The 72,089-nt window shown below is 32.4% G+C and overlaps 3 protein-coding genes across 3 annotated transcripts in view; 2 read left to right on the top strand and 1 right to left on the bottom strand.

Annotated features, from left to right (window-relative positions):
• Nucleotides 1-9,721: 9,721 nt before the first annotated feature.
• Nucleotides 9,722-25,943, top strand: LOC132745997 (uncharacterized). Its single transcript, XM_060735030.1, has 18 exons — nt 9,722-9,927; nt 13,345-13,484; nt 13,776-13,867; nt 14,398-14,789; nt 14,910-16,546; nt 17,200-17,298; nt 17,651-17,804; nt 18,359-18,522; nt 18,971-19,162; nt 19,651-19,900; nt 20,074-20,196; nt 21,867-21,982; nt 22,594-22,689; nt 23,682-23,753; nt 24,380-24,479; nt 24,950-25,090; nt 25,491-25,591; nt 25,878-25,943. The coding sequence occupies exons 1-18, from the start codon at nt 9,726-9,728 to the stop codon at nt 25,941-25,943; spliced, it is 4,137 nt and encodes a 1,378-aa protein (XP_060591013.1). The 5' UTR covers nt 9,722-9,725.
• A 1,299-nt stretch (nt 25,944-27,242) lies between these two features.
• On the bottom strand, nt 27,243-33,280 carry LOC132746006 (alkaline phosphatase-like). Its single transcript, XM_060735047.1, has 10 exons — nt 33,119-33,280; nt 32,708-32,928; nt 32,286-32,460; nt 31,692-31,861; nt 30,846-30,953; nt 29,931-30,033; nt 29,358-29,507; nt 28,714-28,905; nt 28,066-28,203; nt 27,243-27,506 (listed from the first exon to the last, which is right to left on the bottom strand). The coding sequence occupies exons 1-10, from the start codon at nt 33,213-33,215 to the stop codon at nt 27,298-27,300; spliced, it is 1,563 nt and encodes a 520-aa protein (XP_060591030.1). The 5' UTR covers nt 33,216-33,280; the 3' UTR covers nt 27,243-27,297.
• A 7,704-nt stretch (nt 33,281-40,984) lies between these two features.
• The window catches only part of LOC132746007 (DNA-binding protein RFX2-like), a 31,876-nt gene continuing 771 nt past the window's right edge, over nt 40,985-72,089 (top strand). The window contains 20 exon segments of the mRNA XM_060735048.1: nt 40,985-41,134; nt 45,677-45,777; nt 46,044-46,149; nt 47,562-47,709; nt 54,709-54,729; nt 55,467-55,548; nt 56,228-56,343; nt 56,345-56,375; nt 60,237-60,242; nt 61,287-61,468; nt 63,791-63,907; nt 64,427-64,583; nt 64,585-64,662; nt 65,348-65,424; nt 65,881-66,035; nt 66,417-66,514; nt 66,936-67,085; nt 67,707-67,915; nt 68,191-68,344; nt 69,028-72,089. The exon segment at nt 69,028-72,089 is cut by the window's right edge and continues 771 nt beyond it. Of these exon segments, the coding sequence (XP_060591031.1) occupies nt 41,122-41,134; nt 45,677-45,777; nt 46,044-46,149; nt 47,562-47,709; nt 54,709-54,729; nt 55,467-55,548; nt 56,228-56,343; nt 56,345-56,375; nt 60,237-60,242; nt 61,287-61,468; nt 63,791-63,907; nt 64,427-64,583; nt 64,585-64,662; nt 65,348-65,424; nt 65,881-66,035; nt 66,417-66,514; nt 66,936-67,085; nt 67,707-67,915; nt 68,191-68,344; nt 69,028-69,453 (2,427 nt within the window). The 5' untranslated portion in view covers nt 40,985-41,121 and the 3' untranslated portion in view covers nt 69,454-72,089.

The raw sequence follows: 72,089 nt of genomic DNA on the forward strand, positions 1-72,089 counted from the left end.
ATTGTTGTCAAAACATGTTACCATGTTCAGATATATTGCTTGAATTCGATGTGATTATGGCAATGACTGTGGCGCCGTTATATGTCGCAACGCCGCTAAATATCGCACTTGCCGCTAAATGTCGCACCATTGACGCTAAATGTCGCAACCGCCGCTAAATGTCGCAAAACCATTTGACGTTAAATGTCGCGATGTTAACGTTAAATGTCGCACGAATTTCCCTTACCGTTAAATGTCGCAACACTACCGTTAAATGTCGCAAGATGTAATTTTATGTTGAACTCAAGTTTTATTGTTGTATCATATTAATTAAATCTGCCTACTCAATTTGAAAGCGAGTGAATTTATTATATATGGAACTGCGCTACAATTTCGGCGACGATAATACTAATCGTAAATAAATGTATATTGTTTTGCGTTCGATTTTTAGCTGATCTTATGCAAGTACATATTGGTAATTATACAATTGTCTACTATTTGTATGAAACTGCAAAATTGGCATTGTTCTGTAAATAGTTTAGTAAAATTGTGTCTGTTAAATGGCAGAAGAGACAGGCTGCCTGAGGTGGCAGTCTGATGGCCTAGTTGACTGAGGAGGCAAATTGTCTCGCTGGGTCTTAGGAGTTTGCCTAACGCCCTGTAAGCCTAACGTTGGCAGCCTAGTATCCTGAGGAGACCGCCTAACATCCTAACAGCCTATCGATGTCAGCTTTGCAACCTGAAGTTGGCAATCTAACAGCTTAGAGTCGGCAGCCTAGTAGCTTAAAGTTAGTGACTTATATTATAAATACGGAAACAATTTAAAGTACAGTAAAATCACTATGAAAGGTCATGCAAAAGCACATACACATGCATGATTATGGAAAAAACGCCTTTACCTTTAGGACACTTAACTTTGTAGTCTAATAGCCTAAAGCTGGCAGTCTAGGAGCCTGGCAGCCTAAAATTGGTGTCATGTTATAAAAAATGGAACGATCAAAATAATAAAACGGCAAGTTGGATTTTTCCTAAAATCTACTCGTACAAATGGCTTCATAATTTACACATTTAAATATCAATACAATAAACTTGATCCTGGCAAGTAACATAATTATTGCATAAATTTTAATCAAGTTATTGCCATTTTTAGCAGTTTGAGAATGAATATCGTTAACCTAAACCGACAGTTGGATTTATTTAAGTACTGTCTATACTTATGGCTTCATAATTTCCACACTTACTTATTTAGAAAAAGTTCATGATATTGCCATCCATTTTCCCAAGTTATATTCCTTTTTTTCACTTTGAAAATAGGACTTTGTATGGTTAACCTATTCCAGTAAGTTGGATTTATCTTATAAATTATTTAATGATATCCTCCATATCTGGTAGGTGGATACCATTAATGGCCGTGTATTTTTTATGGAGTAAGGGGTCTCTAGTGTCAAGGTCACTGGTGTGATTTTTTTTATAACATTTTTGTTCATTAAATCTTTATTGTTAAGATTATGTAGTTCATGTTTGATACAAACATGTCAAGGGAGGTCCTCTTCCTGTGGGTTTAGTTGGGGGTCCTGTGGGTAAAGGCCAAAGTCACCAATGCCAAAAATAGATTTCAACATTTTTACAGGTGTTTTAATATTATTCTATTGAAAGATGTCTTTTATATTTGGTAGGCACATGGAATTAAAGTCTTCTCCTTTTGATGGAGTTATGGTTTAGTTGGGTCAAGGTCACCAGTTCTGAAATAGATTTTTTGTTGTTGTATTAGGTTTATTTTAGCTCGGCGCCGGAAATTCCATATGTCCGAGATCTCAGCGACCATGCCGGTCCACTCTAGAAGTCTCATCGGGGACGTCTTTTTCATGCCGATCTTCCTAAGTCCTGTACTTCGTTCGATGGAGGAAAGACAATACCGGAAAAGCATCTAGTTCCGTGACGGCTGCAAACAGGCGGTTGACATAAAACGGCTCTTGTTAGCGCCACCCTCCAGAGTTAGTCACGACAGGTCAACCAATCACCTCTGGTACTTGAGATGACTTGACCTTGACCTGCCGTGTGCCTTCTCCGCGACGTGCACGCCTCTGGATGGATTTGGAGAAGAGAAATAGATTTCTACTCTTTTATAGCCTTTATTTATTGACAAATGTATTTCATATTTGGAAGGTAGATAACTTGCATGGTATTCTTCCTTTTGATTGAGGAAGGGATCGATGGGTCATGGTCACTAATCCTAAAATAGATTTTTATTTGCAGGATGAAGTTCACACAAACAGTTTATGCTTTTATCAAATTTGCTAGTCGTATGCATGTTTTTAATTCCATTTTAACGCCAGAAAGGCAGTGGTCATTCATATTATTGTTGCAATAAATTAAAAAGATGTTTTCTTTACACATCTGTTCCATTTTTTTGTTTTGAAAAATAAAGTTCTTAAAATTATCTTAAAATAGATACACTTTTGTGCGTATGTTTGCATTTATGGTCATTTGAACTTCACTATGACGTACTCGACATGGCATTTAAGAACAACATAAAAGTGGTTACAGATATCTAACCAATATCGTCGTTACATATGTAAAATTCATGTCTTGTGTTTTTCGAAAAATGTCAGATTTAATTTCATTGAAATATTTATAATGAAGCGTTACAGATTAAGATTTTCATTACAGCAAAGCAATGATATAAAAAGCCTAAATTCTCTGGCCAAAACGGCTAGCTGTCTTCAGCCAAACAGCAAGGCTAATATGAGCTTAATTAATTATTTGTATTCTTATTGATGTGATATTTACTGAGAATCTTTCATAGTATAAAGCGACTTGGCGAGTAAAATATCACTTGCCATATGTCAAAGCGTAAATAGTGTTTGACAAATAGTAAAATGTACTAAATCTTGTGTACTTATTGTAACTTTGACATCTGCTTACTGTGTGTGAATTTGTGTTTATTTATACTCGCCACCGGTTGCCCATATGGGCGAGTCCTCCAGAAGAGTACAAGTCATTTTAGATTTTGGAGGATAGTGCAATTACAGATATAGAAAGATGCCCCGATTCCAGAAGCTTCCCCTTCTTTAACGTGCCAAGTTGTTTTAGCACCCATACACGGGACCTCGATTTAAAGTATCATCCGTAAGACTGATCAGCAATTTTAGTTGGCCAGCCCGGGAATAGAACCAACAAGGTTGAGGTTACAAGTATCGCGCTCTATGGCGGCTGGCTGCTTACAAAAATTCCGGTGCATATAATCATAAAATTCGCTCATATCTAGCACCCGACTGCGGATCGAATACTACATGATCAAGGAGTACTACATGATTTTTTTCTTCTTCGATTTTCGTATTGACCGTGCATTTCATACTTTGTTTTTCACGTATTTGCCGTTTCAGTTAAAATAAAAAAAATGCCTTGCTATTCAATCAATATTTCACGTTTGAAGGGAATATTTGTGATGTTTTTTTTTGTTTTTGTTTTTTTTTTTTTGAAAAAATAAAAAGGGAGATATTTTAGAAAAAATACCTTTCAGGGTCATCTGTCTTTTAGAAATGCATTAGTACTTTCATATAAAATAAGTATTTTAAGTTTAAAGTGAATATGTTTTAAATTAGCCGTAACCAAAAGGTTAATCAGAGCGAAAACATCTAAGAGAAATAAGGGGAATAACTTAGCAAAATATAACTAGGATTATCTGCCTTTTGATATTGCATCATATGATCATAGTGAACAACTAAACCACGTTTAAAGTAAATTCGGTAGTTTCTGAAAAATAAATGAAATGACTAAAACCAAATTCTGAGATCGACAATACCATAATACTTTAATCTGTTGTCAATCAGGGTTACAAACGAAAATGTGAAACAAAAGAAAAATACTTATCTATTGAGAATTTAGTATCAATTATCCTTTCTAGCCTGAAGATTACATTATATAGCAGCTCAAAACCTCGATATTTAGGTTCATTAAAGAAACCAAGTAAAACAAAGATCATTTTTGTGTAATTGCAATTACAATTATAATAACTATGAGAATGTCAAAAAGTAATATAATTCTACTTTAAAAATGATTTTAACATGAATTTACATCTTGCGACATTTAACGGTAGTGTTGCGACATTTAACGGTAAGGGAAATTCGTGCGACATTTAACGTTAACATTGCGACATTTAACGGCAAATGATTTTGCGACATTAAGCGGCGGTTGCGACATTTAGCGGCAATGGTGCGACATTTAGCGGCAAGTGCGACATTTAGCGGCGTTGCGACATATAACGGCGCCACAATGACAAAAAATTGTATAAGCATTTTTAACATTGTACAAATGTTTATCGCAACTGAAATTGAAATTTTCCAGTACGCACATACCATATTTTCACCGGGTGAGAATTAATACACTGGTTCTTTTTACAGACCATTAACATTAATATAATTGGTTCTATATTCAGCAGTAGGATTAAAGTACAAGTATTTGAGAATAAAAGAATCCAAAACCAGTACAAACTGATAGACTGTGTTTCTCTTTATGCAAGCAAATGAAATAGAAAAGAACGGAATTAAGAAAGCACAATATGGCAAAATCGAAAATGTTGCATGCTCGGTTCGATTGAGCCTGTTCATATATGGTAGTGTATTTGCAAGCTACTGTCCATGCCCCCTAGCACCGGTTCAAGCAGAATTCAACATGTTTTCATACGGTCGATATCACGGAACCTAAGGTTACACGTATGTGCCACTCCATGAAAATCGGCATATGGTCCCCAATATAAAGAATGTGTGTGCCCTAAACGAAAATACAATGGGTGGAACTAAATAAAATGAAATATGGATGGGGACCAAAGGTTATGAAGCATCGCATATAGCAGACCAGATGTATAAAAAGTAGGCAACATATTAATATGGTGATTATACAGTTTTTAAGTAGGAATACTGGAACCACCATACTAGAAAACGACGAAATAGATTTAATAGAAGGAAAAAAATACTTCAGAAATGCAATACTGTTGTGCTGCACGATCTTCGTAGATCGAAATCATAACATCTTTAAATAAATGTATGGGTCAATGTTTAGGGCATCCACACGACAAAAATAATGATGTGACAGGTTATACATAAATTTTACAGCACAATTTAAATGAACAATTTTAATGATGTCAATATTATTTAAGTTTTTTTTTTAAGATTGACCATTAGCAAAAATATGGCTTAAAGTTTTTTCCTCTTAACTCCTCGATAAACGGACAACCCAGAAAGAAGTGGTACTTAGTTTCAGCAGCAATCATTAGACAAAAACGTAATTTTTCTCAGTAGCATTTTGAAGTCATTATAAGAGCGTTAAAGCCCGCTACTCATCTGGCACATCTATGGGTTAAACAAACGGAAAACCCAGTCGAATATGAAAAAAAACCGTCTTCTTGGTACAATGGACAATTGATGAGATGCTACTCTAAATTTAGTGGGTATCAGACTAAGTTAAATTTCTGTCATTGTTAAATTACACCAATATGAAAAGTAATTCGAATTTAACCCTTATCCAATAAGTATATATTTTAATTAGCACAACAAAATAGAAAACAATTTCAAATACCTTAGTTCTTGTACTAGAATGGTCGATCTTAAATATTAAAAAAAATCTTGCCCTATTGAACATTTCAAGGCTTTTTTTTCTAAAAATTGAAAGTATCGTTGTTTCCACTAATTAAACAAAGAATGGTTATTTTGTCAATTTGTTTAAACCTTTTTTTTTAAAATGTATACGATTATATGGAAAAGTTTCTTGATTATAAGGAAAAGTTTCTTATTTTGAATCATATATATACCTATTAAGAAATATTTGCATTAGACAGTATCATTATAGCTTGTGTAAATGATTCTTAAACCAGAAATATTTAGTACATGATATGACCATTACTGTGTCGAACATCACTCATATGTCAAACTAGAAAACAATAAATTGACAAAAAGTGTTTTGCGCTCATTACAAATCATTTGTCCGCACTGCCGATGAACTGTTGTTCGTACTATACCATAATTCGGATAGCCCGAGGCCAGGAATACGTCACACAGCCTAACAATATTGCTGTTAGTCTGTAATAAGGTGATCAGTGCGGCTAATGAATGATCAAACCTCATCTGTGATATATCATAAACATTAACTGTTCCGGATTTTTAACGTTTTTTCTTATTTTCTTTGTGTTTTTTTTTTGTCTATTATTAGTATAAAATCGGTTTATATTCAATAGACAAGGTAAGCAACTTTGTGTTATACTTTTAATTATGTATGCTTTTTATAATTAATTTTATATAAAAATCGCCTTTTTTTACTTTCTCACACTGCCTTTTCCTTTACATGTAATATTCCAAAATTTTCAAATATTTTCTGAATAATGATGTGGGAAATAATGATAAGCCAATGTCCTTTTTCCATGATCTTTGTTCTCCGTAAACATTGAAATCTAGGAAATCCTGTTTTAATAATTTGCTTATATTTTACATCTAACAATGGTTCTGACAATTTACAGACTCTTTGTTTTGAAAAAAATACGACGAAAGTATAAGTAAAGTAAAGCAAAAAGCTTTCAATTTAGATAATAAAGCTGAAATTAATAGAAAGCCATTTGTCACAGTTTTGCGTCTTTAGACTGTAGTTATTACATACAATAATGTCCACCGGTATACATTAAAGTTTATATGATGTTCAGATATCAAAAAAACATATTTGAATATTCTTACAAGAGTATTTTCTAAGAGGACATATGCTGCAGTTTATAATGTACAAGCGGCTGTACAACGACTTGCACATTTGTTATCGAAGTCATCAAGTAAAAATAAAAAATGTTCACGGCATTTTTATTGCAATGGTTAGCAGTTTAGATTACAACTTATCTTCAGTTAAGAACATAACCGATGGAATTTGAACATATCGAAGAAGAAAGGAATATGATGTTCTAAAAACAGACTAGAGTTCAAGAATATTTGCCTTTGGTGGCTAAGAATGAGGGTCAAAGGATGTATAAAAAATGCGCGCACTGCGAAGTACGCTGTGAAAATAATGATTCAATCTTCTTTCCATTTCTCGTGAATAACATATAGATCTTCTGTGTAATTATATATGTATCTTTTTAAATATATTTCATTTTATTAGTTTCTAAAAACTGCTTGAACTTAACATTTGTGGTGTAAGATATCAGTAATTTTTCTAGACATATTTGACGCAATTTTCGACTGAGTCAAGGATATGCGAATGAATATTGTCTCAAAATTAGGAACTAGTTATGTACGGGTATATATCTGGTTAAAACCATTTCAAGCTTCTAATTTATATATATATGTGTCAGCAGGAAAGTCGAACTTCAAATGAATGTTCGTTGTAATGTGTTGTTTCATATATATTTTTTGTTTCATTTTTTAATTTGTAACAAACACCTTTTTGAAGTCGTAATTAAATCACATATTAAATAAGTAGTATTTTTAAGATTTAAATGGCAAAGTCTTTAAGTTATAGATTTAAAATGACTTATAAGAAAAACCGAAAGATTATGGTAACCGGCATTGTCCAATAGACTGTTTTATATTTTTAGATAGGTTATTTTTAGAATGTGACTAAAACGTTGATTTCTTGCGACCAGGCGTGTCAATATGGTTCTGTTATTCGTCATCTAACGACATATCCGCCTCACATAGTCATGTACTCGGGAAATAAAATAGTAATTAGATAGTATATATATTCCTCGTAAAACGACACTTATTTAATAATAAATTCTGACATTTCAGATTGACCGATGATCAATGATAATGCATTAGTATATTATAATGTTTGTATTCATCTATTCTATTGAAAATATAGATGTACAAATACTAATTCCTTGGGGTCTATAATTATGATAGTATCAAATTGATTAAAGTATTTAATAAATTAGATAAAAACCAACAAATGTAAATAAAACGTGTCAATTAGTACAGCTTGCATAAATTACTGATTGCCATTAACCGTTTGTGAAATAACTATGTATAGTACTTTAGAAAAAAATCATTAAAGGAACTCCACTGAGGTGCAAAAGCCTAAAAACATGAACTTCTTATTTCTTACATAGATCCGCCGAGGCACTTAGAACAGAAAGAAAAAACAATTACAAAAAAGCAATTTAGAAATATTCTCAGAAATAAGTTGAAAAACATTTTGCGTACTATTCATAGTCCAATTAGTATAAAAAAACGTTGCAACGCTTTTCAATTTTGAGATATTTTTCACAATCAGAATAACTATTCTGGAAAAAATGGAATGAGCGAATGATCTTAAATTTTGCACACAAGTTATTGATCTATACCTACATTGAATTGAACATTAATCTTGGAAAAATATTTCTAGTCTCTCCGTGTCAAAAAAAACTCAGTGGATTCCCTTTAAAATCACTTTTCATTGTTAATCAGACATACTGTATATATCTAAAAGATATCAGACAATTTAAAACGTTCCTGCAAAAACGTTTAACATCCGATTTATTGTTTTATTTGATAGTAGAACATGCTTCTGAGTAGTCATGTGGTCATATTGAACAATAATGACTTGTACATCTCTTAACTAGTGAGCAGAAGCTTGGCGCCAACTGTCATTTACTTTGACAATACACACAGATAAACTGTCTTTATTAGTGCGTATTAGATAATAAACGATAATATGTATTGTTTTTGAAAACTGTTCAATATCATTATAATATATATACACATTTGTTTGAACGTTTATGTTTATTAATTCGTTCAATTCTTAAACGTAAATGGTATCCCATTTCTTGGCTATTTATAAAGCTGTTTCTGGTAGAAATATTATTTCTTATATCCTTTTTTAGATATATTAACAGAGACATATAAGAAAATATGGTATAAACAGTTTCCAATATATAAACAAGTCCATAAAGAAATATTGACACTTTCGCAATAACTAAAGAACTTTTGCTAATATAACAATCACCATTTTATGACAATGGTATGAAAATATGAGTATAAAATTACGTCATTTATGTCATACATGTATTAATGACGTTTAATAAAGCTCGCACCTGTCAATACCCGATTGAGGTTGTCAGTTACGTAAAGTATCAATTATAAACGTACAAAGACACTTGAGCCGCGTCACGACAAAACCAACATAATGGGCTTGCGACAAACCCTATTACAAGTAGAGAAACTAATAGCGAACAGCATGAATCCTGATCAGACTGCGCGGATGCGCAGGCTGATCTGGACCCATGCTGGTCGCAAACCCACTATGTTGGTTTGTCATGACGCGGCTCATTTCATTTTGCACCGCAAACGAAAGTTTTAGCATACGTTTTATTTAAGACTTTTACATGGTATAACGCCATGCAAATAGATAAATAAAACGATTTTAACGTCACTTGATCATGATAACACAAAATGCAATATGATACCTTTAAGAAATGCAATTTTACTAGGTTGGTAATATATTGAGAAGTGGTTTTTTTATTGCATTGTAATCAATCGTATCTTCGCATGACAACATAACATACTTAAGACACAAATAAATATCTGATTTTTATATCAATTATTTACCTAAATACAAAAACAAGATTTGATGACAACGTGCTTAAGATCATTCCATCAAAAATAGTCGTTAATTAATTATAAAACATGGCTATAACATTGTTATTATAACATTACACGCCTGTTTTATTTACTCTAATTACAATAGGCAGTTATTTCCCCATCAACTTTTGTTTGTAAACTTTAGCAATACAAATGGGAACCAAATCTGCGGGTCAGGTACTGTGCTTCATATTTGGGTTGATACTAAGATTGGCATGGACATACCGAACAGGTGCTCCAACCAGGGCATGCGGAGATATGACGCCACAGCATGGTAGCCCAATAAATACAGAGCCAGCCCCGTACCTTGTCGAAGTCTCGAAGACACAGTATACTCCAAATGAAAGAATATATGGTAAGTATTAGATAAGGCGTTTAAATTGATATACTTTCGATGATATGATTTTTGATTTATACTTTATGAATTCGAAATTGTCTTATCGAGCAAAATGGCAAAATACAGAACTATTTTTAGTTAGCAGGTAGGGTTCAGTCTCATTTTAAAGTGTATACAACTATATAAGATATGGCGCAAAAGCATTTCTAAACGGCCAAAATTTTACTTAAAATAGCACCATATTATTATAGTGTTCTGGAACGTAAATTACATTTTGTATTGTCTTTACCTACAATACCAATGTCTGTAAAATAACTGAGACATTCTATGTTACAACTTTTTGGAGAATCGACCGAAAGACAATGTACTTTATACTAAAGTATGTCATTTTAAACATTTTTATTATGTTCATAAGAACTGCATTTTACACTACTTTAAGCGTACATTTAATTCTTATTTAACATTGTTATTATAACATTAGATATAATAATGTTCATATGGGCATTAATAGAGTCTTAATGAACTATTCGTGCTTTTCTAACATTAACATCTACAACTTTATCACGATTTTTTAAAGTTTATTACTAAGGTTAATATCATTTTGATGTTCCGTAAACAAATGAGGCAAGAAATTGCTTCCATTTCTATTAAATGCATTTTAATTTTAGTGTTCTGTTATACGGTAATTTCCAAACATTTACTCTGAATAATCGTTTGCCTCTTTTGATTTTTGGAAATAAGTTAGTATTTTATATGGAAGTAAAAATACTGCTTTGTTTATATTTTGTTACGTTTATGAAAATTCAGCGCTATTTTCTTCATGTTGTAAGCATCTAACAATGCTCTTAAACCATTGTTTTTTAACATTATAAAACTCGTGTGTGTTCTTTCTAAAGACGGCCAAAAAATGTTGTTTTTACATTTTCTGAGGCATAATGGACCTTTTAAAATTTATTACAAAATAATACCAGATTTATTTTCCGAATGTTTTGCTAAATGATAATTAATACGTGTTTTACAATATGTCTAACTAATGCATCATGTCAAACTTGACCGGAATAAAAACCTACGCCGTCAATAATTCAAACTGGTGTTTTCCTTTATATGACAATCATTTTACTGACCACTGGTCAACGCCTTGTATTTTCCTTTGTAATGTGTGCACATAAACCCACATTCTTATCATATTATACAATAAAATATTGATATGGGAACTTCACAAGTCGCCCCAAAAACGCCAAAAAGGAACGCTTTGCAAATTCTTTTATCATATACAGATTTCTGTAGAGCATACTACTGCATATGGGTCTAAAATTGAGTTTATGTATTCAAAAAAGTGTTTCAATATTTTATTTTTGAAAAAAAAAAAGAATCGTCTCAGGTTAACAATTTCTTTTCATTCATATATTTATTTTGTGACCAAATGTTCAGATGTACAGATGACATGGCACTGTCACTTAATATATCATTTATTACGTAGAGGATATTAAATGAGTGCAGATTCAATACTGAATTTATTGAACTCGTTGATTGAAGTAATATTTTGCCCGCTAGAGACTCGCTTAATTTTATTCAACTCGTTCAATAAATTCAGTACTGAACATACACTCATTCAATAGCCTCTATATACACAACGTTTAAAATAAAATGCTACTCGTCTGATAATTATAGACAGATAATACAGATTGCACTATAATAAATTTGATGCTAATTTAGAAATTACGATATATAGTTACATTTACTGTTTACATTCCATGCTGAAATTTGAGGTGTCATGTAAAATGCAATTATCATTTGAACCGATATGAATTTCAGATCAACTGACCACTTTGTAGTTCAGTTGAATTACGTCAGTGATTACGCAGGCTACACAAGTTACATTTATTCTATTCTTGATACCCATCGTTTCCTTTGTTCAAAATATTTTTGATTCGGACATTTTGTTGTTGTTTTATTTTGGCGCTGTTGTACTTCTTTTTAGACAAATTTCTGATGAATCAAAACGTAAATGGCCTACTAAATAATTATCTAAAACAAGAAAAATATTACATACATTCGTATGTAATATAGGTACGATTGCATACTACTTTTTGTGAAGACTTTATGTTTGCTGAATTAAAGGTGTAATGTAATATGAACAAACATGTCATGAGATATTTTATATTTTTAAACATTTTCATTGAATGTAATTAAAATTATTCCGTTAATAGACATATAACAATCTTATTTACAAATGAATTGACAAAACAACAATCCCAGAAGCATTTAAGATAATAACAATCATTGGAAATAATGCATATAAATTGTAAATTTGTGTATGACAACTCAACCCCCTAAACAAAACATAATAGACTCAACAAAAACAAGCGTCTGCTTCTTCACCTAACTAGTTGCATGACCATGATTAGCAATTTAGCAAACCAAATCTAAGAGATAAACCTATTGTAAAAATAATACTATGACCACAGCAGATTTCGTACAAAAAAACAATTGTTTATTTTATTTATTTTGGTCGCTTTTTTTTTGGTCTTTATTATGATAAGTTTTTAAAAAATTTATTTAATTTTACATCTGTCATAAGAAATAACCATTTCGATATAGAAAATGCATGTATTAAAATGATACCATGATTTCCGCAACTATATACTTTATGATAATTCCGAGTAGTGCAAATAACTGCATTTGATTCACAACGTTACCTGTGGCAACCTAACTGCAGCCAATTGTATAAACGATGGTTAAAATATACCACGGTAAGTTAATTACCGCGGTATATATTGTGGTTAGGTAACCGCGCGGTTATTCCATTTGTATAAATAAATTAACCACAAGGTAACCTAACCACGCAAAACTGAAAATTTAACCATGGTAATATTACCAATGATGCACCAGGATGTGACGTAATTTTCGCGGACAAACGTCAGACATTGTATATCTTGTTGAATAGTGCTCTTTAATTTATGTTCCATGCTTGACTTTGATATTATGAATTATTTAATGGAGTTCAGAATAGCGTAGCGTTATTTAGCATGTAACAATAATACAAATGTAAATGTTAAAGCGCCATTTGAAAATACATATACCTGTATTCATTTTTATTGCTGAATTAAGTTTTTTTTATGATTTCTTTCATATAATTAATTGATATAATGGTATATCTATAATAAAGGTAAAATAATCGGTCAAAGTTTTCTTCAAGTTATTGTTTTGATTATTCAAAAACCAATAAATTTGTGATCCAAATGTTTCTGCTGTACTTATAAGGACTTGAAACGACTAAACCTAAATGCCTGTTTGACAGACATAAAAGAATGCCACAATGAAAAGTCACTGCTGATAGAATAACGACTATTACTTCAAAGAATATAAAATGAATAATGTTTGATCAATTTTTTATTTGAACATCTTCACATATGAAATTGTTTAAAATTTTAGTACGTATACGAGGCTGTGGACTGGCTAAGTTCAAGGGTTTCATGATCCAGCCAAGGTCGGCTGTTTATCCCGATAGGCCAGCCTTCCTTGGCGCTTTTCTCCGGGTTCGTGGAACACGATATGAATGTGTCAGATCAGGTGTAAGTATGAACTTTGACAATCAATAATTGGATTTTGATATTTCATAGTCTATATTTTTGTGTATATTATTTTTCTGATTTCTCGAGGACGTATGCAATGAATATCTATTATTTTAACCTCAATCTATATTATATATACTGGATTAATAGTAATGTCTAAATATACATTATTACATATGTTTTTGAAATGCTTGCCATATGTAAATCATGACGCTTCATGTTTAATGAAATATTTTTGTTCAAGACAGAATAAGGGCTTATTAAATTATATTAAATTCTCGACATTTGTAGGCTGTTTTAACCCATAGCAGTCCCGACGAAAGAAGTTCTGTCACGTTGACATGGATTGCACCACCTGGTGCTGCCGGCCATGTTGTCTTCAGGTAGGATGGATCTTGTAAACATGAAATGAAACATAATTAAACCGCGTCATGACAAAACCAACATAGTGCGTTTGCGACCAGCATGGATCCAGACCAGCCTGCGCATCCGCGCAGTCTGATCAGGATCCATGCTGTTCGCTATCAGTTTCTCTATACTTGTTATAGGGTTCGTAAGCGAACATCATGGATCCTGATCAGACTGCGCGGATGCGCAGGCTGGTCTGGATCCATGCTGGTCGCAATTCTATTATGTTGGTTTTCTCGTGACGCGGCTCATATGATTTTACTCAAAGTTCACGTTCTCATGTTAAATATGTTAATTGTAAACAGCCAAAATTATAACAATTTAAAAGTTTGTTTGATATGTTTTAAGTCATACTGACACTTATGTCATATGGTTACTTTCCTGCTTTGGTAAAAGACGACCTCTCGGCAAAGGACGCCCATAACATTTAAAAGATTCACTATATCCAATAAACAATATGATTATGTTTAAATAAATAGCTTAAAATTATTCTCTATTTTTACAGGGTTACTTTTGTTCAGTCATATATGAACTACTGGGTTGGAATTAATTCACCTGTTATATACGACGGCGTATCACGTGACCTGTCGATAATGCAGGCTTTCAGTCTACAGTCAGCTACAGATCAATCGTGCTTACCCTCACGCCAATCGACAACTACAATACGTACAACAACCACCACAAGAAGGACTACAACAACATCCAGGCCAACTACATACCCACCGACCATACCAACAGAGCTATGGTTCGAAACAACAAATAAGCCAACTACGACAACCACAAAGCGTCCAACAACAACAACAACTCGAAAAACTACAACATCTACTACAACCCGTCCAACAACTACTAGACGAGCAACAACAACAACAACTGAACCACCTCCGATAATCACACGACGTAGAGAACAACCTACACAAATCGCTACGAAGCAAATAACAACTCAGGCTGAATATTATGATTATTATTGGGAAACCACAACTGACAAGAAAAAAATAACAACAACAAAAGCTTTACCAGTTACAACATCTAGAATTCCTACAACAACAATGAAATTTTATGAGCAAACTTCAACGACTGACTTTCCAACAACTACGGCAAAAACAACAACACCTGCAAGTACAACAACAACAACAACAATTGCACAAACTACAACCAGACCTTTACCGGCAACAAAAAGAATAATTACTACATCATCTCTACCAGAATCAACCTTTGATCCGTATATGGTAGATATATGGACCACTACTAATGCTCCAAAAACGACTAAAGCCGCAGAGCTGCAAATTATACCAACGGCAAATCCCCCTACTGAGAAATCACCAACGACAAGGAGACAAGTGCCAGTCACAGTGAGACAAATGCCTGTCACAAACGAACAAATACCGACAACAGTTAGTCAAACGCCAGTTACAGACCGGCGAATACCTAATACAGTTCGGCGAATAACAGTCTCTGACAGGGAAATTCCTACCACTTTCAGACACACAACAGTCACAGAAAGACAATTACCAACAACAATAAGACAAAATCCAGTCACAGTCACTGTCAGGGAAATACCAACAACAGTAAGGCAAATTCCCGTCACTGTCAGACAAATTCCTACAACAATAAGGCAAATTTCAGTTACGGACAGGCAAAATATCATTGTCACAAACGGACAAATTCCAGTAACGGACAGGCAAATTCCTTCAACAGTGAGGCAAACTTCATTTACAGACAGAGTCATCCCTGCTTTTAACGAACATGTTCCAGTTACTGTTAATCACAGTCCTGTTATAAATGGTATAAATGGGCAACTTGTCGTAACAGATAGACAGATAACCGTCGCAGATAGACGAATTCCTACCACCAATCCTGACTTTCATAAGCCAAATATAATAGTTTCGACTGCAAGCATTAAAACGCCTTTTATAGAATCAGTAACAAATTTATATAAACCGAAACAAAAAACAACAACAACCACAATATATCCTAATATAAACACAGAGTCGTACATTCAAAGGTCAACATACTATTACGACTATGATCAAAGTCAAAGTGGCAATAGAAATTTACAACATAGTCAGCAATATATACCAACAGACACAGCATTCCTGCCATCAGAACAGAACTACATCCCTACAGAACGTACATATATCCCGTCTGATAACTTAAGAAATTCATCAATTTATGAACAAACAACATATAAACAGTTCAATCCGACAACTAAAAATCGACAACAGAAGTTCCCTCCATCCACTGGTTTACCATTTTATAGAACTACAAAAAGACCCCAGTTTTCCGAAACAAGCACGCATAGTCCATCTTCTAAAACGGATACATATCTCACTTTTCCACCACAAACATATACTCCCAAACTACCATGGAAACAAACCACGGAATTATTGTCCTCAAGCACAGCGGCCAGTGTGCAAACCACAAGAATTTTACCGAGAAAAATAATACCAACATATAAACCAGCCGAGTTGAAGATGTTGCCGGACCCTGAATGTGGCGTTACACGTGGATGTTTTGATGACTGTAGAAACGGTGCATGTAATTTTATTGTGTCATGGAAACCGGAGAAAAATCTGACAAAATTTGAAATCCGGACCAAGCCAATGACAAATGGACAAAACTGGGCCGCCATTGGATTCAGTGACGATAAAATGATGGTAATATACTATTTCATATTTCTATTCAATCCAAATGATATATCTTATGCAAATAATTTGGAGTGAAATATTTAAGCTGAAATAAATAAAGAATGTGCAACAAATTTGTTCATACCTTTTTTTTCGGTTATGCTAAGGACTTGCACATATTTAATTAAAGATTTGATTAAACTGTGTTAAACTTCATAAGATTTATTTTCATGGATATGACAAGATAAGACTGTTTGTTCGTTTTCTACCCTTTTTACCTTTTCATAGCTTTTTCGATGTAATTTTGTTTACTTATTTGTTATTATAGTAAGTAACATTGTGATGGCCGATAAGCATTACAATTGGGTGCTATGTTTTTTAGGTTGCGGTAAGGCATACCGGATCTTTCGTATGTTTTTAAATGGAGAGCATCAAGATTTGTTTAAGAATTTGGATAAATCTAAATAACAATGAAAAATGCACCAATAATGTTGTGTAGATACAAAATGCTACGTGTTATATGACATAAACGATATATCTTTAGCTGATAGTGACTATGCCCAGTTATGCATCTTTATGTTTAGAAATGTCTCTAAATGTAGTTATTCAATGTTTATAAATATAATTGTGCATGTTGATGATTTAAATTTAAATGTTAATGTGACTATGATTCTATTTACCAGGGTTTCGATAGTGTAACTGAATGTATCACAGAAGGAGATACGATACAGGTCTACCAATCATATAACTTGGATTATTACAGAAACATGAGGTTATTAACGGTATGTTCAGAGTAGAAATTTTAGCTTTTCACACTAACACACACATTTGTGCAGCTATTTCTAACTATGTTACAGTTAATTTTTGTGAATCTTTTGTGTCTCTCTGACACTATTTACTACAAAGTAAAAAAATCAGAATTCCTTAAGAAGTCAAAATTGAAAATGTTGCTGGCTTGGTTTGATTGAGCCTGTTCATGGACTGCACACATTTTCAGATAAAACAAAAAGGTTTTATGACAATGAATTCGTCAACCGCAAAGAGGAATCAGTTACTAGAATTTGGTACATAACGTTTCAAAACATTTGAAAGTAGATATAAATGTTTAAATATATTTCGTCTTTTGCGTTTCAGCCAAAACTTGGCATTATCGAAGAATATGGATCATCAAATAACGGGATATTTAGCTGTAGCTTTACAAGACAAAATTTCGTTGATGGAGAGAAAGATGTGTTTGATCTGAACAAGGACTGGCACATGATGTTTGCCGTAGGTCCAGCAGTTAATGGTAAGATAGCTTACGATATTAGTTATTTTTGGTGTAAATGGAACGTTTAATTAACACTATAAGTAAAGTTTTGAATGAAGTGATGAAAATATAGAATGTCTAGCTTGTGTTAATGAAATGTGATCAAATTTACAACCAGAAAGAAACAACAACAAGGTTTATCAGTATATTTATAACTTCATTCACAGTGACATGCATTTATGTGCATGTTCAAAACTTTACAACATAACTACGCATAAACTGTATGTAAAACAAAGATCAACAAGAAAGGGCGGCATTCCATGAACGAATGTAAACGATGTGGGCGCGAATCGTCAAACTTTGCTATTTGTGTCTTATACAATTGCTTTGCTTGTATACGTCATGTGAACGTTGCATTGCTTTGTTGATCTTTATTCTCGTTTTTTATATACAAACAGTATTTAACAAGTCATAATATATATATGTGAAATAATTGTTTAATATCTTTACGTATTTCATCATTTATCTGAAGAAATTCTTTTTGTAAAGAACAAAACATATATTCAAATACACTCAAATGTAAAACTTTTCAGGCGTAAAGATACCTCACCGCTATGATATAGTGCCACCAGTTACTACAGACCGGATGGACCTCCAAAGATATCCACCAATGCACGAGACATATGACTATAGAGCTGCAAGAAAAGAAAACATAAAAGTGATCCAGACAAAAGAGACAGTACTTGATCCTATTCAGGTACATTTTAATATTATTCTGATACATTAAATGGTTTTGCATTTCATTGCTTTAACAGTATTTTATTGAAACTTCAACGTAGAGGTGATGCTGGATTGTGTAAACTTACTTATAAAAAAACTTACATCAGCGGCAAGGATGAATTGATTAGACTTAACGTATTGGCTCTCTATGCTCCAACTCGCAAATCTTTCTCTACTAACCTCATTGGGAGTGTAAAGCATATTCGATATGTTAACTATATGTTTTTGATGTAAACATAATGTATTACATAAAATGATTTCGTATAGCCAATGTTTATATTGTATACTGGACCAATAAAGACATTTGTGTGTTTGGTATCATACAAAGTACCCTTTCATTAATAATTTTTAGACTTATCTTTGTATTTGTTTATGTCTTACTGTATATCTTTAATAGTTTAGAGAGTTGTTTTGCTTTATTTCAGCATAGACGTATCACCATGGATGAATCATGCGGAACAAAGAAATCTTGTTTCCAGGATTGCACGGGAGAAGGTTGTAAATTCATTGTGACATGGGAAGGAGCACTAGACTATGTGTTATTCAATATAAGAGCCGTACTTAATGAAACTGTAAACCAATGGATAGCAATAGCCTTTTCCGAGGACGACAAAATGGTTTGTATATTGCAATTATATGCATCATTTGCTTACCTTTGCTTTCATTACTGCGTGCTCCTATGGCTTATCTTTAAAAATTTAGATAACAGGAATTCTGAAAAATAAAAAACATAAATGTAATACTATGCAAAAAGGAAATCCTATAAAATGAAGATATTAACTAAAGTGTCAACATTTTAAGCCAGTTTTGTGGATGTGACATAACATAATAATGCATATATAAAAAATATATTAAATTCTTTAAATTCGTTGGGCGATTATATAAATCATATGATAAAGTATTAATAAGATATTTAAAGTTCGAACCTTAATGTTGTTAATAACATGTCTTTTATAACACCAGTTCTTGTTACTTCCAAAAAGCAAACTCGATTAAGTTCTAAGGAGCGACTCAATAGGGTTTTAGATAATACACATTTGGCCTAAAATAAATAATGTTTAAATTAATCATAACGGGGATAATGCTAGATATGATATTGTTGTAGGGAGATGACAGTGTGGTTCAATGTGTGTCTAACGAAGCTGGTGCTATAGAGATCAAGCATTCATACAATGACGACAAGAACAACATAAGAGTTAAACAGCCTACCCTTGGCCTGAGGAATACATCTGCACGTTTTGTAGACGGTGTTTTTGAATGTTCGTTTGTAAGAGACCGTCATGTAGATGATGAAAAGATTTTTGATTTGGACAGAAACTGGAATATTCACTTTGCTTACGGCAAATCAAAGAAAGGTATTTTCACATTTTTGTCACTTTGCCTTCAAAGACAATTACACTTGTTTATATTTTAAAATTGTCTGCTTTGTTTCTGTTATAAATGCTGTAATGCCAATGTTATTAGGTTTCTTATTTATAAACCAGAAGACATTCTGGTTTCTACTTTGAGTATACCTTTTATATTTCAGGTATAATGCTACCGCATACACTAGCAGAAAAGCCTCATGTATCAGACGACTCAGTTGACTTCTCCCGCAGTATTCTTAGACCGAATCTAGTTACAGCTAGTCCTTTCTTTATCAAAATTCACGGTAAATACTACTATATTGTTTTGTAAATATGATACAGACTGTAAGATGTTACTTGTCGAATATCTGTCGAATCTGATAAGTAATAGTTATAGTACATGAAACGAGTTAGTTACGAGGATATAACACTGGCTGGGGCGAAATCAATTAAGGAGTGTTTCTGCTAAAAAATGTCGACGCCGTTAGGCCGAAACAATTTTTTTGCAGAAACATCCCAAGATGTCGCTCCAGCCAGTGTTATACCCCCGTAACTAACGTGTTTTATGTACTAAAACTGCTTTATCGCATTTTCATTTTTTTTTGTAATAGAAATCAGGAAAAAAACAACAAAAAACATGCATTTCTCCTTCTTGTGCCCTTTCATTTTTTTCACCTTCTCACTCTCAGATAAAATGAACGAATACCAGCTAATGATGTCGTAATTTTAATTTTTTTTTTGCTGTTTTTGGAATGTTCGTTACCGCTGCCCCATTAGAGTCTCAGTGAAAAAAGCTATACTGATATATACAAGGTGCGAAAAAAATTCAACCGCTATATAGCAGTTGTGTTTTTTTTCCCTATATGAATCAATGAAAAAAACTGTCCTGCTATATATCAATACAGTTTTCAAATGTTCATTGGAAGTGTACTGAGTATAATGGGTTAGTAAGAACAAAGGAAAAGTTCCAAACCATATGCGATAAATACATATATATCATATCTGTAATATTGTAAATTTCTATAAGAGCATCCAACTTAATACATGTATCAAACATTTTTCAAGTCTATATTGCTTTTTATAAGAACATTAATGTATTTGCATGCAAAGAATTCAAACGTAATTCCTATCTATGTTTAGAACAAAGATCAACAAGGAAGGGCAATATTTAATAACCGCATCAAGTCAACATACAGAAAAGGCAGTTTATATGAAATAATCAGTTAAATATCAGCTCACATCAAATAGCCCTTTCTTTTCTAAATAACATAACATTGCAAAGAGTGCTACCGTTTGGACTACCTTTTCTATACACATGGTGTTCCATATTTTTATTACTTCAGTCTTTCAAAGTATTAATGCAAATTTATCCAAAAGGAAGTTTGCGTTCATTTTATAAAATTATTGATACATTTGTACTATAATGTTTTTTCGTTCTTGATAAAATAATTTCATCTTCGACGTTGAATTTCATGATTGCTCTGTGTATTCAATACCACGTGTACCTATTTTCATTAAATCTCATAGCAACATATGTTGCAAACTGTAAATCCGGATTAAAGTATTTTTTATCTCTTATGCAAAGCTTTTCCTTAGCACGGGCGTACAGAAATAAAGAACGTTATTAGTATTTTAATCTATAAATAGCTATATCCTCGAAATAAGTGCTGTTGAATTAGAAAACATGAAACAAGCAAAACAACAACAACAACAAAACAGTTGTTTTTACTTGAATTTTACACAAACAACACTTTTTTCTTTCATTATAAAGAGTTATGTTCTCCATCTTTTTCAAGTACACCATTATCAATACTCAGAAATTGTCTAAAACGAATGCACAGAATATAGTTTTGCATGTTTATCATTACACATATTTATCGTACAATTTAAACTGAACGCACGTTGACTTTTTTCACATCAGATCGACGTAATTCAGATGTAATCTTTTGCATAATTTTGTTTTCATATGTTACAGCTGCATTGATGATCTTTGCGTGGATATTGTGTGCATCAGTTGCTAGTGTGATTGGGCGTTATTTCCAACCTTATTGGTGGGGCGAGAAAATGTTCGGTAGTAAAACTTGGGTGAAGGTCAGTGAAACATGTACTCATTTATTTAAAATATATTCATATTCCCCCGATTGAAGGCAAATAGTGATCGCACAGTCTATTTTTCATCTGTACAGGAGCATCTCCACTCCCACTAATTTGACTTGAATGAAACCGCTACTGAAACGATTGTCATTAAGCCTAGTTGTGTATATCGTTAGATTAAAGCTTTTGGACTTATGGCCCTTTGATCTTTTTCATACATATGATCTGATGTTGGTTTGCAGTAAAATCTTGTTTATTCGATGCACTCATGCACTGTCTTTGTGGAATTGTCTGAAACCTTCATCTACAATGCATAGATATATATCCCAGGGAGGAAAACAAAATCGTATGATTGTTGTGTTTTACTTATTGACTGTTTCCAGAGCATATTCAGTTAAATATGCTAAAACGAATCTAAAATTTATTATTGGAGCATCTATCACTTGACAGTAACAGCTCTTGTTATAGTGTTTGATTCCATGCAAACGTTTGGAGTGTCGTCTTAAAATCAGACGGTGCATTTTCAGCAAAATGTACGGGAGAATAGATATACAGAAATGTATGAAACAAACAAAAATACAATTATATTTCGTTATGTTCTGTTACAGGTACATTGGTTATTTGTGATGATCACATGTTCAGCAGTTATTGCTGGATTTGCAGTCATCTTTGTCGGAGTTGACGGTATCAGCCAATTGTTTGAGGTATATGATCTCTATATATGTTTTCTTTCAGATTTGTGTTAACTTTTATGAAAATTAAGCAATAGCTGAATAGCAAATAAATAAGTAAATACTTGGTCAAGTGTTTGTAATATGTGATTAAACTTAGCCTAACGTGCTTACTATCTACATACAATACCTAGAAAAAATCAAAATGTACACAAATTTCCATGAACCCTGTTAGTAACCTGTTAGAATACTAGTCATAAAAAAGTAAATTCTGTCATATTTTATTTGAATAATCTAATTGGGAACTTTAAACCCTAAAACAGCATAACAAGGTTAAATTGAGCTTTTTCATGAACGGTAATGGTTAATGCAAACTACAGTTCAAGCCCCCTAGCACCGGCTTTAGTGTAACTCAACATTTAAATATCATCATGATGTACGGTTAGGAAATTGAAAACAGCCACAGATATGTTCATAAGGTGTTGAATCATGGAACCGTTACTGTGACAATCTCGTGTCGCATTTTTTTATGAAAAGCGGCGTAATCCCCCCCCCCCACACACACACAAAAAAAAACTTAAAAAGAAAAAAAAACAACAAGTATTTGTGTTTTAAACGAGAAAACAAATGGTGGAACTAAATATAATTGAATTTAGAAAATGGGTCAGAATTTATGAAGCCTGAATATAAGTGTTACATATTTTAAGCTATATGATTTTTGAAGATTTACTCTTCACATTAGAGACGTGTCGCAATTATGAGTAAACACTGCTAAAAAGGACACATTTACATACATGTATGTCAACCAATAAATATCATCAAAACAAAACTTAATATGTTTCTATTATTTCTATTAAACTTGATATAGTTTGAGAAGAATATAAGGAATATTTGAAGTATAAGTACTTACGAGATAAATGATTTGTTTTAATGGCCATAGTTTCATTTGAAAGTTTATATAAAGCACAATATTCCAATTGGTAAAATTATATACATTGTGTTATTTTTTTTTTTTTATATTCCAGCACCCGACTTACACTTTTAATGGCACCCATCCAATAATGGGATTGGTAGTGTCTCTGCTAGCCCTGCTTAATGTAAGTATGAAATGGACCTCCCAGTCCAATATGATCACTTTAATATGCATTATACAATTCTTGTAATTTTATACTTTAACTGGTATATGAAAGGGCGAATTTGACATTGACAGTTACAAGATGTTAGCCTGTCTCTGACGCATTTATTTAAAAACTCTGATAAATATTCACATTTTTGGTGTTCGTGACGAAATTATAAAGTAAAACATTTGCTTAGTAAAATGTGTACCTTTATTCAATTTAGCCATTCTTGTTATGTCTTCGACCATCGAAAGATTCATAAGGGTGAATTTGACATTAACAGTTACAAGATGTTTGCTTTTCTCTTTGACCATTTCTCTAAATTTGATAAATATTCACTTTCTTGTTGATTGTGGTGAAAATATAGATACTTGTTTAGTAAACATTGTACCTACATGTATTCAATTTAGCCATTGTTTCTATTATGTCTACAACCATCGGAAGATTCATAAGGGTGAATTTGATATCAACAGTTACAAGATGTTTGAGTGTCTCTTTGACGCAGTTATTTTAAAACTCTGCTAAATAAAGATTCACATTTTTGGTGTTTGTGACGAAATTATAAAAAATTTGCTAAGTAAAACGTGAACTTCTTTTTAATTTAGCCATTGCTGTTGTGTCTACGACCATCAGAAGATTCCTCCAGCAGGGCGTTTTTCAACTGTTTGTACTGGCTGGTCGAAATAGGAGCACATGTCCTTGCTGGTTAGTCACTTATGATTCACTAATGGAAACGAATTGTTATGTTATATATTTATGAAAACAAAATTTAGGTGATACATCGATTCACAAACTAATTCATGAATACATTTACAGATAAACTAACTGTATTTTGTCATCAAATGATTTGCTAAGGTAATCGATATCATATATCATTATGATGGTACTTGATATATAAAAGCTTTGACTTTTAAAAAGCAACATTTTAGTTTATATGTTGTATGAATAAAATATTTAGGAAAAAAGAAGAAATTTCGAGAGCTATGGAAAAGTAGGTTTGTTTATAAGAGACGATAAAATTGCAAAGTATCTCGTACCCTCTCCCCGATAACCGACTTCATTAGTATTCAATCGCTAGAGTTTAGAATATTATTCGTTTACGCTCGCGAACTGCAATATGATCATAGGACTTTTATAATTCAATCTTTGTGTAAATACTTCCCACTTTGTTTCAGTTGTAACAATATATGCTGGTTTTGGTCTGGCTAGCTTCCTTGTACCATCCTTCTTCACTTTCCTTATCATCGGCTTCACTGTGTACCAAATCCTCATCCTTCTGTTCATGGAGGCACTCAAAAGTTACGATGCAAAGAAGAGTAAGTATAGTATGAATATTAGTATTCAACATTTTAACCAAACACTTTACCGATACAAAAGATAGTCAATAAATTATATATAAAAATATTGGAAGTAAGACAAAAACATTCATATTGTTATTTAAGGTATCACAAACGAGGATGTTTAATAGTATGCTTTGAACAAGAAAAAATACTTTAAATGGGAACATTTGCTTGTGAAATAAACAAATGGTTATTATATGCCTATTGCATATTTCACATATATTTTTCGTAAGTAGAATTAACTTACGCTCAAATTATCCGCTTTGTCTTTATATTTTTGTATGTTCGCGGTAATTAAAAAAAAAACATAGCATAATGAACAACGTGATGGGCCGACGTGGAAACTGCAATTCATCTAACTATTTTGTGTTTGCAGCGATAGAGCGCAAGAAGACGTATTTATATGAAATGCAAATTCGCCCATGGAACGCTAGGAAAAACAATAGCTTAGCCGCTTATATGGACCTCAATCATACGGTATGTTTTTTTTTCATATAAATATTTACAATTTCTAGAAATACAAGTCTAGGATATGTAGTCATTTCAAATTTATATCATTTAACGATTTCTAGAATAATGGATAGGTTTTCGGATGTCTTTCATCATGAACCATCTGAACTAGGAAACTTAATTGCAAATTCATAGGATACAAAAGCGACGCATTTAAAAAGTTAAAAAAAGGAAATTTTTCCCTTGTGTGTAATGCCGTGTTAAAAATTGAAAACAAAATAATTGTAAAATTCTTTTATTGCTTTTTTTTCAGAAAAAGGGTTTGAAACAGAGGGTCTTGCACCCCATTTATTTTCCCTTCTGCCTTGCCCACGTTTGATTGCCCATTTTCAATGATAACGCCCTTTTTTTTCTTTAAACCCAATTTATATTTAGCTTAAACGGGGAAAATAGACAGTTTTGTTAAACTACACCGCATTTAATTCAGGGAAGAAAATCAACATTAAAACTTTTGAATCCACGAATTGCGGACCCGTTTAATTTCGCATGCACATGTTTTATATTCAACTAAGTTCACGCAGTAAATTGACTAGCTATCTGTCAAACTTACGTTAATTCTCAGAGCGATCAATTTTCGAAAGAACTTTTAGAATTTTTCGGAAAAGACCTCCACGAATTGCGGACCCGTTTAATTTTAATTGGCACTAGTTTGATATTCAATTTAAACTGAGCAATAAACAGACTTTTTTTCATACACATATAAATTCTCAGAGCCATCAACATTCGGAAGAACTTTTAAAGAAAAAATCGCAAACTACCCCCATCAATTGCAGACCTATTTATTTTGCATCAAAGGATCGATCTTTCGATAAGACATCCACTTAGAAACACAGTAGTATGAATCCTAATCTCAAAAGTTTATATTTATGTTATACAAAAATTTTGATATTCCAACAGTAAAATTGTTTAGTAAAATTTTTTTAAATCCATTGCAGGACCCTATTTTTTTGTTTATAGGGGAGGGGGGGGAAAATTTTTTGGGTAAAAAAGAAATTTTAATCGTATATGCTAGCAAAGTGCTTTTCAATTCCCGTTTTTTTTTGGGGTACATTTTTAATTGATATTTTAGTGGGAGTCCCATCATTTAATCGTGTTTTGCAAGTAAATTGTACTCTTTTCATCGTGTGAATCTGGCAAAGTTAGCACTATTTAATTAATCTTGTTCCGCAGGTGTAAAGTGTACAGTACACTATTTAATCGTGTGATGACAGCAAAGTGTTCATATACGGAAGTGTATTTTATTGTTGCTTTTATCAAATGCATCTGTACGTCATTTATGTTTGATGTTTGTTCTCACAAAGAGGTTTCCACATCGAAAATTATATTTGTTGAATTCATATTTTGATTATACTTGTTTTATATATGAGAATCAATATTGTAAAATGTGTGTCTCATGTATTTATGTAATAGTGCTTACTACTAAACAACTAATGTGTAAATAAATATTGAATATTTTATTTTGTATATAAAGGATAATAAAACAATTTGCTTTGTTGTTTTACTCAAGAGAGATATTTAAATGTATTACTCCATTATATTTATTTTTTGTGTTTGTGTGAAAGAGCATATCGAAATATATATAAAATGTTATGATTATAACAAAATGAAAGAAGATGCAAACATTAACACTTTTTTATTAAAATATCTTCAACAATTTTATAAATAAACGAAGTTCAACCAGTTAAAGAAGCTGCGCACTCGTTTTGGTTTGCATAGTCTCCGACACACGAGGAATACGCCATGACATGCGCTATTTCATTTTGCTCGTGAACACCAGTGAGAAGGTATGACATAGGACCACGTGCAAATATTCCTACGTCATCACCACCATGCGTCTCGGTGGTTTTGTAGACGGCCGTCTGCTGTTGGTAATGCTTGTCGGCTGATCAGAAAAGAATGCATTTTCAATTAATAAAAAATTCGAAAAGCTAAAACATATATAACTTTCATGCACATACATATTTGGTATCAACGAGAGCATATATTCGTGTTAACATTCATCAAAGACAGTAATATTTAAAAGTTTACACGTAATTTGATAATAATCAAATTAAGATTGATTTTAATTTTAACAGCATACTCATGATGAAGAAATGAATAATCTAAAGAGACCTTAATTATCATGAAATAATCAAAACGACCTTAATTCACTGCTCATATGGTTTTTAAAATATTAGATATCTACTCTATACATGTAATTCGTTTTTTAATGAATGCAATTACATACATACTACATTGTTTAATGTAACCATGCATGTCCTATTTAATATATTTCGTCCTCATTTAAAGCTCTAATTCGGGACTACGTCCCAACTAAAAAGCAGAACGTTTATCTGATTTGATTCTTATATAATTTAATCCGATCTTTGGCCATAGTCCTTATCTATCTACTGATAGAACCGTAAATATGCTAAGACCTTTGGCCTTTTCATTTAACTCACTTGTGTCAACGTGCGTGATATCCTCTCTATGGCCATGTGTAGAAACATGGAAACCTGGACCATCCCCATATAACAAGGTCGTGTATGGTAATCCGTCTGATGCATGAGTGTTCCCACCAGCTCCATCATCAACCTTGCCTTATTTAAAAAGAAAAAGAAAAACTGAACCGTGTCACGACAAAACCAAAATAATGCGTTTGCGACCCGTATGGATCCGCGCAGTCTGATCAGGATTCGTTATCAGTTTCTCTACTTGTTATATGATTGGAAAGCGAGCAGCATGGATCCTGATCAGACTGCGCGGATGCGCTGGCTGGTCTGGATCCATGCTGGACGCAAACGCATTATGTTGGTTTTGTGACGCGGCTCAACTTATGTGCTTCAGTTAGACGGTAAACAAACTATTGCAAAAATGAGATTTTAGGTATTGTGTGGGTCTGCTAGCAGTGATAACAGGAATATATTGAGATTTCTACTAAAAAACAAAGACAAGGACACAAACAAACGTAAAAGGTTCAGAACTGTTCAAGCAGTTGTAAATAAAATTACGTTTGAATATGACATATTTTGTCGAACAATTACCGATCACTCATTAATGTTAATATTTAATTAACATAAATGCACGAGAGTTATAAAGTTAATGCACACCAAGGATATTGTTGCCTCTTGACGGATAACCGACCATCGTCATGGTATGTGCGTGATCGGCCGTTACAACAATGAGTGTTTCGTTTTCCATTGTCAAACTTGCACCTTTTGCTACAGCGTCTTGGAAAGCCACTGTGTCGTATAATGCCATTTTAGCTCTTCCACCATGATGGCCATGATCAATGTTGCCGCCTCAAAAGAAAATATTACAATTTCATTCAGATTTTAGGTGTCTTAGACATTCGAGCAGCTTGACTTAACATAAAGTGTTATGTTGCATAGTGTTATACAGTAATAATTTCATGAAGACATTAATTATACATTATAAGTCGCATAAAGTGAAAAAGTTGGCACTATATATTAAATATTCATGTCGCCTACCTGAAAAAAAAACAACATTTTTTATACTTCACTATCTTCTTAATTAATACGTATGTAGTGTTGTTTGGTAAAAGAAACTGTAACATTTATTATTTTGGAGAAAATTGGTATATTTTACGTTTCATCCGTGAAAAATGCAATTTAAACAGACAATGACTTTTCGGAGATTTCACTCGTATCATCTCCTTTATCAATAGTCCTAGATATCAGAGAGACAGACTTGTTATAACTTGATAAACAAAGTATTGCTCTTGTAAGAATACCTTCTACAAGAAGGAAGAAGCCTTTTGGGTTCTTGCTAAGTATTTTAATTGCCTTTTCTGTCATCTCGGCAAGTGATGGTTCTCCGGCCACCTCGTGATTGGGATCTTTTCTTTCCAGTTCGTATTGCATATGTGAATATTCAAACAATCCTGAAAAATATCATACAAAAATATCATTTAATCTGATATTTCTGGTGAAATGTTATTTATTGTTTTTGGGATAAATTAACTCTTTCGTTTGCAATGATCGACATTGAAACCAGCAAGAGTCGGTTGCTTTTGTTTCAATTGTATTTATCTTTATATAAATAAATTGTCAATTATTATTTTAAAGATAATGTAAAACACTAGCAGTTTAAAAAGTACGTACTATTAATAATTTCCACAAACATTAATTGTCAGAAACCTATTGTAAACAAATGGTTATGAAAACTAACGATTCAAATAAAATGAGATCAAACCTACTGATTTGAGGTTTAATTAAATGAAAGTGCAAATAGAAAGAAAAATCACATGTGCTTAGGGAAATAGGTGACTGTCACAGTATACACATAAACACGAATTAATTATTACCTAGAATAGAATCTGTGGTTGCAGGATTAATACTGTTAAAATCTGAACTATTCCAGACATATTTGTATGTTCGTCCTAGATTATGTTGACCCTCTTTCCATTCCTGAAATGATCTATTTCGTTAAGAATCTGGAAACAAAGTGATCTCTCGGAAGTATTAATCACAACAAAATTACATGAAAATTGCAGACTCGGTTTGATTGAGTCTGTACATGAGGGAAAATGAATAAGTGCAACATTCCTTACGCCCCCTAGCACCGGCTTGAGAGGTATTCAATTCTTAACACTTAATAGTGCTGGCACCAATGATCCCGAAGGACCTTAACTTCCTAAACACTTTTGTCATTGACTGTGCATTCGATAACTTTGGCATCTGACATATACCAAGAGCGAATATTTTAAGCAAACTTCGCCGACATAATTACAAATTGTAAGATCTTTTTCGATTATGTTAACGCATGCATTATAAATCTTTCTTAATTTCTAAACTTATTTAGACTGCATTCCTCCAGATGAGCCAGAATATTTCAAGAAAACTAAACTTGAGACAATGTACTCAGATTTTAAGAAAAGTAATAAAAATTAAGATTCAATAAAAAATTACATGTTATGTGCGATGAAGGACTCATTTTGCAATATTTACTGCATTTCTAACGCAGCACGTGCTTTTTTTCTGCTTATTTTAACCCATTATTTTGGTGATTGGATGAATTGCAAGTGCTGTTTGCAATTTGTAAACTATTTTCTTTATTCACTTCGCAATATTTTAGTTTTAAATGCATCTTTTTAAATTTTCATGAAAATTAGCATGCTGCTTTCAGATTACTGTTCATATATAGTATACATTTACAATTAACCATTGTTACCGCATTTTATATCTATGATTATTCGTGATCGAGTAGTAGGATACCTTACCTGAATCAAATCCCTGCCGTCCCTGCGTCCGTAATGAGCGTTAGAGCCATGTTCGGGATCAGGTTGATCAAAGCGCCTAAAAAATCGACGTCCTCCTCCCATTATAACCTTAAAAAAAGACAATGTTTAGGATACATGGGATAGCTACCTGCATATTCTACAGTCCTTAAATTATAAAGTGACATGTTATAGGGTTTTTATCGAATTCTGCTTATTCACTTTATTTCATTGGCATGAAATTCTGTGGTTTTGTCAAAAAAGGACATGTTCATGAGTTCGAGGATTGTCTATCAGTGCAAATATAAAAATAATCTTACAGGAAGCAATATTTATAATAAAATATTAGCTCACATAACTCATTTAGGCGTAGCTTATAAGCAATCAATCGTTTATTCAAGGCATTGTCGTCAATCGAATATTTAATTAATACGATTTGGAATGTGTGTATAATTGAGTACTAGTATATTTATACTCGCCGCCGATTGCCCATATGGGCGAGTCCTCCAGAAGAGTATTAGTCACTTTAGATTTTTGGAGGATATCGCAAGATACAAATACAGAAAGATGCCTCCAATTCCAGAAGCTTCTCCTGGTTCTTTAGCGTGCCAAGTGTTAAGCACTCATACACGAGACCTCGATTTAAAGTCTCATCCTAAAGACAGATTAGTAATTTTAGTTGGCCAGCCCGGGAATCGAACCCGCAATGTCGAGATTACAAGTCACGCGCTCTAACCGATTGAGCTATGCAGGCTGGCGAGCGATTTGGAAGATAATCCAAAAAAAAATATATGTACATCTGCTCAAATAGTCAGATGGGGCCAGTGGATACCTTGACATTTGAATTACCTGAACATTTTTGTAGTCATCAATGAGTTGAGAAGCGATATCTTTACACCCTCCGGTTATTCTGCTAGTGTAGTGGTCACCTTCCCAACTTCTGTCTGCTACGTTAGCGTACAAACCTGCTGGGGTGGCGTCAGTGACACGTGTCACCGTCACAAAACCAACAGACTTGCCTGTTAATTATACACAGACACGTGCAAAGTAAAACAATTTGACCGTATCTGTCCGCTTGTGAAAGAAACCGTTATCAAAAATTGAAGACTTAATTTACTTGATTTAACTCTCTCTGTCCAAGTGATAAGAAAGGTGCAAATGATAAGCATGTCTCTTAAAATCGTGACAATCGGAATTTTAACCTTACTATTTCTCTACAAAAGTATTTATCCTTAATTCAGTTTAAAATGAAATGGTGTCAGCTTAATATATTCAAAGGTTGTAGTGCCATTTTTTTATGATATACATTTGTGCATACATGTAGTTGACAAGGCGGTGTGAAACCGAGGACATGTTTAATATGTGGTTTTTTGCTTATATCAATTCAAACACGAACATTTATTTGTATCACAATATTTAAAATATTTGGTATAAACTTAGCACCTGCTGCCATTGACCAATCCAAAATAGACGTAAGCTCGGATCCTTTCTGACTTGCACAGTTTCCACGTCTTGCACCAGCATCTACCCCAATTGTGCCAATGTTTGTCTTCACTCCGCACAAGTAGGCTGTGGCCGAGGAAGCAGAATCCGTCACCTGGCGGTCTTGACAGTATGTCTTCATAAATAGAATAAACGTGCTTAAGATCTGTTCGATTCTGAAGCCAAAATTCGTTACAGATACTGCGAAAAACAGTACTTTGAACGATAGGTATTACAGTGAAAAATCTAATGTTATAGAAGATAGGTTTATGCAAAATTTAATATATGGTACAGCAGAAAAGGTATCTCTTTATGCCAAGCGTGCGTTTCTAACAACTGTCACCTTTATTGATATAGTGGGATTTTTTTATTAAATACAGTACCTTTGAAAGACCTGCAATGGGAAACTCCTCGAAACTTAGCTTCGTTTCTTCACCAGTGTGACCTTGAAGTTGACCTTTGAGAATTCTCGCTGCTGTGATTGTCGGTATACTCATGCCGTCGCCGAGATATAAAATCACATTCTTTGCGACACCTTTATTCAAGGTCATTTTGGCTTTTTTCGTGATTGCATCTTTTGCTTGCGTTCGCCAAAAGGTTGGAGCTATGGAGTAGAATATTTGAATGCATTTCTATGCCATAAAGGATATATTTTGTTTCAACAAGCCTGCAAAGTTCAGTAGCAAATAATATCATGCTTACATGTATAATTTAAATTGAGAAAAAATGCTCTCAGACAGTTAAACATAGCGTTTTATTTCACCAGAATTTACTTTTATCAAATGCATATTTACATTCTCCATTTCCTGTATATGTTTTGGAGTCAAGAACAAATCCATTCACACAAGCAAACAAGACAACCACTTCAAAAAATTCCGTAACTAAAATCATCGTGATGACTTGAAATTACGGCAGAACTAGCACTGATTCTTACCGGAGAAATACTGGCGTTTATCTCAGAGGTGTCAAAGTGTACCATCTCCTTATCACGAGTTTATGCAACACTTGCATATACATGTATAAGTGTATCTTTAACCCATAACCTTCTGAAATTTTGTCATCGACTTTCCCTGTCTAAATTTTGTGTACTGTCCATTCAAATATTATGGATTAAGGGAATTACACACATATATAGAGTCTGGGCATGCATGCTGGTGAACGACCTCTGTATCTTAAAGTGTTCAGTCAAATCTGTTTAGAATTAATTGCTTTTTTTCTCGGCATTTCTTATGTTCATTTGTGTACTTTTGTTATTGTTACGATTTTCACAATTTATATCAAAGTTTTATCCATTTTTCATTTTAAAATCCTAACAATTGACTTAATAGGTTCTTTTTTTTGCGCTATCATATTTGTGAAATAGCAGTGGAGTTGCGACGTTGTGTATGGCATATTAGTGCTGCAAATCAGCCCATTTTACTAGCCTATTTAGAGGGGTAAGTGGTCTATGTCAGCCAACAGCAAGTTTCATATACCAAAATGTTCGTCTGGATCTGTAGTTTATGGAATGGATATTCATTTGGCCCAACCCCGATGCGAAGCTAAGATATCCAAGATGGCGTCAAAGATGGCCGCCAAATCCCTAAATATTCTAGTATATTTACGTTGGCTTATTTCCTTTTTCAGTTTTGTTAAGCAATCGAAATTTTGCATAAAATTTCTTATTTCCAACTTACTCATGCTATAAATTTTGACTTTATTGATTTTTTTTCTAGTTTTCACCGCCCAATTTTAACGAAAGAAGAAAAAATATGTTGCAAACTGGATGTCCTTTTCTGAATATGTGTTACTTATTAGTTTTATTCCTGTTTAAACTGAATAACATTCATGATTTCATTTAATACAGCTTTAAAACTATATCTACACATATTTAGAATTAGTTAGAATAAGCGAACTATGCCATAAATGTGTTTTATTGAATTGAATTCATATACAAAGTGGGTGGGGTATTACGAACGGGGAGTCACTTTTAAATTAAATACTTTTTTTGTTTTATATTATAATCGTGATATTAAAAAGATTAACAATTTTATTTAATTGGTAAGTGATAAGACATCTTACCTTTCATAGAAAATGCCCTGCATGTGTGTCTAAATGTTAAAATATCTCTTTTATTTGTTATATGCACACAATAAGGAACTAATTTACTGACCTGCAATTCGGTATTTGCGTTGACCTTGTGCTAGCCTTTTGTTAAGGATTTGTTTGCAAGTTTGTTTCTCCTTAGCCATAAACATTCATTGCAAGACTTCAAATGTGATTTTTGTTATACTTGTAGGCCACTGTTCAAGACCCATAAGCTAAGCATTTATTAGGAAATAATAATATCTATTTATTAACTTACAGAATTTCTCGGACAAGATTTATCTCCACAACCATTGAGGGGATGCACTTGAAACTAAACATTTCTAAAAATCTTTGAGGTAATTATTGTAGGTTACTTCCCTCTAACATGTTTTTATTTCAAAGAGTTATACTACTTTATGAATAAGAGATTTTCTTTATTATGCAGGCTGTTGATTTTAAATATTCGAGCGTTCTTCTTGTTTTAAGGCATTTGCTTAACATATGATAATCTACAATTGAACCATATTTGGAGTTTTGTCTTTATTGATGACGGATATAATATATACATTAAAATGTAAAATGTAATTTGCTAGAACATTTAAAATGGGTAGGTTATTTAGTTTACAGTAAGATACTTTTCTGCTAGGCTGGATCTGAATTATAAATTAAATATTATATAAATATATTGAGTGAATTGAAAATATATATTATGAGGGCAGTTTATTTAAGCTCAACTATTCGACGATTAAGGACAACTATCCTTGTCGCCAGAGCGTCGGCGTTAAAGTTTGCGTACCATAATCAAAGTCCATTGACATATGGCTTTGAAACTTGCACACTTGTTTACCATCATGCCCTCCACTTGAACACTGGAGGAGGTCTATCAAGCATTTTGACAGAATTATGCCCCTTTTTTCAACTTTGAATTTACGTTACCACCTCAGATAATTTTAAAATTCCATCGATATATCGCTTTGAGACCTTGCACACTTGTTCACCATCATAATCTCAACATGTGTTCAGAGGAGGTCACTGTATCAAGCTTTTTTACAATATTATGTCCCATTTTTTTACTATCAAGCACTGAGAATAGTCGAGCACGCTGTCCTACTGACAGCTCCTGTGTATGATTTTGAGCATTTTGTTTCAAGTTTGTTGTTAACTTCATGCGAGGAATTAAGAAAAGCCTTCAATTGGACGAAAAAAGCAAATCTTTTCCCTGGCGGGTACTTGATAGTAATACTATGTTCTAGGGGGACGTAGAGTAACATGCACTTTTCAGTACCGTCCATGAACAGGCTCAATCAAACCGAGTCTGCAACAGCAGGTTTACAGTGTTATATTAATAGGTCCTTCGGGATGGTGGTGTTTGTGTCGGTAGTTTTCAATCCGGATCACGGCAGTAACCATATTGAATTTACCAGAGCACAGTTCAGCCACCGAATCGTTCCTGGACAGGCTGTCAAGCAGTTTACCAGTACTAGTTGCCCTCACTTTCGCAAGGAGCTGAAACTTCTGTACATAGCAGAGCAGTGGTACAGTGCGAATAACCGTAGAAACTATTTCATAATCCATCACAACGAAAGTGACCTGCCCCGTCCGGGAATCAAACACGGGTTGCCCGATTCACAGTCCAATGCTCTACCTATTGAGCTAACAGGACGACTTGGTCCTTCGGGGTCATTGATTGCAAAACTTTTATAGTTGAGTATTGGATACTACTTAGTCGGTACTAAGAGACGTGAGATATGGTCTCTCATGAACAGACCCCATCAAACTGAATTTGAATTATCAACTTTGCCATGTTTAATTGCTCTCAAAGGATCTTCTCTTTTCCTGATTTTTACAGTCATATTGCCAATGACATGTTAGTTTACTATATATTTACTTTTATATTGTTACTAGAGGGATTTTATGTTAAGTCTCTCTACTATTTCACAACCGGAAGCTATACGTTGCATTAAATAGCACCGCTACCTTGATGATATTCTTAACATAAATAATCAAATTTGATCAAGTGAAATCTTAAATATATCCAAGTGAACGTAAAATGAATAAAACAAACTCTTAATATTCTCAAATTTAAACATTTCTATCATTAACAATAAGATAGTAACTAAAATCTATGATAATTGAGGTTTTTTAAATAACATTGTTAACTGTTCACATGTACTTCATGCAACATCATATTGGGTATAAATATTACTAAGTTAATTAGATTTGCCTGGACCTGCTGTCGTGTGGATGATTCTAATGAACGCATTTTATTTATTACTGGCAAACTTCTTTAACAGGCACAATCTAACCGAGCCTGCAACATTTTCATTTTTGACGTTTTGTACGTTCTTAATTGTTTTAAATTCGTCTTCTGTCTTGGTAAGTGATGTTCTTGTTGCTCTGCCTTCCTTTAAGGCATCGAGTACTTTGGTTATGGTAATTAGGCTGTACCTCAATTGTACATATTTACACGACCATGTATTATTTTATTTATTTCGTCTAATGTAACCATAACAATTGTTAGAATTTTACTTAGCGGGGATTTATTTTATTTACACTATGTCGTCATATAGGAACATATCGATAGTGGTAATTGCAAATTACCATCCACACCCCCTAGCACCGGCTTAAGCAGAATTCTCAAGTTTACATAAACTGGTACACTTAAAGGAAGTGAAGACACGTCCATAGATGTATTCATACGAAAGTGATCATGGTATCTTCAATGTAAAATGTTCGTGCAATTTCACGACATACAACATATTGTCCACAAGAAATAGAGAACAATGGGCGAAACTAAATAAAATGGATTTATAAAACGGGATCAAAGGTCAAAATATAATCTTTAAAAGCAGGTAACATATCCAAAGGGTTATTATACACTATTTATCCAAAGGGTTATTATACACTATTTAAAAAGAAATACTAGAACCACACAACTCGAAAAAGGTCAAATAGAAGGAATTTAAATAACACAAACACAATTATAATGCCAAGCTGAACGATTTTCATATAAACATTATGTTTTATCCGACTACTATGCATGTTTCATGAAACCGAAGGTCAACAGAGTAATGATCTATGTAGATAAAATATCAAACTTTTTAAATGACTGTTTTGTCAATTTAAGAAACTTTAAAAAATAAATTACATTTCATTTGACATAAAAAGGTGTGTAACATATAAATAAATGAACAGAGGTTGTTTTGCATACATTGTACTTTTCAAATCCTTAGGTGAACTTACAACAAAATCATGCTTATTAAATTGGTAACACATTTTTGAACAGATTTTTAGATCTGACAGGATACCTGTAATAGCATCACACTTTGAAAATCACTTTATGTTTATTAACTTACGTAAATATTGTCATTCCATATAATCAGTATAATCGAGGGATCAGAGTTTCTCTAGATTTTTATTCATAGTGGGTGGGGTACGATTTGAACAATAATTCATTAAATAATCAGAAGCAAATTATCATGTGCCTGGTTTATTATGTTAATCAGTTACATGGACTGACTAAAAAAGCTATAATTTGACAGAAACACAAAATTTGGGGAAATAATTGATAGAACAAATAAGTACCAGTTACAACCTTACATTGAAACACTATTTTAATGTACCGCCTCTCATTTTATATGTCTTACTGTATAATTACAAAGAAAGATTTCTTAAGATATGATATGAATGCATTAAAGCATTACTCTCATGAATACATTACAATAGTGGAATAACAAAATAAGTAATAGATATTTCACTGTTTAAGCTAAGACAAGAGTATCATAGCAAAAACCCATATGTTTAGCATTATTTTGCTTATTTACGTATAAAAAAAACAAAAAGCAATCTGTTTTCTCCAAAATAATTAAATCTCTTCGTATAAAACGCTTTAAATGATATCTCCCGTGCAAAAATTTCACTTGAAATACAAAAGTTGAAACAAATATGAGCAAATATTAATATTCTAGAATATTTAGGGATTTGGCGGCCATCTTTGACGCCATCTTGGATTTTTAAGCTACGCATCGGACTTGAACCAAATGAATATTCATTCCGGAAACTACAGACCCAGACGAACAATTTGGTATATAAAACTTGCTGTTGGCTGACATAGACCACTTCGGTGTCATTTTACCCTATGAATTTGCAGCACTATATATCGTATGTACAGATTTTAGAATATGTTGGTGTTTATTGTCAACAACCCAATTGTTCGAGATGCCAGCGTCAGCAACCAAAATACAAATAACCTTTCACATGTTTTATCATTGGTAACAATTAAGGCACAACTGTCACCTTTCAATCAATATTTTGCCAAGGTGCATTTTTTCTTTGGAAAACGGGTAATTTACGCTGCACATATGATTGATTTTGTTATTAGAGCTTGTAAGTCTTGCTTGTATATTCCAAAGAAAGTGTTAAAAACTACAAGAAATTTTATTGTTCGCATCACCAATTTTGCAATATATCGATATCGCGGATAGCTTTATTCTAAATAATAGTGTAACCTTGTTAATTCTGTCTGGTATGATAATTCATTATCTTAAACTTTGCTTGCAACCGGAGTCATCTGTAGAAACACAACGTACGTTCCTGTTGAAAATCAAGTGAAATAAAAATGTATGCCAACATGAATTGTGCGACATTTTAACCTGAGTTTAAAACTCCTTATATATTTATGATGTCAGTGTCATGAATGTACAATGCAATAGAATGAAACAACTTACTGTGGGAAAACGGTAGAGTTGTTGTTTTTTTTCCCTTAAATGAAAACTTGGTTAGAAAGGTTATTTGCATGCCCCGCCCCTTACACACATGGGTAGGTTAACTTGTGTTAGATTCCAGCTCTAGATGAAATTCATTGTACGTACGTATGTATGTATGTTTAATATGAGGGTCCGCACTAAATGTCGACTTCGGACCCCGTCAAGCACTTAAAGGGTTAGTTTTGAAGCACAAAGTGGTAATAATTTACCTCCATGCAAATTCCATGGAGAATTAGCCAAAGATATATATGAATTTTGAGCCAAATGTTGATCACTGTAAGGCGGCTAATGAGAACCTAAATGTATGTAACCTGTAAAAATATATGAAGGAGATACCCCTGAATTAAAAGAGCTGTTGGTGTCAAGCAAAGGGCCTGCCTTTCAAACCATCACTCTAGCTATGTGCTAGAGGCTCACGCACCCTAGCACACTTTCCTCGGCGTCCCTGCCATCCGAGTTTTTCAAACCTCCAGCCGATGCCCTGTGCTTCTCTGCGACGTGCGCGCACCGAGCATTTTATCGATATTGTGTATGGGCATTTGACTCTTTTAATTGTTTGGTCCATTTTGATGCTTTTAATATCATGAAGCCACTTTAAAACCTTTAAGGGAGACTCAATCTGGAAGATGACTGTTAATAAGTAGATCTAAATTTTTTTCTTGATTAAATTTACATGAAATAATACAGAATTTACTTCATTTCTGATGAATCAATTGTGCACAGGTTCTTTAAATACGCGAATACCGTGGCGAAAGGTGTACAGCATCATATCAGTATCATATGTAATCCGATTCGGAATATTAGTCTTTCAAAATAAAATACATTGTAGAATTTTTTTTTAGACTTTGATTAAATCTACTTGAAAAAAATGCCAATTTAGTATGAGAAACGAGTGATGCTAGACCTTCCACTAAGCTTAATTTTTATCCATTACTCTATCCGTTTCTACTATGTACTGTTGAGCTATACGATATTAAACCAGAGACGTTAAAATACTATTTATATGTCTCTGATTAAACCATTCAGTAATTTTCAGTTAAATATATCATTAGGATTTAACATATCGTAATTTCTGTTATCATTTATATTACTACTTTATTCCCTTAAGAAACCCCGAAACAATATGAAACCCGCTAGAAGCCCTTGCGCGCACTTGTTTGGTCATGTGACATATCCGTGTTAGTTCCACGTGACCTCAAGGTTATAAACTAAATATGAAAATACCATTGCAACAACTTTATACAATACAGCAACAAGTATAAAGAATGTTTTCAACAATTAAATATGTAACATGTTTATTTGATTGCTGCAACGACGTTAATATTGAAAATATTGAAAAAATGCCGTAGTTGTCAAGACGCTACACGAATGTCGGCCGCCATTTTGTCTTTCAACTAGTACGTGCCGCATCACGTTTTGGCATGTGATATGATGAAAAATAGTCCGGAGTTAATGTGATTGAAATGCAGAAAAAGATTATTTATTAACTATATTATTTTGGGTAAATAAAAGTGTAAATAGAATTAATATTGTCTGAAGAAAATAGAAATGTATTGGATCGGTTTATAGCATTAAAATTCAAGTTCCGGTTTTGCGAAGCGTATGAATACTAAATTTAGTGACGCGAGAGTCTGGCAACTGTTGCCGTAGGAATAAACGCCATAGACACGGTAGCTGTGACGACTGTTACCCACCAACGTTAAAGGTGATTTTTCTTTCATTTTATATGTAGTATCACGTATCTTGTCAGCAGCATCTCTGTAAATAATGTATCAATATGTATTTTTCAGTATTTTCCTCAAAATAAAGGTCTTTTTAATCGGCCATAATCCGTCATGTTTGTTGACAGGAAAATGGCGAGGTCTTTGCTTGCAGTCTAAATTTTTTGGTAAAATAAAGGAATTTGGCGGTAGTTTTGAAATTCTATATGATGGAGTAAGAAAGAGCCAGTGGCTTGTGATATCATGGAAACAATGTGTTAGTAATTTAACTGTTTACTTTTTCTATTGATGAGAAGGATTTTTTGTTGAAATTGGGGCATTCAAAATGGTTGCTCAAAGCGTCCAAATACCATGGATGCGTAGACGCTACCACGGGGAAAGTCGGGTTGCTAAGAGATGTTAAAGATGAGCTAGATAATGTTGATAGGCAGCATTTTGAATGTTAAATTTAATACTCTTATCAGTTTAGATGCTATTTTACTGAAAAATTGGTGTTTGAGAGATATTTAAGTTAAAGTTGGTTATTCTATTTTTAGATTTTTTTGGACATGAATTGACATGTGAGAAAAAAACATTATTTTCAAAAGATTTTTTAAAAAATTAAATAAATGAATTGCTGTGATATACTATGACATAGATAAAAAAGGGTAGATTGGTTACTTTTGATGATTGTAAAATTTAAATTAGACATAATTTTTTTATTGAAACTTTTGAGTTACTTTGAAAGGATGACAAAGTACCCCTTTCTTGAGCTTTAATAAGGTGAGATGATTGAAGCGTAAAAATGCAATTTTAGTTTCAGTTCCATTTTCAAATACCTTCAATATATTTTTGTAGGATGTATATTATTGTTTTTTTAGATGTATTGCAATATTTACAATTGTATGTACTGCATTTTAATGATAAAATTTCCTTAAATAAATGTTAAAATTACAGATAACATCACATGGCTATGAAGATCATACCATTTGTACTTAGCTTAATATTTTGAGGTTGCACCAAAATTCAAGAAACTCTTCACCAGACCTTTTGGTAACTGAGCAATACAACAAATGTGTATAGAATATCAACCAAATTAAACCAATGTATAAGGAGAAGATTTTAATATCCAGAATATGATATTTAGTTTAAAAAATGCATGGTAACTTATTCAAAGTTGATACTTTGACATAATTTCTTGTACAAATTATTTGTATTGTTTACATTTTTTTGCATTCTTTGGGAAACTTATCTCACCAAATTGGAAAGAGGCCTAAGCCTCTTGTTTATGGGGAAAATTTTTACAATTGCTTATTTTGGAAGTTAAAAAGCTGGTGTATGTTTAGATTTTTGGGAAAACTGTATGGTTTTAATGGAAAGTGATGCCTTTGAGAGGCCTCTGTTATATAAGGAGAAAAATCATAGTCACAGGGTAGAAAATTAATTGTGAAGTCAAAGATGAATTAAAAATTAGTAGGATTATACTACTGTTTCTAACTTTACAACCTGGTTTCCTAGCAGTTTCCAGTCCGAAATCACACCTTTTAACAAATAAGATAAACATCTGTCTACCTACTAGTACAAAACTTTGATAGAACAAAGTTAGGTGTACCTGGCCAGCACAACTGTGCATTTACTTCACTTTTAATTGGAATATAGGCCTGAATGTAACACTTTTTCTCACTTTTCATTAAAAATTTCATAGCAGATTTTTGGCCCTTTTTTATTTTGAATATTATTTAGTACCAGCAAGGAATGCTAAGATGATTTTACTTCCCAACCCTTTCTTCGTCTGCAAATATTATATATATTTTTCAAAAGTATTGATTTACCTGGAATTGGGTCTCAGTTATTGGACATTCAAACTAGAATTCCCCAGGTGTTGCCTATTTTTAAATGTCACAAGTTCTCTAAGGTAACTGTGGACAACAGCCAAAAGTCCAAAACATATAAATCGCTGTGTTGCATAGAAAACAAATGTATCTCTGGTTCGATGAAGTAACATAGATGCCCTACTGGACAAAATGGAATGACTGGATGAAAATGATAAAGGGCCGGAAACTGCTAGGACACCAGTAACTTGTATATTTAAAAACCAATATTTTGCATCTTTGTTTTAAAATTGGTGAGAGGCAGTGTAATGTGCATATAATTTTGACAACTTTTTCTTACAATTCTGTTATACTTGCATACTCTGCTTGCACAATGGTTTTATTTTTTTTTTTGGGGGGGGGGGGGGTGGTAAAGGAGTGGATGAGCTGAGGTTTTTTGTCCTGATGGGATTTGAAATAATTTTTTCAAGATTTATTTACCATTTAATTTAGGTCTCACCATCTGGACCATTCATTCAAGGGCCTAACTTACTGCTTACCGTAATATCTGAGTCTCCCAGATTGCTGTGTTTTGTACATGTGATGCTAATTTAAGAATGTATTATTTTTTTTTGTAATACTTTTTATAATGAAATAAACTTGCATTGACTAAAGTGCATAGTTTTTTTTTGATGTTTTGTAAACAAGTTCAATTTAAGCTGAAAGTGGAACCCTGTTTTTAAAATTTGATTTCAATTCTATTTGAAAATCACTTTTCTGTCGTTCCCTGATGCTGAAAAAAATTCTTTCCATACATTTCATAAAAAATCTGGTTATCAGTCTTTGAAAAAAATTGTTACAACATGATGGTCATGTTCTCCTGTATAATTTCCTAAATGATGAAGCAGTTTATAGCAGGATTGATTTCTAGGCATAAACTTCAATATTTGTTCAAAGTATATTGATTTTACTGTGGAAACCTTGCCTTATGTTAGAAGTACATCATAGAGATAAATTATAATTTTATACATATCAAAAGAGATGTAACACAAGGCTTAATATTGACTTTGTAAGTTTTCAAGACATACTCAGTGTCTATTCTAGGACGCGCGATTGCGCGATTCACGCTAGTATTTAACAGATCGCGCACAATTCAAAATCATGTGCGTGAAAATTGCGCATCTATAAAAAAAGTTGATAAAACCGTAAAACTTCCATCCCGCATTATATTTGGTTGTTTTGTTTACATTTTACATAACCGAAACCGAAAGGGAGGTTACTGTAAGCTAATTATAATAATTTAGTACCGTATGGTACTGGTTACGTGAGTTGACGGAAATTAACGGAATGTTCCGTATCGACCAGGAACTAGTGTGCTAGGTCTGACAGTTGGGCGCCATTTTTAGTGTAGTAAATAATCAAGAAAAATGAGGCAATTCCTAGCTTGGCTACGATCTAGACGCTGAAAGATAGTTCCATTATTTGTATTTGCCAATCCCTTATAATCAATCGCGGCAGTTCTGTAATAATACTGTTTTCGTTTAAAAATTAAGGGGGGACAACTTTCTTGCTGCCTTAAATAAATATTATCGTTTTAAATATTTCATCGCGTTGAAACGCCTCAGTGTAAACTTAATGCAGACGATTTAACACTGGCAGTTTATAATTGGCACCCTTTGATTTTAAAATCGCCCCTTTTTTTGAAATAGAGGGGGGAAAATCACCCCTATTTTTCAATTCCTAGAATAGACACTGCATACTTCAAAGAGATTGCATTAAAATTTGTAGAAGTAACTTTAATAAGCCAGTGTTTTTTTTGGTCGAAATATTCGGCGATATTCGGCCCCTTTCCCCACCTCTCGGAATATATATTTTTCCCCATGAAATTGCGAAAATTCCCCACTGTCAAAAAAATAAACCCAAACAAGAATCAAACTGAACTGAAGTCACTCAGTTAATAAAGTTGTTAACTAATTTCAATTAGTTATTTTATTTATTTTAAAGGATTGTTAAAAAATCATGTATTTTTAGTCTTTTTATTGAATATTAATAACACTGAAAATTCCCCTTTTTTGGCATTTACGCGCTATTTTTCCCCACCCAATGGGCACTGACCCCCTTCCCCCAAAACTGAAAAAAAACACTGTAAGCACTGTTTGCAGTTAGTCTCTCATGTACTTATTTGAATTATACTGAATTGTTACCGTATTAAATATAATTTGCTCAGGTTTTTATTAAAAATACATAGTGACAGTCTAATCCACTATATTATGTATAACAAGAGTGCTGCTTTAGTCTTTTAAGTCCCTGCCATTGATGCCCATTTCCCTACTATTTTCTGTTCCTTATATATAATTTATAGCAAGATATCGGTTACAGCGTATATTATAGATTTATATTTGTTGCTAAATGTGCAATTTTCTGGGGACTTTTAGTTTTGTTTGCAGTGATTTTTCTCACTTAGGCCTTAGCCTCTTAATTTTGGGAAATTGGGCCATAGCCTCTTAATTTTGGGAAATTAGGCCGTAGCCTCTCAAATTTGGGAAATATTGCTGATTTGGGAAGTAAAAAAGCTGGTTTTGGGAAAACAGCATGATTTTGAAGAGGCCTTGGAAAGAGACCTTTTTTCGGAGTCTGTTATATAAGTAGGAAAATCACTGTTGTTTACAAATCAATTTACAAAAAAATACAAAAGAAATAAATCTGAATCATGACGATGTCACAAAGTAACTTAGTAAGCAAGTCTTATCCTACTGTAAGAGAGAAAAATGTATTAAGATCAAGAGATGGAAATAACTTTTTTCAGACAAACAATGTTTATTATGTTATTGTATTAAATGAAACAATGAACAGAACATTATAAGTTATTCAGAAATTTGAAATAAAAGACCATTAGTTTGAATGACCCTTTGCATTTTCATACACAGGGTCACAAATGATGCCAAAAACTTATTCTGGCAGAAACACAGAATTATGTTCATAAAAATGAAACTTTTTTTATATTTCAGTTGACTCAGAAGAAGAACTAGATGACATTGACTTGATGGCCACACAGACTTTTGTCACTGACCTACAAGCAATGAATCCTACAGTTGTACAAGTTCATCAGGTGAACCAGGTACTTTATCAATAGATGTTCATAAAATTATTCTTTTCTTTGTTCTTAACATTACATTCTGTTCATATAATTATGTATATCAAGCTTCTCTTATATAATAATCATTATTGAAAGCAGTCCCCTGCAGAGTACAGCTCTTGTTTATAATGTTACTTGATGATTGTTGTTACTATTCATATTTCTTAGCTTAAAAAAGCTTAATAGTATTTAATTGTTTTCCTATGTTTTGTAAGAAATTACAATGGACTTTCTTTCAGAATTCCAAATCGCCAGTTTCATCCCAGTCAAATCAAGTACAGAAGACGGCGACTATCATTCAGCCTGCTCAGGCCCACACAGGCCAGCAGCAGTTTATTGTTACAAGTAAGAGAGTTGACACATTTCAATTTTCTTAAAGGCAATTCAGTTTTCTGAAATATTCTTTATTTACCTTTGCTTGAAAGGTAAAACCACTTTTGATTAGTACATTTCAAGTCCTAGATACATTAAAAACTAGCCTATGTAGCACTTGAAAAACAGGATGACAGGTCTTTGGATACACATAATTATATAGCATTTTTAAATTGAAATTTCTAGAATTAAAATTAAACGGTTCTAAATTCAAACAGGCTAGTTTATTCTTTTAAATAGAGTATGTTTTAAATTTAAAAAAAAAAGAATTTAAGATAAATATGCATGAAGTTTGGCATTATCTTCATGTCTTAATTATTTGATATTTGAAATTTCGAAACTGGTAGATTGTATATGAAATATTGAACATCTTTTCTCCGTGTTAACAACTAGTTTCTTATATTTATATTTTCAGCCAGTTTATTTTGATATTCATTACATATTTTTAATTTAGTACGAAATATTTCATTGCTGTAAAATCTAAAACTAGTCGTGTTATGCATGTCTGCGAAGGATTTTTATGATGTGTTTGAGGAAATTAAGAGTCTATGTTTCAGACAAAAAACAATTACTAACATCTAGTTTATTGTCATTTATATATCAAAGATAGGAAATTAGACTTGCCGTTTAAGCTTTAAGCCAGATGAATTTCAGAAAATGAGACACGGGTCTCTATAAAGTAGGGGTGTAACAATACGGCAAAAACCGTATTGCAATATATTGCCATTTTGCTGAAGCGTATTGCAATATATTGCAATACGTATTGTCGTGTATATGTTTTGATGTAAAGATGGAGTAACATTATATATTATTATCATATGTATATATTTTTAGTAGAAACTTAATAAAAATGTTAGGAATAAATAGAAAGTAAGGTGTCACACAATTTGATAAACAAAACTAGTCACGTGTGACCTTACACATCTGGGCCGCTTATGAAAATTATGCGGCCGCTTATTGATTTTTAAGTGTACTAGTTGTCGGATACTTTTACCTTACATTGGTGCCAATAAAATTCGCCAATTAAAGATTTTATGGGAAATTTGTACAAAATTAGAAGGCAATTAATTGAAAATTATGATTTTTATAAAATACCGGTTTTCCAAAAATCGTACCGCGGTACGAAATCTATTTTTTCATATTGCAATATATTGGTATACCGGTAAACCGTTACACCCTTACTATAAAGACATCTTAAATTGAAATTTGAGAAATACATATTTAATGATGGTAGAATTTGAGTTTTAAGACTTTTTCATAAAAATAGTCTATAGTTCTTTAAGCATCTTAAATTATAAGCAATCTAGCAAATGATTTGTTCCTTAATGTCAGTTATATTTGAATATTGGACTATCTGGATCTTACTTACTAAATGTGTATTTCAGCATCTGTAGCGGAGGCCCTTACAGAGCAGAATCAGAGCAACCAGGAGAATATTGCCATCCACCAAGGAGGCCAAGCGCTCTATCCAGCACATGTTCAGTATGTAGAAGGCAATGATCCCAGTATCTACGCATCTACAAACGGTCAAATGTATGAACTAACATGTTCTAGACGTGATGGTGCTAAGTTTGCCATTGTGGTGCTGTCAGTCTAAGCATGGCTTCTATTCGTTTGTGCCCCACCCACTTAAAATGCACTCAAAAATATCAAGAATGTTTTTTTCATTAATATTTTGGAGTGTTTTTTTACCCTCTTTTGATATAGTATAAACTCACTAACACTTGAGCACATTTAATAAATCAGTAAAGTGAAATTAATTGTGTAGCAAGACTGACCTGAATTAAATTGAAAATAAAGTATTTTTCTTATAGATAAACTGTGATGGTAATTCTGCCTGCAGCCTTTCAGATAAGTTATATAGAGATATTATTATGAAAAGGAACTTGAACCAAAGTTTAAAAGTTGCTGTATTATTTTCCAATTTCATTTCTTGAAAAAATCATAGTAGATTTCTGACAGAACTTTAAACTTTGCATCTTGAATATGGTGATACACTCTTTATATGTTAACAATTTCATTTCATCAATGTTCTACACTCTTTATATTTAACAATTTCATTTCATCAATGTTCAAGTCAACAGTTGTCTCAATGCAGGTTTGTTTTGCTACACATCTAATGAATGTTCACTTAAACTAAAAATTGGGGATTGGAATTGAGTCTTAAAAACCAGTTTGACTGTTTGTAAGCTACAAATTCTTTATTAATGTCACTTATGGTTAAATTAATCTGATATGATTGATTATTACTGGTATATCAAAAATATGATTGTATATACAATAAAAAAAACTGCTGATTAAAGAAGCTACAAGATATATTCTTCATGCTTGCAGGGCCCTCGATCCAATTTGGGAGAAGTGGTTCGGTACCCTTAGCAGTGGGGAATTTATGGGGGATTTTTAGCTCACCTGTCACAAAGTGACAGGGTGAGCTTTTGTGATCGCTTTTCGTCCGGCGTCCGTCCGTAAACTTTTACTTTAAATGACATCTCCTCATAAACCACTAAGCCAATTTCATCCAAACTTCACAGGAATGTTCCTTTGGTGGTCACCTTTAAAAATTGTTCAAAGAATTTAATTCCATGCAGAACTCTGGTTGCCATGGCAACCGATAGAAAAAACTTTAAATATCTTCTTTTAAAAAACCGTAAGAGCTAGAGCTTAGATATTTGGCATGAAACATCTTCTAGTGAGTGTCTACCAAGTTTGTTCAAATAAAAGCCCTGGGGTCAAAATTGGCCCCGCCCCGGGGGGTCATTGATTTTCCCTATATACATATAGTAAAAACTTAAAAAATCTTCTTTTAAAGAACCAAAAGAGCGACAGCTAAGATATTTAGCATGAAACATGTTCTAATGGGTGTCTACCAAGTTTGTTCAAATAAAAGCCCTGGGGTCAAAATTGGCCCCGCCCCGGGGGGTCATTGATTTTCCCTATATGCATATAGTAAAAACTTAAAAAATCTTCTTTTAAAGAACCAAAAGAGTAAAAGCTAAGATATTTAGCATGAAACATGTTCTAATAAATGTCTACCAAGTTTGTTCAAATAAAAGCCCTTGGGTCAAAATTGGCCCCGCCCCGGGGGGTCATTGATTTTCCCTATATACATATAGTAAAAACGTAAAAAATCTTCTTTTAAAAAACCATAAGAGCTAGAGCTTAGATATTTGGCATGAAACATCTTCTAGTGAGTGTCTACCAAGTTTGTTCAAATAAAAGCCCTGGGGTCAAAATTAGCCCCGCCCCGGGGGATCATTGATTTTCCCTATATACATATAGTAAAAACTTAAAAAATCTTCTTTTAAAGAACCAAAAGAGCTACAGCTAAGATATTTAGCATGAAACATTTTCTAATGGGTGTCTACCAAGTTTGTTCAAATAAAAGCCCTGGGGTCAAAATTGGCCCCGCCCCGGGGGGTCATTAATTTTCCCTATATGCATATAGTAAAAACTTAAAAAATCTTCTTTTAAAGAACTCAAAGAGCTATGGCTAAGATATTTAGCATCAAACATGTTCTAATAAGTGTTTACCAAGTTTGTTCAAATAAAAGCCCTGGGGTCAAAATTGGCCCCGCCCCAGGGGGGTCATTGATTTTTCCTATATGCACATAGTAAAAACTTAAAAAATCTTCTTTTAAAGAACCAAAAGAGCTAGAGCTAAGATTTTTAGCATGAAACATGTTCTAATAAGTGTCTACCAAGTTTGTTCAAATAAAAGTCCTGGGGTTAAAATTGGCCTCGCCCCGGGCGGTCAATTGATTTTCCCTATATACATATAGTAAAAACTTAAGAAATCTTCTTTTAAAGAACCAAAAGAGCTAGAGCTAAGATATTTAGCATGAAATATGTTGTAATAGGTGTCTACCAAGTTTGTTCAAATAAAAGCCCTGGGGTCAAAATTGGCCCCGCCCCGGGGGGTCATTGATTTTCCCTATATGCATATAGTAAAAACTTAAAAAATCTTCTTTTAAAGAACCAAAAGAGCTAGAGCTAAGATATTTAGCATGAAATATGTTCTAATGGGTGTCTACCAAGTTTGTTCAAATAAAAGCCCTGGGATCAAAATTGGCCCCGCCCCGGGGGGTCATTGATTTTCCCTATATGCATGTAGTAAAAACTTAAAAAATCATCTTTTAAAGAACTCAAAGGGCTATGGCTAAGATATTGAGCATCAAACATGTTCTAATAAGTGTCTACCAAGTTTGTTCAAATAAAAGCCCTGGGGTCAAAATTGGCCCCACCCCAGGGGGTCATTGATTTTTCCTATATGCATATAGTAAAAACTTAAAAAATCTTCTTTTAAAGAACCAAAAGAGTTAAAGCTAAGATATTTAGCGTGAAACATGTTCTAATAAGTGTCTACCAAGTTTGTTCAAATAAAAGCCCTGGGGTCAAAATTGGCCCCGCCCCGGGCAGACCTGGGGTAATCATTAATTGTAATCATTGATTTTGTAATTGATTACATGATTACACTGTAATCATCATGTAATTGATTACATTGCCCAACATTGATTATATTAATTGTTATTAATCAATTACAGCTTAAATTCAGACAGTAATTATGATTACATTTTGATTGACATTGATTACTTTCAGATTTAACAGAAAACTATTTAAATTCAAAGGATGCCTTTATTTTACATGATACAGTTTAATTTTTGTTTTACATTTATACTGTAAAAATCCTCAATTAAGACCACTATTCAGACTGAAACAAAGTGAATAGTCTAATCATTGCTTACATACTTTAAGACCATAGTCTACTTTAGTCATTTTGTATGAATAAACAATATGTATATTAACATTTAACTACAAATACATTATAAAAGACACTATCAAACAATGCTTTGATATTTAATCTGATTAAAAGAAAACATATTTCTGAAGAAATTTAACTTTAATTTTACAGTATCACTTATTATATGATGTACATAAATCAAATAAAAATTTAATTTTTCAAAAAATAAATATGCTGAATGCAACAATGTACAACTCTAAAATGGACCTTCTCACCTAATTTCATACAATAACAGTTTTTCACACCTTTTATATGAAGATCATAGCAACAAATTTAAGATCATGATAGGTGTTGACTTAATTTAAGTGTCTCATTAGTCACATTAAAATTGAAACAAAAAATTGGACTGAATATGGTGGTCTTAGAAGTGAATAAGCAGGTGGTTAAATCTGGATCATGAAACCATAGGCATAAAGAACCTTTTTAAAAATGGTCCTAAATGCGGGGGTGGTCTTAATTTTGGGTACATTCAATGTAATCAATTATCAATCAATTACTCTCTTAAAGTAATTGTAATTCAATTGATTACAGAGGCAAGTGTGAGTAATCAATCTTAATCAATTACTATGAAATCTGAAAGTAATTGTAATTTAATCAATTACTGATCAATGTAATCATCCCCAGGTCTGGCCCCGGGGGCAGGGCCAAAACACCATTTTTGGGGAAGGGGCCTCAGCCTTTTTCTTGGGGAAAATATGCGTGATTTTGGCATACTTTGGGAAAAGGGGTCTCAAGTTTAACACAAACTTTTAACAAGTTCTTCAAAGTAGAAAAGCAAAAAGCACTGGGAAATACTAATAAGGCAGTAAAAGACCTTAATTCAACACCATCATTTAATTTTGTTCTAAATTCTATGGGAAATTTCAAAAGACTGGGGAATTTTGAGAACCAAACTGGGGAAAAAAAGAGGCTAGTTTGGTTGGGGAAGCAGCCTATATTAGGCCCCTACAAAGAAGGGTTTTTTGGCCGTGGGGGATCATTGATTTTCCCTATATGCATATAGTAAAAACTTAAAAAATCTTCTTTTAAAGAACTCAAAGAGCTATGGCTAAGATATTTAGCATCAAACATGTTTTAATAGGTGTCTACCAAGTTTGTTCAAATAAAAGCCCTGGGGTCAAAATTGGCACCGCCCCGGGGGTCATTGATTTTCCTTATATGTGTATAGCAAAAACTTAAAAAATCTTCTTTGAAAAAACCCAAATAGCTAGAATTAAGATATTAAGCATGAAACATCTTTTAGTGAGTGTCTACAAAGTTTGTTCAAATAAAAGACCTGGGGTCAAAATTGGCCCCGCCCCGGGGGTCATTGATTTTCTTTATATGTGTATAGCAAAAACTTAAAAATCTTCTTTTAAAGAACCAAAAGAGCTAGAGCTAAGATATTTAGCATGAAACATCTTCTAGTAAGTGTCTACAAAGTTTGTTCAAATAAAAGCCCTGGGGTCAAAACTGGTCCGGCCCCAGGGGTGTCATTGTTTTTAACTATATGTGTATAGTAAAAACTTTAAAAAAATCTTCTTTCAAAAAGCCCAATGAGCTGGAGCTTAGTTGTTTAGCATGAAACATCTTCTTATGGGTGTCTACCGAGTTTGTGCAAATAAAAGCCCTTGGGTTAAATTGGCCCTGCAACGTTGGGTTGGGGGGGGGGGCCTATATACAGGTGAGCGACCTCAGGGCCATCATGGCCCTCTTGTTTATTTCCTTTTTGTTCAAGTATCAATAAACTACCACCATCACTATCAGTACGGCTTGCATTTTTTTTTATGAGACATTTTGATGACGCAAGTCTTTCCAGTCCATCCATACAAATACTGAACCATGTGAAACTGGAAACAGTGAAGATATACAATATTTTGCTGGCAAAAATACTGCGAAACAGATCAATTTTACTTGTCAAAAACAGCCTAACTTTTCATTTTTCCCATTGGATTTTATATATGTTTTGAGGGAGATTTTTTACCTCTGATGGGGAATAAACATACTATTTTGGTCGGGACTATCGGCTGCAGATTTGTAGATCGAGGGCCCTGGCTTGGTGTTATTCTGAAAATTATAAAGATAGAAATCTATGCTATTTAAAAATACTTTAGTCAGCAGTTCCTTTCTATTGTTTTAATATTTTTTTACTGTTTTATAATTTACCTATTTTCTGTAACTTAGACATTGATTTTAAATGTTGTGTGCATGCAAAAATTTTGTTCTTGTGACAAAAGTGAAATTGCCTGAGATTATTGATACAAAGTTCCTTGGTCGGTCTTCTCTCATAACAGTCAGTTATAAAGCTGGTTTTGTAACTTTTGAATGAGCAGTTGACATAAGTTCTGCATGACTTCTTACACTAACTCAAAATATGACTGGATCTACTCTCTCTCACAAAAAATTGCATGTTTAAGCAAGTGTAAGGCATGTTTTACATTAATGTTGCATAGCACCGAGTTTGTTTATACAAAGATAGAAAATAAAACAACTTATATTTATGTTGTCTATGCTTGGAATTGACTTATTGGCTTTCTTTTTACGCTGAATATTCATAAGGCATTTGGTTGTTTATGTTAAAAAAATTTTGTTATTGTTATAACACGCTGGTCTCCTTATTTTTGTGTTTGTATTGTTAGTCCAATTGGTAATTGTTATTGAATATTGTGTTGTAACTAACTCTTTGATTTGTTCTAATTAATCTTGAATTTTGCATGACTTCATGTTTCTGTTTTCTGAATTTATTTATGATTGTTTCAAACGTAATATCGGAATTAAACATAATTTAACAAGTTTTTCCATTAATAATTTTGGTTTGATTATCAAATGAGAAGTAGCAATAAAGAAAGTATCTCCACCATATCAGAAACGTATGTAGTTTGTAAGGTTGTTTTTTTTCTACACAGGCACTATTTTCAAGTGCTTATTAACAATTGATGATTATCTATAATCAAAGAATGAAAACATTTTTAGCATTGTTTGTTATGGCCATAGACAAATGTCAAACATTTTTGCCTATCTGCTAATACAAGTCAACTCAAGTCAAAAGGGAAAGTAAAAATATGGCTAAAAGTTTTTCACAGTTTGATGTTTGAAAATGATTTAACAGAGAAAATGTGATGCTCTGTAACTGAAAATATGGAAGGAAATTGTCTTTATTAAAGGGACTCCACTGAGGGTTTTTGACATGATGGGATTGAACATCTTTTTGTCCAGATAAATGTACCATTTGATGTAGGTACGTTAGACCTCTAATCCTGGTGCAAAATTGTAGATCATTTCGTTTTTCCAGAATAATTATTCAAATTGTAAAAACTGACCCAAAATGAAAAGCGTTTAAACGCTTTTCACTTAAATTGGACTAAGAAAAGCATAAAAATACGATTTTCAATTTATTTCTTAACTATCTTCGCATATATTTCTGTTTAAAGTGCCCCAGCTCATTTATGTAAGAAATTCAAATGTTTTGTTTTTTGGCTTTTAAACCTCAGTGGAGTCCCTTTAATAATCAGCAGTATACAAATGTATTTTGATAAGATTATTTACTTCCCTTAAGTTTCTTATTGTTATATACTAGGTTTGATTGTTATTTTGTTTGAGTTGTTATTAGTTTTAAGTAAGGCTTTCATTGACATTTTTATTTGAGTTGAATTTAAGTTGTATCATACTGGTTTAAAATTTTAAGTTTTGCGTATTTTGTTTTTAGTTGCTATGATAGCATGTTTTAGTATACGCCTTTTCTGTTGATTTAACAGGGTCCGCTGGAATAACGAAGGGTAAATTTTTGTTGTGATTGTGTTGTGTTAGTTAATTTCTGAATAACATGATAAATATTTTCGATACATGCACACAATTTGTGTTTGGAACATTAGGGAACTGGAAAGAAAAATGAGATTTAGTTATAAAAGTGACAGATCCAATTTATCACACATGAATGTTGGATGTCACCTTTATGCATCAGCCATGTTTTGATATTTCTTACTTTAACCTTGGTCATATTTTGAAGTTAAAAATACAAAATTGAAAGAAAAAAAGATTGTAACTATTAAGTACTGCATACAAGGCACCTTACGTAAGAGTTTGTTCAAAAATCTATGTTGTTTTGTGTGAGTTTTGTTGCTTTTCATTACAATTCAATGCTAGTTGAAAATGTTTTGTTTTGAACTATTTTCCTTTGACCAAAGATCCTTTGACAAAACTGTTTTCTTAGTTTGTGTATAATATATAGAATATATTCAGTTTCTGATTTTTGCAAATTAACTGAGAGTATTTTGTGTGACTGTGGTTTTGAGTTAGCACATACCTAATTTTGATCTATCCTGGTGTAGGCAGTGACAATGAAAGTAGAAGTATGTTTTGATTTATGTGTTGGTTGACTTGTGTAGTGCTTGTAATTCCATATTCTTTAAGTAAATTTAGTTTCAGCATTATTATTTTCTGCCATAATATTATCTATGCAAACAAAATAATTATCAAAGGAGTAGGCTGATGTTGGTATTTTTGTTTATTTCAGACAACAATACAGCGGAGATTATGGACAAACTACAGTATATAACACATCTTCTGGCACCTACTACCAGACCAGTAGTGGACAGGTATGTTATAATTGTTCTGCCTTTCTTGCCTTGTGTCTCTGTTCTCTATGTCAGAGTGACAATGATCATTGCAATTTGTATCAGTATGTATTCCGGGTATTGATTATGTTGATTCCTATTTTGAATTGAACTTGGTAATTTTTTTTTGGTGGGGGGGTTACGTCACATCAACACAGTATAGGTCATATCACAACGTTCCAGCTTTTACTGGTGGTAAAAAACCTCCGGTGCCCTTCTGTGCATTATTTCAGGCAGGAATGGGCACCTGAGTAGAACCACCGTTGTTCCGTAAGCTAGCTGGATAGCTTCCTCACATGAAAGAATCCTAAGTCCCTGTTGGGATTCGAACCCACAGCAGTGAGGGGCAAGTGGTTTGAAGTCAACGGCCTTAACCACTCTGCCACGGACACCCGGATCTTGGTAAAAGACATGCTACAAAATCAGCATAAAAAAACCCCCAGAAAAACAAACTTAAGATTTCTGTTCCTTGTATGCTTTTGGTCTCTGAAAAGATGCTTTAAACATTATAAATATTTTATGCCCTGTCTAGAAGTAATAGATTTTAGCATTGTAACTGAGATACACAGACATTGATTTCTGTACATTTTGTTATGGACATTAAAATCAATTATGATTTATACATTGTTACCATCTGTAGTGTTCTATTATTATCCAACAGGTGACCACTGGCCTTCCAAACATGGGAACTGCCATTCAGACAATGCAGGGCCATATATTAACACAGCAGGGTGGTAACACCTATCTCATACAAGGTGGTACAATGGACGGTAGGGGAACCATTAAAACATAAAACCAGGGGATCACCTGCTAGGGATTTTTTTTCTTAAAATTAAGGGATCTTTTCTCTATGAAAATAATTTGGGATGATGTTCTTTATAAAAATTTGGGGTTGTCACTTTTTATTTGACCATAATTTATTTTCTTTTGTTTTAAAATTTCCAAAAAATTTGTTAAGTTGAAAAAACCCTTTTCAAAGGTTGGGTTTTAAAACAGTATTTAAAAAATTTTCTTCTTTTGTAAATTAATATTAGTTTCTTAAAATCTGAATGTGAAAGAAAGTCTCACAAAAATACTTTGATAGTGATTGATCAAAAAATTTTTCAAATTTACTAGCAACCAAATTGTGAATTTCCCTTTTCTTTTGGCACTTTTTATATATAGGCAAAGTTTTTTGGCCCAAAAAGGGGACATTACAATACTTGTTTCAGTTTTTTCTGGAGCAGTGTGTTATTTGAAGTCAAAAAGGTAAAGGGCATTTTTTAAAGGGGTTTTTTAAAAAGTTTACTGTTTTAAAGAAAAAAAGGGCTTTTTGGAGGGTAAAAACCCTGACACTTCCCTTTTATAAACTGACATTTAAATTCTATAGTGGGCATGCTGTAATTGTTTCCCCCCCTTTTTTCTTAGTTGCTTTTTATTTTAGTAAATTAACTTTGAATATTTTAAATTTGCTTAGATAAAATTGGGGTTTATTTTTACTTTAAAAATATTATTTTTTTTAACTATACTCAATTTGTTTGGGTTTGTTTTTCCTTTCCTCTTTAAGTTTTGTCATTTCCATTTGTGATATAAAATAAGATTGAATTGAAAAAACAAGCTTCTGTCAGATTTCCCAATACTTCTTATGTATCAGCCATGTTTTGATATATTCAGGTACATATTTTTGTTGTTCCAAAGCAAAAGAAAAATATTTGGTTACTCAGTATTATCTTTTTAGCAAATAATAAATGAGACTTCAATCAGAAAAGTTACATTTTAAACAAATTATGTATTTGAGAAATTTGGCAAAAAAATATCGAAAAATTGTAGCATAAATGGTGGTTAAAGAGCAAATGCATATTTTGCACAAATCACATAAAAATCATTTTAATGAATTAAAAAAGGAATGAAAGATGAAGAAATTCTTAAGGGACATGTAATAAAGCAAATTAGAAGATAAGGAAAAAAACACTACAATTTCCTTAGTACAAGTGCAGAAAGAGAATTGTAGATAGTGATTGAGAAATAACAGGATTTCTTATTGTCATTTCTCTAACTTTATCATTCCTTCATTCAATCATATAGTCATCATTCCTCATCCATCATTCCATCATTATTCACTAATTCATTAATGAACTAACACAGGATACCTTGTCTGATGAAAGAAAATAAGGTTTTGAGGAAATAAGAAATTTATACATTATTGCAATGCCTGTTTCTTCTGTGTTAGGTGTTTATAATTGTATGTCCAATTGTTAGGTTTAAACCCTTATATCTTTGTAGGACGAGTTGTACAATCGAAGCCAAGAAGTAAGTACTATATCTTACATAGTGCACTTTTATTAGCCTTGGAAAATTGTTCAATACATTCTTTATTGTTTAATCATTGGGTCATTTCATTGTGGCTTGTACATAAATGGACTGTTTATAATTCTATAAACATTGAGTAACCTACATTCATGCATGTGTCCTATCGTTTCCCAACCAGTTACTATAATGGAATGTTAAGTTATCTGTGTCATTCTCTCATATTGAAAGTTATACTTTTCAAGGAAAAAACAAATCTTGATAGTGATGCTGTTAAATTTGAAAAGTAGAAAGGAATTTTATTGGAGGTGTAAAATAATTGAAAATTGTTCAAAATATTTTGATTTAAGGGTATTGTCAGTCCTTCATCTGCATGCTGTCATAGTAATTGTTGTAATGATAGGGTGCATGTTAATTGCTTTATAAATATACATACATGAGGAAGCCAGGATTTATTAGCTTTCATACATCCGATATATTATATTACATAATCAGGTTTTTAAGATCACCCCATTGGTGCTTTAGAATTTGAAATGTTGTTCCGACTTGCTTGAAAAGCTTACCCTGTTAGTGTTTTTTTTTTGTGGGTTGTTTTTTTATAATGAAATCATATCAAGTGTTTTATACATGTATATTTACACACATATATACGTATATATATATGAAAGTGGTAATAGATGTTGTGATATTGTAATTGTGTGTAATTTGATAAACATCAGATGAGGTATCCTATGTTTTTATAAGGCATCAATGGGAGATCTTGTCTTTTATTCTGTTACTCTCCTAAAATGTTATATATAGAAATTCTCCAACCATCCTTGTAGCTCTGATACTGTAAAAAATATATATTTTTATCAATCAACAATGTAACCTACAAATCGAAGTTTGAAATGTAGATTTTCATTTAATTTTAATATCAAACTGCATGCTTTTGCAATACTTCTGTAATTATGTTGTTTTTTTCACCATTGCTTAAATTTTTAAATAGCAGACATATGACAATTCTTGGTATTTTTATCTGAAATTAATTGTTGAAATTAATTGTTGATTGATAAAAAATATCATTTTTAATAAAAGAAGAATTTGCCATTTTCAACAAAACTCATTAGCAAGTTTACAGAGCTAAACCTTTACCTCTGAACATAATTCCATACCCTTTTTAGAAACGGACAAGATTTTCCATATATAGAAAAGACAGTGATAATTGTTTTCAGTTTTTATTTTATTTATTCCAACAACATGTGTAACAACTTTAACTTTACATGAGCATGTCTTTGTCAAAATGAACCACAGTGATCCTCAAATTTGTTCGCATTTTCTTTTCCTCAAAATTCTTTATTGTTTAACAGGTTGTATCTTTGCATGCTAAATTTTTCAGTTTTTTGTTTCCTTGTTGTAACTGTGTCTATACATATCTTGTTATGTAACATACCAGTATATAGTACAATGTATTATATATGGAGGATGTGTATCTAGTGATCTTTCTGCAAATGTTTTTCTCGATTCTCAATTCCTATTGATACTGATGTTTGTTTTTTGCCTCTTTTTCCAATTTACAGCAATCAGCTCTGGCACGTTATGCCAGCAGTTTCGAGGGTAAAGGTAGCTCTGTAAACCTTGATGTTCCATCTCTCAAGAGTGGGGTAATTCATAATGATTATTATTTACTTTTAAACTAGATTCAACAGGTTGGGTGATGTGCTTTGTATTGATAATGTCGAAAGAAAATACTGGATTTTTAGTCTTGTTTCATGGAGATTTTTAGCAAAAAAGTGGCTTCAGTTGCATTCAATGTTACAAAAAAACAATAACAAAAAACAATAACTTTCAGTCTATTTAAAAGTATTCAGCAGTGTACAGAAATTAGTGAAATAATTTACTATTGTTAAAATGGTGAAAAAACTTTGGCTTTCCAGTCAAATTTAGTTAGAAGTTGAAATGAGATGGAAAATATAAATTTGTCAATAAGTTAATATTCTCAGCCTGTTGATCTAGGTGAATGTAAAGTGTATTGTTGCCCTGCTCTCATAGGCTGCATGGCTGGACATTGGGATGGTCCATATATAAGTTGACCTCTGCTTGTAGGACGGCATGAACGCATGCATTTTGTATACATTGGTGATTGGGATCCCTCTACTTTTAAAAAAGGCACATGATAATATGCTTAACAAGTAGATAAGGAAATCTTCGAATACTTTATTTATCATGTATCCATTGTATAACTTTATATTGCCAAATTACATTTATGCTTAAAAGAAAGATGTATTGAGATGTATTTAACCCTTACCTACTAAATTTGTATTATGAATATGTCAGAGGCCTTCCATTTGATAGAGCTGCTTATTGTAAGGCTATTTAGTATCAAAATGCTCTAGTTAAGACAGTCAACAGTCTATACAAATGGATATGCAGGCTGAGCTGGATTATGGTATAAAATTCTTACTGTTTCAAGAATGAAAAGGGTCATTTTGAACTGTGAACCCTGAAAATTTTACCCTGAAAATCTTGATGCTCAATTTTACTTTATATCTTTTTGTGTGTGTTTGATAAGGGGAGGGCATAATTTTGCTGTGGACAGTATTTTAGTAAAAGAGGCAATTTGCCTATACTTACTGAAATTGAAATTTTTAGTGTTTTAATTTCCATAAATTACAATTCTACATGTATTTGTCATGTGCCTTTGATTTAGGTTTTAGAATGATAAACATTCAATGTTTGTAACTGTTGTATTTATTATTCCAGAGAAAATACCTTGTTTTAATTTGACACATTTTGTAATATAACTTAAGATAAGGCATGTCACATTTGAATGTCTTAAAAAATTTATTTTGTAGATAGATATCATTTAGCAGAAGATGATTTAGCAGTTTTGTTTTTTATTTTTATCAACTTATTGTATGAATTTTGCAAGATTTAGTTTCAGTTTTATTTTCATTTGCATTTTTAACTCGTCATTTTCCTTTTCAAATTTTTTAATTCCCAAAATATATTATTTAAATAAAACCCCTATTCCCCTGGGTTTTTTTTGTATTTGATTTTATTTGGAAAAATAATTTTAAAAGAATTTATGAAGTTTTAAACTGTTTTGGGGCCTTTTAAAAAATATGCATGAGGGATTTGATTCCCTTTCATGACTAGTTCATTTTTTTGTCCTTTCTGTTAAGAGCATTAGAGAGTAAATTTTAGTTTTACTATGATAAACAAATAATATTTCTTTTCTTTTCCATAATAATTCCTTTGGGATTGTTATCTTAAGATTTTTCATGAAAGTCAGTTTAATTTGATAAAACAATTTTCACAGATTATGCTGCCTTTATGGTTGGATATTTTTTATTTATTTAATAATTGATATAGAATAATTCAGGTAGTGTTACACATTAAAAGTTAGGAACTTGCTATAGAGACTTGAAAGAATTAATGTTTCTTTTGTTCAGGTTCAGTGGTTGATAGATAACTATGAGACAGCAGATGGCGTGAGTCTGCCACGCAGCACTTTATATAATCATTACCTGAGACATTGTCAGGAACAGAATCTTGATCCAATGAATCCAGCTTCCTTTGGTAAACTTATACGCTCTGTGTTCCTTGGGCTGCGTACAAGAAGGCTCGGAACTAGGTATGTTGTGTTTGGAAATGGAGAGTAAGAACCTGTACCTCATAAGGACAATTTAAGTTAATTAACAGTAATTTGAAGACACAAGCAAATTGAGTACATACTTGATAAACTAATAAATTGTATATACATGACTAAACTTTCCGTAAAACATTTTTTTACATGAACAACACATCTGTTGTTATCGGTAGAGATATGTAGATATATAATCAAAATATCATAAAAGTGTACAAGTCAGGATCAGAATGTTCTCATTTCTTACATCTTATTTAAATACACTATTTAGAAATTAGATATTGCCACCATTGGCAACTTTAAACCTTCCATTGCTGTATTTTTTATGTACTAAAGGAAAGTATTGATGTTTCAGAACACCTGTCTTAATAAATATTGATCTGTTGTAGTAAGGTGATCATCTTTCATTCTGCCATTCCAATTTTGAAATGAATATTCCCATCAGGGCTCTGTTTCATGTCTTCTTTATATTGACAATAGATAAGTGATTGTAGAAAGCTATAAATTCAGCTGTATAAAAAGACTTTGTGCTGAATTGAAGTTTTATGAGGTTCTTTTTAGCTCGACTATTCGAAGAATATGAGAGCTATTGTAGTCGCCCCGGCGTCGGCGTCAGCGTCGGCGTCTGCGTTGGTTAAAGTTTTTTGTAAATTCAAATATCTCAATTATTGCTTGAGATATTCAATTGAAACTTACAATACTTATTTATAGTAACAATATACATCAGATTGACAAGTTGGATAACTCTGCATACAATATTGACAGAATTATGCCCCTTTTTAACTTAGAAATTTTGGTTAAAGTTTTTTGTAAATTCAAATATCTCAATTATTGCTTGAGATATTCAATTGAAACTTACAATACTTATTTATAGTAACAATATACATCAGATTGACAAGTTCGATAACTCTGCCTACAATATTGACAGAATTATGCCCCTTTTTAACTTAGAAATTTTGGTTAAAGTTTTTTGTAAATTCAAATATCTCAATTATTGCTTGAGATATTCAATTGAAACTTACAATACTTATTTATAGTAACAATATACATCAGATTGACAAGTTGGATAACTCTGCCTACAATATTTACAGAATTATGCCCCTTTTTAACTTAGAAATTTTGGTTAAAGTTTTTTTGTAAATTCAAATATCTCAATTATTGCTTGAGATATTCAATTGAAAACTTACAATACTTATTTATAGTAACAATATACATCAGATTGACAAGTTCGATAACTCTGCCTACAATATTTACAGAATTATGCCCCCTTTTCAACTTAGAAATTTTGGTTAAAGATTTTTGTAGATTCAAATATCTCAATTATTGCTTGAGATATTCAATTGAAACTTACAATACTTATTGATAGTAACAATGCTCATCATATTGACAAGTTGAATAACTTTGCCTATAATATTTACAGAATTATGCCCTTTATAACTTAGAAATTTGGTTAATGCTTTTTTTTGTAAAGTCAAATATCTCAATTATTGCTTGAGATATTCAATTGAAATTTACAATACTTTTTTATAGTAACAATGTACATCAGTTTTGCAAAATTGCCATAACTCTGACTGCAATATTTGCAGAATTATTTGCCCCTTTGAAACTTAGGAAATTTGGTTAAAGGTTAAAGTTCTTCAAAGATATTTACTTGAAACTTTACACATGTGCTTAGGGTCATAATTGGAGAGTCATAAATTGTATGTCACTGACCAAGTTCTATAACTCTACTCGCATTTAGGCTGATTCATCTCCCCTTTTCTACTTAGTCTATTGGTTAATGTTTTACATGCAAGTATTACATATCTCAATAACTATTAAAGATATTTATTTAAAACTTCACATATGCATTTAGAATCATAATTGTAGGTCACTGACCAAGATCCATAATTCTATCTTGCATTTAGGCTGATTTTTCTCCCCTTTTTCAACTTAAAAATTCATAGTAAAATTTTGCTTGTAAGCTGTTATCTCCATAACTACTGAAGAGTTTGTGCCTTTTTGGGGACATTTTTATGCATTCATAATAATAAAGCAGTGATTTACTTGATAAAACATCTTTATAACAAGCCTGTGTACCTTTTCAGTCAATTTTATGTATTCATAGGTAACTAGCATTATTATACTCAATAAATCACCCTTGTGACAACATTTTGAATAGTCGAGCCAATACTGTCCTCCGACAGTTCTTGTTTGTTGTTGTTTTTTATGTTCAAGGAAGTAGAATTAAGGCAATTGTGCTGACTTAAAGATACAATTATATCCATTTTCTTAATTTTTTTTTTATAAAATTTCTTCTTTTTTTTTCAGAGGCAATTCAAAGTACCATTATTATGGTATTAGAATTAAAGCAAATTCTCCCTTAAATCAATTTACTGATGATCAGACTATGGCTATGAGACAACAACCTTTATATCAGGGCAAAAAGTAAGTTTGTCTTACATAGCAACCTTTTTGAGGGCAAAATAAAAGGGTGTTTTCAATTCAACCTCTATATCTGTCTTCAAGAGCAACCTCTTGTATCAGAGCAAAAAGTAAATTTGTCTTATGTTGCAACCTCTACCATGGCAAACTTAGTGTTTATTCAAATAAAATCTTTATATCTGTAACAATATTCAAAGCAACCTCTTGTATCAAGGCAAAAAGTTTGTGAGTCCTCAATAGCAACTTCGATTTAAGGGCATGGTGTATGTCTTGAGTAACAGCCTCTTTATCAGGGAAAAAAGAGTAGTTGTTTATACAGTAGGACACATTATGTAACATGATGATGATAGATGAATATCTATGGACCTGGCTGATGACCAGAATGGAATTTTTTCCTTCACGTAAATTTTCAAAATCGGGAGAGAAAAAATTTGCACAAATAATCTTGAATACTAGACAGGTTAATGTGAGATACTATGTGGTAAATCGTATTTATACTATTTATTGGATGAATTGTTGTAGATTTCGCCCGAAGTCTGAGGGTGGAGACGGAGGTTATGGAGGATCAGAAAGTCAGCATCAACATGATGGTCCCACCACACAGCAGCAACAGCATCAACAGTTCTTGGGGGATGCTTCAGGGGCAATACCGAACTTTGGTGAAATCGATGTAACCTCGAAACCCCCTGCCCGAGGGTTTATGGGCTATGGATCATATCCCTCATTTTAAAAAATGAAACAGAGAGAAAATCCCTGAGGTATTTTTTAATTTTTTTCCCCTTGAATAAATAGTTTAGTAAATAATTGAGAGCACCCCTTTTATATAAATGAAAATTAGGGGGAGAATTTAAAAACTCGCCCTTTGTTAATGAACTTTTTTAAAAAAGGCTTTTAAAAGAGAAAAATGGAAGTTTTTAGGGTTTTCAAAGGCCTTATTGTTTTGCAAAAAGCAACAAAAATCAATTTTCTTCCTATTAAATTGAAGTTCAAAATGGCAAAAGAGTATGATGCTTGTTTGTTTATGGGATTTAAAAGCACTGGTTAAGAAATCATGAAAATAATAAGTTCCTTTTTAATAACATTAGGCAGATTGAGGCTAAGCATTTTATCATATATTTCCCCTATGAATATAAGTTTCATGATGAAAGAAGTGTCATGCCATGTAAGGTATTTTCTGATAGTCTTATAAATAAGGCTTTGTCACATACAGATAATTCATTGGTTTAATATGATCATTTGTTTGGGCAAATAAAAGATAATTTGATCATCCATTGACTTGGAATGAGGCAAGATAAAATCAGAATTCATATCATTTAGGAATAATGCTCTGAATTGATAATCCTGAATCGAAGTTTATCATTCATACTGCTCTTATATAGGTGATAAATTTACATGAAATCTATTTGATCAGATATTGTATAGTAGGTATATTTTCTGTTTCAGGCAATTGTAGATGTAGTTGTTAATCTCCAGTTTTCCCTGATAGAGGCATTGTGGCAGGGATTCTGGAGAAATCAGTCGTTAGATGAGGGTTTTTAAACAACTGCTCCCAGTAATCTTTTAAACTAAAAAGCCCAATAATTGAAAATAAAACCATTCCCCCTTGTTTTGAAAAACACACATAGTTTTAAAAAACTTTTTATTTTTCACAACTTTAAAGTTTTGAAAAAAATTCATTTACGGGCTATATTAGTTAAAAAAGGGGGCTTATTAATTTTTCCTTAAAAGAAATTTTGGGCAAATCTGTTAATTGTTAGTAGTGTTAAAGTGTGGCTTGTTGATTTTATTGAAAATTTTAGAACTGTAAAGATAAACAGAATTTTAATGAAATACAATATGTTTTTGAGCATGTAAATAAAAAAAAACACAGTACATTACTTATTATTAATAAGAAGTTAAGTTATTCAAGTTAATGGGATTGTTTTTCCAGATTGCAGTATTGGTAATTTATTATGTTTCTGTTTGTTTTTTTTCAGTCCTGATAATGACTATGAGAGACGGTTACCCAGGGATAAATTATATACAATGTGTAGATATGAGCCAGTGATGGACTATGTCCGTAAATCTGATTACATGTTTTACCAAGCCCTTGTTGAAGTCCTTATTCCTGATGTTCTTAGACCTATTCCAAGTAAGTTGTCATTTTTTACCATAAATGTTTACCACTACAAAAAAAGGTTTATAATGAACTGGCCTTGATTTGAATTTGTAACTGTATAAAGTTAGTTAGTTGGCAACACTCTTTAAGTGGCAAGAATTTGAAAATTTATACACTGGTTAAACTCTAATACTTATGTTGTAAGCTTTTAAGATAATCATTAGGAAGTAATACGTTTTAAAAAGTAAATAAACTACTTTTTGTAACATGGCAAGAGTTTAAGAGGAATTTAAGAGGACAAGTGTTCGTGTTAGGCAAGATGTTCTTGAAAAGAATAATGTTGTATGCAATTATCTTTATTGTTTCATATGGGAATTTTGTCCTTGATATATTCAGATAATTTGCAATTTTTAGGTTCTTTGACTCAAGCCATCAGGAACTTTGCCAAAAGTCTTGAGAATTGGCTAAAAGGAGCCATGACCAATGTGCCTGATGAAATGATGAAAACTAAGGTAAAAATAAACTTTTTTTTGAATTTCTTATTTCTAAAAGGAACTTCACTTACAGCCTTAAATTATTAATCTTTTCATAAATCAACTGATGTGCTTAAAATTAAAACAAATATATATACAATTGATAATATATAAATATACTATCAGTAATAAAATGATAATCAATTTTTTTTGCAGTTTTTGGTCAGCTTCAGTAAAAAAGCATTGCAAGGCTTTTCAAATGGGGGTCAATTTGTGCAATTAAATTGATTATTTCTGGGTAGGGGAGTGAGCAAATGATCTGAAATTTTGTACACGAGTTATTGATCTTTACCTATATGAAGTTATACACACATGCAGACACAAATATATTTCAAGTCCCTCCATGTCGGAAAGCCTCATCTGATAACTAATGAACCAGTTGTCTTTTCTGATAATTTAGTTGGGAGCAGTGAGTGCCTTTGCCCAGACACTTCGAAGATACACGTCCCTGAATCATCTTGCTCAAGCTGCAAGGGCAGTATTACAGAATACCTCACAGATCAATCAGATGTTGACTGACCTAAACAGAGTGGACTTTGCTAATGTTCAGGTGAGCTTTAAAAAATAATCCTTTTGTAGCAACTTTATTGTCTTGTTTGCTAATTATAGCTTACTTTTGTTTGTTTTTGGTTTATGTTGGTTTTAAGGTCACAATTAGCCTATTCAAATTTACTATTTGTGATTGTAAGGCCTCTGATTTGCCTAAGGAACAAATTAGCACCTGAAACAGCCCACTTATAGATAACTTGTAAGCGTATGTGAGGGAAGGCTTTTTGATAATCTCTTTGGTGTCGTGCATTCATCATAAGTTGTCAAAATTATTTATCTTTGTATCATTAAAAGAAATATTTTGATGACTAGATGATGATGATATTTTGTATATAAATTGTACTTAAAAAGAAAGTAGAGTTGTTAAGGTAGCTGACTTTGATTTACTTGTTCCTGTCACAGCTGAGGATTTGGATCTAGAAGGGTCTGGATTCGGTTATGCATGTTTAACTTACAGAATGTGAATGTGTGCATGCTTGTGGCTGAAATAATGCTTACAGGGATATCTTATGTTTTAAACAGTAAAGCTGCAAAGTCACTATATGACCAAACAAAAAAAGCAAAGCAAGAAATTATACAAAGTATATTCATAAAATATGGCAATACATTGTGTTAATTTCAGGAGCAAGCTAGTTGGGTTTGTCAATGTGATGATAGCATGGTACAGCAGTTAGAACAGGACTTCAAAAAGACACTTCAAGCTCAGAATTCCCTGGAACAGTGGGCAATCTGGCTTGAAGGTGTAGTTAATCAGGTCCTTAAACAACACGAAGGAAATCCAAACTTTCCAAAAGCAGCTAGACAGTTTCTTCTCAAGTGGTCTTTTTATAGGTATATCTATTTATACACATTTTGTATTTGTGTTTTTCCAACTCTTAGATGTATGATAAACACTTAACATTTTCAGTCTTAACAATTGTGATAGTAGCAATAGGTTGCTGAATTCAGAATTCATTAAAATTGAAAAAAGCTACACTCTCTAAGCTGGCTTCATAGTTATTTTGTTTGATAAAGATATTATTAGGTATGAATATTTAATGATTACCTCTTCTGAAAATCTATTATTGCGTAACAGGTTTTTAAAAAAAAAATTCCTTTATTTTCAGCTCAATGGTTATCAGAGATCTTACTCTACGTAGTGCAGCCAGTTTTGGTTCATTTCACCTCATTCGTTTATTGTATGATGAGTACATGTTTTATCTTGTTGAACATAAAGTTGCCTCGGCAACTGGTGAAACACCCATAGCTGTCATGGGGGAGGTAAGATATGCTTGTGATAATTTTGTTGTATTTAAGAAACTCCACTGACGTCCAAAAGCTTAAATACATAAAATTTTGAATTTTTACATAGATCAGCTGGGGCACTTGTAATTTAGAAACATACTCGGCAATAAATTGAGAAGGGTATTTTTGAGCTTTTTTTATTGGATTGAAATATGTTGGAACACTTTTCAATTTTGGGTCAGTTTTCACAATTAGAATAATTTGTCTGGAAAAACAAATTGAGCAAATGATCTGAAATTTTACACACAGGTTATTGGTCTAGACCTACATCAAATGGAACATCTACCTCTAAAATGATTTTCATTCCTGTCGTGTTGCGGAGTCCCTTTAAAGTTTATCACTAAATACAGTATTGAGATATTCTTTATGTTGAATCTGAAGATATTTTATCAAAAGAAATATTAGCATAGCAATGAAAGGAAAATCCTACTTGTATATATAATTTTCGTTAAGCAGGTACTATATTTAATATATGTCAGATAGGCTTACTTGTTGAACATGCTAATTGATGCTCTTGTAAATCATTTTATTGGAAAATTAATTGATTTTTCTACAGCAGAAAATCATCTTTATAGTATATGGTGTTAATGGTTTTGAGTAGTAGAAGCATGGCTGTTAATTGACAGTAGATTGAATTTTCTTGTTGTTATTTTTAACAGTTTGTGGATCTAAGCAGTGCTGTGGCCATGAGCTTCTCTGAGGCAGATATGGATAAGAAGTTAGATGTATCATCTTTAAACAAAACATCCAGCAACATAGTCAGCAAACCACCCACCCTCATACAAGCACCTTTAAACAAAACAACAGGGGCTGCAACATCCCTGATTAACAGAACAACAGCAGAGAATATAGGTGGGACATCAGGGGCAACAACTCTGATGGTCCTCACAACTAGCACATCGGGTACAGCCAATCACAACGGCTCTGTAGGTATGATGTCATCAGGCAACACTGGCACTCTGGCAGTGAAAACAGCAACTACCACCGGAGCAATGGGTGGAGCAAAGACAATTGTTGTAATGCCAGTCTCAAATAATTATGCTGCTGGTGATGGTGCCACAGCAAAACGCTTTAAAATAGAATAGTTAGAAACACACTGAACTATATATCTCTCATATTTGCCATACACTCGTCATTCATATGGACAGATGTAGTTCAGAAAACTAGTGTTGAATGCCAATTTGGATGGTATACAAGATAATGACCAAGTTCCATTGGTTGTTTAAAGCTGCTGCTCTGAACTGATGAAAAGCTCACTTGTCTTGATTAATAGTTGTGTTGTTGTTTGTTTTAAATATTTTTTTAACAATTTTTATTGTTGAATGTTTGTCAAGATTTTTTTTTTATATCAACAGAGAAAAAAAAGCTAATTTAGTATAATTTGTTAACACAATTTATAATCAGAATCATTTTTTAATAAAGAAATTTTTTGTCTTATCAAAAGTTGTTAAATAGTTTGTTAGAATAGTAAAAATTGTATACTTTACTTTGAGAGTTACACTTATCCAACAGATGCAATGATCTTTAAATCGTTGAATGTCAAAAATGTAGTTGATGATTTGCGGTTTATTCTGCTGTTTTGCATTCAACATTGTTTATGTGCTACTTGTTTTATGAATGCTTTTATAGTTATTTTATATATTTTATCATCTGTGTATCATTATTTTTGCAAGCATAGATTAGTTTTATGTGCTTTTTTTACCTGAATACTTCATTTAGGTAGTTTACACCTCAATTATAGTATGGGAAAGATATTTTTTTAAAATTGGCTCAAGTGAAAAGTTCCAAGTACACTGTGCGTTGTCTTGGTTTGTTAAGTTATGTGTTAAAATTATCTAACCCTTAAAAAGTTGTAAATTGCACTGGAAGCCTTGAATAGCTTTTTACCTGTCTGAAAGATTGCTGGTATTTTAGTATAATGACGAAAAAAGCTGGCCAAAATATCTTGAAAAGTTTATCTACTATCTAAACAAAAGTTAGCTGCTGTTTTGAGAACATGTTAAGCGTTGATGTCTAAAAGAGGTTTAGTTGAAAGCAGTCTTTACTTTGGGAATAATGATTTTAAGGTGTTACTGTTGTCAAACTTTTGAATTCCAAAATGATCACTATGTCACTTCATATTCAGTAAACATTAACGACTAGGAATTTGTGTTCAAACATTGTCGTCCTTGTGTTTTATTGTATTGTGTTTTAAATTGTTTTTTCTACACATTTGAAACTTGTAAATAATAGTTAAAAAAAATTGTAAATACAATTATATTTATATACATTTGTAGTCATTTTGTCTTGTATTTTGTGTGTGGAGGACATAAAGTCTGCAAGGGGGTCTAGTAATGTTACATTTTGGATATGAAAGAAGCAAAGGTGCTGAATTAAGAGAATATTTGAAGATACTCGTATATATTGTCAACAATACTATATATTTACCTTAATGAGGACGAAATATGGTAGTTAATTGGGCTCTCATTTTTTAATTTTTGTATTGGGGAAACCTAAGATACTGAAGTCCTGCAGTGAATTGACGATAATTTCCTCCTTGTGTTTATGTAAGCAGAGTATAACTAGTCGAGCAGGGTACACATGTATATATAGAAGACCATTAAATTGAATTGCTATGTCTGATAATAAAGTGTAAAAGATATATTGAAGTGGCCTTGATTTTTTTTTGTTACAGAAATTACTAGACATTAATTTTTCTATTGCCATATAGATTGTTCTATATTTTAATGTAGATGTAGTGATTTTACTTTGGGTGTGAGAGATATTTTAGTATTTTATTATTATTTAAGACCACTTGTTTCAGAGCACAAGAAAAAATCAAATTTATTATATACAACAGCTGTTATTTCTGTGGTACATGAAATTGTGATACATTTTATTGAATGTATTTTATTCAATAATCTTTTTTCTTTCTACATTTTAACATTTTTCAGAAAGAGATACATATTTCTTTTACGGCAAAAATAAATTAAATGCTTTCTTTGCAGTAATTAATGATCTGGAAAATTTGGAAAGATTTGACCTTCTTTTCTCAAATGTTGAAGAAAAAAAAGTCTAGAGAAAAACAACTTATGTTTGTTAAACGAGTTGAACAGGTAGTGAAAACTGAACAAGTATTTGTCAAAAATTGTCATATGAAAATACATTTTTCACTTTCAGTCCCTAACATTGTTTTAAGCTAAAACAGAATCATCTATTTTGTCAAACCTTGTGACAAGGTCATGTTTTATTTGATAACTTGCATGTCAGGTGGTGTTTTTTTTTGCCATATTTAATGTTTTAAAAAGTTATAATGTTGCTATTTATTTCATCATTTATCTTTCTTAATTGTAAGTTCATGTTGGGCTTAATAATGTGTTCAGTTTTGTAACTGTATGTCATGTTCTTTTTTTTTTTTATCAAGTTTGTTAAAAGATGCAAGTTGTTTGAAAGTTTCTAAGTCTAGTGTCATATTGACAATGTCTACAAGGCTAAGGATAAATGACTTTGCTGATGAAAATGAGTTATAGCATAATTAAAAAAATTTACGTGGAATGTCACATTTGTACAAAGAATGGGACATTACAATTCTTGGTGTTTTAATTCTGATTTAGTTATTTTTTTCTACTCTTGGAAAAAAATGTAGGTGACTTCTGTCGGGATCACAACTTTAGTTTGCTTATTCTAGAGTTAAACCTTTTTTTTATAGTGAATTCAGATTTTACATTGTTTTCTTACTGAT

The sequence above is a fragment of the Ruditapes philippinarum genome, unplaced genomic scaffold, assembly GCF_026571515.1.
Source record: "Ruditapes philippinarum isolate M1 unplaced genomic scaffold, ASM2657151v2 ctg2125_1_1_1_1, whole genome shotgun sequence".
In the NCBI taxonomy this organism is placed as follows: Eukaryota; Metazoa; Mollusca; class Bivalvia; order Venerida; family Veneridae; genus Ruditapes; species Ruditapes philippinarum.

Coding starts and splice junctions, on each gene's coding strand:
- LOC132745997 (XM_060735030.1), top strand. CDS start 9,726: ATGGGAACCAAATCTGCGGGTCAGGTACTGTGCTTCATATTTGGGTTG. Junction 18,523..18,970: donor CAGTACTTGATCCTATTCAG/GTACATTTTAAT, acceptor GCTTTATTTCAG/CATAGACGTATCACCATGGA. Junction 21,983..22,593: donor GTAGTAAAACTTGGGTGAAG/GTCAGTGAAACA, acceptor GTTCTGTTACAG/GTACATTGGTTATTTGTGAT.
- LOC132746006 (XM_060735047.1), bottom strand. CDS start 33,215: ATGATTTTAGTTACGGAATTTTTTGAAGTGGTTGTCTTGTTTGCTTGT. Junction 32,929..33,118: donor ATATACAGGAAATGGAGAAT/GTAAATATGCAT, acceptor TCTACTCCATAG/CTCCAACCTTTTGGCGAACG. Junction 32,461..32,707: donor CCATTGCAGGTCTTTCAAAG/GTACTGTATTTA, acceptor CTATTTATGAAG/ACATACTGTCAAGACCGCCA.